Source organism: Cyprinus carpio, chromosome A20, assembly GCF_018340385.1.
Source record: "Cyprinus carpio isolate SPL01 chromosome A20, ASM1834038v1, whole genome shotgun sequence".
NCBI classification, from domain to species: Eukaryota; Metazoa; Chordata; class Actinopteri; order Cypriniformes; family Cyprinidae; genus Cyprinus; species Cyprinus carpio.
In genome coordinates, this window is record NC_056591.1 from 5,875,568 (window position 1) to 5,946,124 (window position 70,557).

The 70,557-nt window shown below is 37.6% G+C and overlaps 5 protein-coding genes and 1 non-coding gene across 15 annotated transcripts; 3 read left to right on the forward strand and 3 right to left on the reverse strand.

Moving 5' to 3' along the window:
- Window positions 1–907: 907 nt before the first annotated feature.
- LOC109073897 (cytosolic 5'-nucleotidase 1A-like) lies at window positions 908–8,196 on the reverse strand. Its single transcript, XM_042777456.1, has 6 exons — window positions 7,987–8,196; window positions 7,718–7,885; window positions 5,583–5,712; window positions 5,221–5,343; window positions 3,796–3,980; window positions 908–2,306 (listed from the first exon to the last, which is right to left on the reverse strand). The coding sequence occupies exons 1-6, from the start codon at window positions 8,107–8,109 to the stop codon at window positions 1,941–1,943; spliced, it is 1,095 nt and encodes a 364-aa protein (XP_042633390.1). The 5' UTR covers window positions 8,110–8,196; the 3' UTR covers window positions 908–1,940.
- Window positions 8,197–13,822: 5,626 nt separating this feature from the next.
- Window positions 13,823–13,934, forward strand: trnal-caa. The gene is made up of 2 exons: window positions 13,823–13,860; window positions 13,889–13,934. It is a non-coding gene; the product is annotated as a tRNA-Leu (tRNA).
- A 72-nt stretch (window positions 13,935–14,006) lies between these two features.
- Window positions 14,007–26,733, forward strand: LOC109104641 (synaptotagmin-14-like). 6 transcript variants are annotated; one of them, XM_019117912.2, is made up of 10 exons: window positions 14,009–14,306; window positions 16,912–16,959; window positions 18,709–18,779; window positions 18,996–19,820; window positions 21,337–21,480; window positions 21,571–21,794; window positions 23,052–23,489; window positions 23,571–23,751; window positions 23,913–23,969; window positions 25,697–26,733. In XM_019117912.2, exons 4-10 carry the CDS (start codon window positions 19,037–19,039, stop codon window positions 26,011–26,013), a joined length of 2,145 nt encoding a protein of 714 aa, XP_018973457.1. In that variant the 5' UTR covers window positions 14,009–14,306; window positions 16,912–16,959; window positions 18,709–18,779; window positions 18,996–19,036; the 3' UTR covers window positions 26,014–26,733. The 6 variants fall into 6 exon arrangements, with proteins under 6 accessions (XP_018973459.1, XP_018973457.1, XP_042633386.1 ...); XM_042777452.1 differs by having other exon boundaries at window positions 18,712–18,779; XM_019117914.2 differs by lacking the exon at window positions 23,913–23,969 and having other exon boundaries at window positions 14,007–14,306.
- A 1,513-nt stretch (window positions 26,734–28,246) lies between these two features.
- Window positions 28,247–37,596, reverse strand: LOC109104642 (potassium channel subfamily K member 5-like). 2 transcript variants are annotated; one of them, XM_019117916.2, is made up of 5 exons: window positions 37,259–37,596; window positions 35,291–35,402; window positions 32,529–32,695; window positions 32,272–32,440; window positions 28,247–30,385 (listed from the first exon to the last, which is right to left on the reverse strand). In XM_019117916.2, the coding sequence occupies exons 1-5, from the start codon at window positions 37,442–37,444 to the stop codon at window positions 29,655–29,657; spliced, it is 1,365 nt and encodes a 454-aa protein (XP_018973461.1). In that variant the 5' UTR covers window positions 37,445–37,596; the 3' UTR covers window positions 28,247–29,654. The 2 variants fall into 2 exon arrangements, with proteins under 2 accessions (XP_018973461.1, XP_042633391.1); XM_042777457.1 differs by lacking the exons at window positions 35,291–35,402; window positions 37,259–37,596 and adding an exon at window positions 32,829–32,925.
- Window positions 37,597–38,655: 1,059 nt separating this feature from the next.
- fosl2l (fos-like antigen 2 like) lies at window positions 38,656–42,644 on the reverse strand. Of its 3 annotated transcripts, none has more exons than XM_019117918.2 (4): window positions 42,408–42,626; window positions 42,092–42,256; window positions 41,562–41,669; window positions 38,656–40,127 (listed from the first exon to the last, which is right to left on the reverse strand). In XM_019117918.2, exons 2-4 carry the CDS (start codon window positions 42,248–42,250, stop codon window positions 39,855–39,857), a joined length of 540 nt encoding a protein of 179 aa, XP_018973463.2. In that variant the 5' UTR covers window positions 42,251–42,256; window positions 42,408–42,626; the 3' UTR covers window positions 38,656–39,854. The 3 variants fall into 3 exon arrangements, with proteins under 3 accessions (XP_018973463.2, XP_042633392.1, XP_042633394.1); XM_042777458.1 differs by having other exon boundaries at window positions 42,092–42,260; XM_042777460.1 differs by lacking the exon at window positions 41,562–41,669 and having other exon boundaries at window positions 42,092–42,260; window positions 42,408–42,644.
- Window positions 42,645–47,000: 4,356 nt separating this feature from the next.
- ylpm1 (YLP motif containing 1) lies at window positions 47,001–67,038 on the forward strand. Of its 2 annotated transcripts, XM_042777461.1 has the most exons (21): window positions 47,001–47,778; window positions 49,563–49,763; window positions 49,904–50,101; window positions 50,244–50,857; window positions 50,946–53,066; window positions 53,183–53,309; window positions 53,406–53,562; window positions 53,638–53,727; window positions 53,807–53,969; window positions 54,175–54,332; window positions 54,874–55,028; window positions 55,110–55,172; window positions 55,903–56,022; window positions 56,117–56,293; window positions 56,442–56,525; window positions 56,615–56,698; window positions 56,803–56,883; window positions 64,530–64,581; window positions 65,792–65,916; window positions 66,191–66,371; window positions 66,706–67,038. In XM_042777461.1, the coding sequence occupies exons 1-20, from the start codon at window positions 47,266–47,268 to the stop codon at window positions 66,335–66,337; spliced, it is 5,430 nt and encodes a 1,809-aa protein (XP_042633395.1). In that variant the 5' UTR covers window positions 47,001–47,265; the 3' UTR covers window positions 66,338–66,371; window positions 66,706–67,038. The 2 variants fall into 2 exon arrangements, with proteins under 2 accessions (XP_042633395.1, XP_042633396.1); XM_042777462.1 differs by lacking the exon at window positions 66,706–67,038 and having other exon boundaries at window positions 47,001–47,715; window positions 66,191–66,699.
- Window positions 67,039–70,557: the final 3,519 nt, after the last annotated feature.

Below are 70,557 nucleotides of genomic sequence, written 5' to 3' on the forward strand. Positions count from 1 at the left end.
TATGTGAGGTTAAGCTTCTTTTGCAGGAGCTCAGGGCGCTCACTGACTGTAATCCATTGTCATTAATTATGTCTCAAACATACTGAGCCCACTCACTTCTCCTGGAGTCAGTGCTGAAGTATCCATGGAAACTGGAGGACAGGCAGAGCTCATAAAGAGAGGCAGTCTGTTGCCCAACACAGAAAGAGAACGGACAAATGTTTTAAGGGGCTGGAAAGGGACATTGGCCCGTAGTGCTTCAGTTTCGGTTATGTTCACTCTTTGGAATTTCATTTAAACTGTGATATGAAACGTTTTACTAAATACAAAGGTTTTTTTATTTTATTTTTTTAAATGTACTCTTTGAAGAAAAATAGTGTGGCCTATGGTGGATTAATGGCTCAAACATACTTTAGTCTCATAGTGCCCTCTTCTGATTAGTACAGGGATTTTTATTAAAGCAATGCTGATTTAAAGGGTTGGTTATTTAAAGTGGCCCAAAAATGAGTTATGTCGTTCTTTCTTCACATGCTATCAGATATGTCCTACATCCCACTTCAGAAGTCATCATTTTCAGCTCGTCTCATATTAGTCACTCAGTATTAACTTATTGATGTTGCAATATCATGCTTGTTCAGAACAGTATATCACTCTTGTTTGTGTTTGTGCTGCTTAAATGCCAATAATGACTTACATTTTTAGCTGTTCCTACCACAAAGTTATCATATGGCTTTAGAAGACTTATATAGCGCTCTGAGCAAGTTGTATGAACTACTTTTCTTTTTGGTCACCATATGCTATCTCATTGTATGGAAAAGAGCAGCAGAAACATTTTTCAAAGCATCTTCTTTGGTGTTCCACAGTAGTTCACACAATATATGTTTGGAATGACATGAGAGTTAGTCAATGACCTATTCCTTTAAGTAACTTGACTCATAAAAAGTTTTATTTTTTTTTAACTAAACTTTATTTATCCCAATTACAGGTCTAGAATTAATTTTTACTCAGCAGCCTAAAAACAAAACAAAACCAACACAACATAAAATATCATTTAGTGAAACTGCTTGGTCACATTTGTAAACATACAAATGGCAGTGCATTTACATCTGGAGTTTAGGAGCTTATGAAGACATCACATAACAGTGTTAAAAAGTATTATATCATTCAGTGACATGCACCATAACCTTAATACCAATTAATAGTGTTTTTGATCATTTTAATACAAGCAGAGACATCAACACATTATGTAACTGTCATTTGCAAAACAAGCAAAGTGTGGAAAGCAAATTAACCCCAGAGAACATTGATAAGAACATATCCCCAGAGTAAATATTTGCAACTGAAAACACCGTAATGGCCAGATGAATTGCACAGAAAAATCCTCACTTTAATGACTTATGACGTGATGAACGTTCCTCCTCAAAAATAAGAACAGTGCATTTAGAACAGCCAGATAATATCTATTATGAAAATCTATTCTACCAAAAAGATTTCAAAGTGTTTGTTTAAATTTATAATTTTAAAACAGCACTTTATTAATATATAGAGCAAATCATATTGTTATATGAACCCCATAAAAACAAATCCATAAAACAAATATTCCTTATAAATATATAGCATATTTGTATAAAGAATTATAACACATGAAGTAGATAGATAGATAGATAGATAGATAGATAGACCTATATAAAAAATATAAAAGTTAAAAAAGTATCAAAACATCAAACAATAAGCCTTTGACGTCCAATAAACTAAAAAAATGTTTTCCAGCATTATTGCTAATTGAAACAATTTCATTAGCAAAGTGTTTGTGCGAGAAAAATATATATGTTCAGAAAACATACTTTTACACAGCAGTTCCTATGATGTGTTGCAAGTAAGAGGAAGATATCTTCATCTAAACAATGTAAGCTATATAATGAACTCCCTTAATGGCTGACCTGAAACATCATCAAGATCTCTTATTTCTGCTGCTTTTCTGCTTCAATCAGCTTCCCTTTGTTATATTTCTGTCCTATCCCATATGGTACATGGGCAGCAATAGTGCCCATCTCCTTGGCTCCCTCAATGTGGAACATCTGGTCATCAAAGAATATGTGTGGCCGAATCTTCAGCAGCAGGGGCCCTTTAGGGGCCCCGGCAAGGAACAAAGCCTCATCAATCTCCAGGCCCCAGCTTCTGAGTGTCTTAAGCACGCGGGCCCCAGAGCTGGCAGCACTTCTGGCCGTCACCAAGAAGGTGCGGATAGGGCAGTTCAGTCGCTCATTTTTGGCGTAGAATTTCTTCTGGAGCTTCCCAAGGGCCTCCAGAAAGCACTTAAGAGGACCCTGAGGATGAATAAGAGAGGATCAATGTGTCAGCCAATGGGATTAGAAAGAACCTGATGATCAATTACAGGCACCTGCCTATGCTGGCAGTCCACTTAAAACTTAAAAAGTCTGCATTCGAAAGCTGAAAAATGCTGCCTTCACAGACAGCATAAGGAGATAGGAAACCTACAAGGTGCATCCTAATCCAGTGACTGTGTCACATCCCGTCAACTGGGATACTTCAGTCTGTCAATTTTTGAATGCAGCATCATGATATTCCACTAATTTGGGATGTCTGAAAGATGCAGTTGATGGTCAGTTTGTGTATAAATGTATGTTTTGTACAGATTTTTCCATTTTTATTTAATTTATAGTGAGAAATTAATACTGTAGCGATTTAATGTTCACTTAGTTACCAATAAAGCTTGCTCGGTTTCGTTTAAGATCATAGGTCCGTTCGCACAAAGAACAATAACTACAGACGTAACTGTAATAGCGTCCACACAAACACACAATAACTTTCTGTTTATTATATGCGTATGCTTTATTTTTGTTGTCTGCCAATTTAAATGCTTGAGATCTTCAAAGCAGGATGGATTCTGATTAGCTGTGAATATTTTTATTGTATATCAACTGGAAAAAACTTTCAGAAAGTGATTCCAATGATATCGTTCTTTTGTGCCATTATTTTTAGAGTTGTGCTGTGGACTCTGCTATTCTTTTTAATTCAGAATGATTTTTAAAACCATATCTTTATTATTATAGTTATCGTCCTTGGAGTGAACAGGCCTTTATGCTGCCTCAGATGCTTGTCCGAAATAAGTTTCAATAGGTACCTTTCCCTGCAAAGTCATTGTCTGTCATTGCATTGCAGTCTCAAGCATGTTAAAAATGATCCTATGGTGAACCTATCTCCATTAACAAAAAGCCCTTGTAACACAGGAATTACCAGTTCTTCAAAATTTGTAAGCACTGTTGTGAAGAGCAATTTAGCATTAACAGTCCTACACAAGCAATTGAAAAATAGTTTAATAGTATTAGGTAAGGTTAGGACTTACCAAGCAAGTATCTAATTAGTTACCATGTACGGGCACTACCTGTAAGTACCCACACTTGTCTGTACTGTATGTACAAAATAATTACCATGCATGTACGACTGTTAAGTACAGCCGTGTTTCTTATTTGTACATACTGTACACTTCAGGGAAGTACCTTGTGTTACCACTCATTTGCTTGTAGGTACAATATATTTGCCATGTATGCACCAGGGAAGTACACGTACTGTAAAATAAAGTGCTACCATCTAATAATCTATTTAATTTCTACTTACGACTTTCCCATTCATAAATATGAACTTCCCAGGAGGACTTGAACACAACATATTCTAAAGTAATGTGACGTAAAGCTACACTGAGACTTTGTATTTTAATTTTTCTCCTACTGTCACCATGTCTAGAAGCACAACTAAAGTCACATGATCCATATCTAGATGAAAAACCTGGCATACCTGTGCAAGTGGTTTGTTCTCATGCTGTTTTTCATGCTCAAAGAATGTGTCTAGGCCATGCTGTTTCACTATGATCTCCGACTCATCAGAGAAGAGCACAGCGTCCCCATCGAAGGCCACGCGCAGCTGAGTCTCAGACAGCTGAGTCTCCACATCAGGCTTAAACATGATGGCTGCTGCTATACCTATCATGATAAACGAAATGTTAGAATATCAGAAATATTAGAATATTGCTGCAAAGCAAAAAACACTGGCCACTAAGTATGAGGTACATTCGTACTCTAGAAGTCATTATTACTGTAAATGTAAATCCATGAATAATCTTAAAGTGCCCCTATATATGCCATTTCAAATATTGCTTTCATGCAGTGTGTAATGTAGCTGCATGTGAATGCAACCGATCTGCTAAGTTGCAAAGCCAAAAGTGCATGATAAATAGTTAAGATAAGATAAAAGTTATTGTCTCCCAAAAGAAAGAATCGACTCTGAACAGCCTAAATGAGTCATCAGTAGTTACTTTTATCATGGGGTCACACATTTGCATAATGCCCGCCTATGTTCTACTTTGGTCAGCCATGAACAACTTGACAAAAATATAAATTTTTTCCACTGTCCCACAGCATGACAACCATAGACTGTATAAAAACATGGAAGTAGTGTCCGCGACATCACCCGTAGATTACTGAAGAGCATTTTTGAAGCTCAAATTGGGCGGAGTGGACCGTCGCCATCTTGGCAGCACGTCACTGTGCGTCACTTCCGGATAATCGAAAATGGGCAAAGAGGCGGAAGCTGGTTGCTGAAACCACGCCCACCTAGCGTGACGGTGGTGACAGCAGCGGCAATCCACCTGTCACTCAAGTGACCACGCCCTTAATTATGCAGAACTTTAAGGCTTAATATAATTTAAACAGATGAGTTATTAAAAAAAATGCCCCCCTCACAATTGTCATGAAGGGCAAAATTAGCTTTATAGACCAAAACCACTTTTTGTACCAGGCTGTAAACACATTTTTTTTCTGCTGTAAAGTTGGGCATTTTAATAGGGGGAGTCTATGGGACTGACTCCCTTTTGGACCAATCTGACCAATCAGAGCAGAGTAGGCTCATGGAAAGGAGGGGTTTAGAGAGACTGAATCCTAGAACTGCTTTGAACAAATCGTTTAAGAATCTTTGGAAAATTAGTTGATATTAAATGCACATACTGAGAAAAAGAAAGTATTTTTTTGACCTTGCATGCATATTAATCTACTGTAGGAGACACCCAAAACAACATTAAGAACCTTAAAAATGGAATAATAAGGGCACCTTAATCTATGCAGTGTAAATATGGGAAACTTCAGTTAATTTACAGGGTAAAATACTTTAATTCAATACGCATGCTGTAGTTGTTACATTGTATTTGTGTGTTTGTCATCAATTTACCCTCCTCAATGGCCTCCTGGACTTTCTTGGAGTCTTTGGAGAGATATAGGTTAGTCAGGTAGGCCTTGAGATATCCAATTGGGCTCTGACCTCCAGTCATGCAGAATCGCTCTATTGCCATATCTGTAAAGAAACATTTTAATTTTACCACTCGGCTACTGTATTTTCTGGTAGAACTGCATTGTATTCTGTGCATTGACTGTATAGAATTCCTAGTTGTACATTGTACTGTGTTTAATGCTGGGTGGAAACTTTCAGTTTAACTTCAGTTGTAATCTTTCAGGGATTGCTCAGAATTACGACAGTTTGTCTAGGCTTATGTAACATCCAGATCAGAATGCAGTGAGAAATGACACACCTACCATAGTGATTAATGCTGTTCATGAGTCGCACCCCAACCTGGGCGTGATTATTGGTCATGAGAACAATGTCAAACAACTCTTCACTGTCTGGATAGAGTTTCCTCAGCCGTTCATTTACAGTCATCAGTGCCTGTGTGCATATTACCAGGAAGAAATATGTTTTCATTAGCAAGCCAGCAAATAGCCTCTAGCAAGAGGCTTGCAAATATTAAGCCTTTATACTGTCTTTTTAAGTTCAGTTTGCTTGAAAAGAAAGACCTTATTTTTCAATGCAAATGTAAGGTATTTTCTGGGCCTTTCCCAATATCAAACTTAAAATGACAATTTTTGCTCTTTTACATTAAAAATAAGGTGGAAAGAAAATAAAATGTGATTATTTAATCATCTAATTACTTTTAAATTTACAATGGACAGCTAATGACATCATTACTTCCCATAATTGGTTATTACATGCTCTATATGTTCCTCCGTAAACTTAAAATGCTTTTCACTCATCGGTTTTCTAATCAAAAAAAACAGTAAATTCACTCATCGGTTTTCTAATCATTACAAATTGGACATGTCTAAAAGACACTCTTCTCCATTCGATAACTCAGTGAGTTGTTGAGATTAACTTAAAAACCCTAATCAAAAGAACGAATTCTCAAATCGGACACTTAGATTGTCGCGTTGTTCACAATGCCCCCAGGGGCATGGCTTCATTACTGTACCTACACTGTAGATAGATAGGGTGACAAGAGAAAGCACCCTTTTAGTAAAATAAAATAAATAGTGGGTTAAACAGACATCAAACTAATTTACATAATTTATAAAACAAGTGTTTTAAAGCTTGTTGTTTTGTAGAACATCAAAGTTATATATGATATGAGAATAGTAAGGCCTGCAGATATTTACTACTAAACCTAGTCTATAGGGTAAAATGCCCACATTTGAACTTCATAATTAAAAATGCCCCCAGGGGCATGGCTTCATTACTGTATTTACTCTGTTCTTAACATCAAATCCTTTGTTTTTCCATCAAATGTATTGTAACTAAGTGGTTGAATAAAAATATTTGAACTTTATATTTAAAAATTACCTCAAGTTAGCATCAGGTAGCTAGATAGCTAACAATATTTTTCATATATATTATAATTTTGTGATTCATAATTATTGCTAAAACTGCCTGTACTCTGATTTTGGTGTAAATGTATAAAGCAAATGGCTTTGTCAGACTAGGGGACATTTAACCCTGCCTGTGGGCAGGGGCACATTAACACACAGGCTTCAACGAGCTGAAGGCGAGGGGCCTACTGTATGTAGGTAAATTATATTTTTGAATGATTATTTGTATATATGGGAGTTTGCAACAGTGACAACAGCATTCTGTAAACAAACAAAGACACTCATTTTCAGTGCCGCCCTGCTTGTAGTATATGTAGTGAATGGTTCAGTTTAGGTTTCCCCCACATAGTTTGTATAGCTGGTTTGTTCCACCGATATACTGTGACCGAAATGCACAATGCACTAGTAAAGAAGCCTAGCATGAGTGCTAATCTGTGTACATGTCTTTATGTTATGATTTAATTAATGAAAGGTGAGCACTGCATGTTTCAAAATAAAAACGCAGTTAGTAATCACCAAATAGCCCACATTCATACTTTCGATCTACTAATAGTGAATAATGAATATTTTGTGTAAGTTATGGTGTTTAAATCATACCTGTAATTCACATTTCAGCCAGAAAAGTTTTGATGGATTTTTTTTTTTTTTTTTTCATATTACCCTCATATAATGCCTGTAATCACGTTATGTTTACTTTATGTAAAGGCTATAATTCTGCTGCTCCACAAGCGCCACCTACTGGCAAAGAGTGAATTTGCATATTCACTTATATTCATATTTTAAGAACAGTAGTTTTGTAAATGTAAACAAGAAAAAAATAAACAAAATTCGACATAATTGTCAGGAAGATGATACACATTAAGCTTTTGTTTCACAAAAATAATAATAATAATAATTAAACAGTCCTTAAACGGGGCGTTTCCCCCATTTAAAAAAATACAAATATAGGATATATAAATTAAGTCCAACTTAGCCTACATAATGTATTTTAATTTGTGGACGCTGTTGATGAGGATAAACGTTATTCTCACTTTAACGAAAGGAAAAGCGGGTCCTGGTTTCAGCGGCTCACTCTCGTGGTCCTGCTGATGTTGAACATACTTCTCCACTCCTTCTTCCTCAAATATCTTCCTCTCCGCCACCATATCAAACAAGGTCCGGGAAGAAACTGCGATAGTAACTGCATTTATTGGCTTGGGCTGTTAAAAGACACGTCCAAAAACAAGAATTGTTTAACTGCCTGCAACTAATCCTGTACGGTATGAGCATATCGCCTCACTGAACTTCACTGTATACTTACAGGTCGCGGTTTCGTTGATTTTAAGTTTTCAAAGTGCGCTTTAGCAGCTGCCCAGTCCGTTTCCTCTGTCGCAGCTTCCTTCTTGTCAGCTGCAGCCGCTTCTTTTGATTTTATTTCGCTCATGGTCTCTTATTAAGAGGTTTGAAAATGTAAGTGTGCGTGCTTAACTTCCTATGTATGTTGAGGCAGGGCTGGATGTCAGACGTCGCGGAAATGTGAAGGGGTTGGATGCTGAGAAGGAGGCGTTCCGTTTGACGCGCGACGTTTGTACTTTCACCCACAGCAGAGATTAGTCTGAGATCCACAGCCAGTCATTTTTGCTCAAACTGTATACATAAGGGCTTTTATCTCCAAGATCATGTTCAATTAAATTCAATCCAAATTCATATTAATTTGTATAGCGCTTTCCACAATAAGCTACACATTATTTCAAAGCAGCGCAGAAAATGCATACTTAAATCATAAGTGAATGTGTCCAAGTAGGCCTAATGTTCATTTCACAAATAAACAGTTCAAGATAATGGAATTATACTGTAAGCTAACATGAATTCATTTTAGGCAGAAGCTCATTAATGTCACGGTTTTAACTCCTGTTTGAATGTATTTGTTTTTATAATAAGACAGCTTTGTTTTTCTCATACCAAATTCTTGGGAGTGTAATAGGCATAATATAATATAATATAATATAATATAACAAAATAAAATAAAAAATAAAATAATAAAAAAAAAAAAATATAAAATAATATAATGACTTAAAATATCTAGTATTTGTTTTTATAATATTACACTATATCATCTAATGATGGTAGGCTTACAAACAACTTTTTGTTATGAAGTTATATTTGTATTAAACTATTGCTGTTCCAGAGTCAGATTCAGGGCATGTCCCAAACTTACAGTCTTTGAACTTGATTAATCTACTTTCATGATGTATTTCCTGTATTTGGCTCAAGTGTTCAAGGGGGCTGAAGAAATCCCGAAAGCCTATAGGAGGCAGGAGTAAGAGGCAACAAGTGACTGTTTTACACGCTACTTTAATAATTTAATCGACCGGTTCATTCAAAAACTTTGATTCACTCGGTGTTCAAGACATTGATTCATTGATGCACACTATATACAATCTTTCAGCCAAGGATGAAGTTGAAGCAACATTAACAATAATTTGTTTAATGTAATGATGTTAAACTTAATGTACAAGGCAAACTGTTAGCTGAAATATCCTATAACACTGAAATAAGAGCGTGCTGTTTATCTGTCACACATGAAAGCTGTGTTCGTTACTACAGCAACATCAGGGTGTTTAGCAACGCGCAATCCACGCAGTTGCATGGGGCCCCATGGTCCAGGCCCTGAGTCTATCATAAATGAAAAAAAAAAAAAAAAAAAAAAAGGATTTTGGCCGCTTTTTAATATTTTTCACATATATTAAAAATATGTAGATATATTTTTATCTGAATTTTTTACATATATTTATTTCCTTTATCAGAATATGTAAATAGCTATATGAATTTGCAATATGTCCATATATTAATTTTTAATATTTGTTAACGTTGCATTTTTGTACATGCAAATATATTAGATTTCTGTATATGTAAATATATTTTTTAAAACATTCAAATATTTAATTGATGCTCCTTTTTACTACTTCACATATAGGCTAAGTAATTAAATTAGAATATATTCCCAAACTTTATGTAAATAAATGAAATCTCCATATTTATAAATGTTTTCATTTTATATAGATTATAATTTGCCCCTTCATAATATATCAAACAGAAATTGAAAACTGAAAAAAAATAAAAAAAATTTAAAAAAAAAAATCTCCAGACAATGTGGCTAAAAAACAGTGAATATAAATTGCCATTAACATAAAGAGTACATTTATCAACACTAGGTACCTCTGGGGTACTTTTCTGCAACACCGTTTTTATGTACCTTACTGCACGTTTCGCCCCGTTTTTTAAAGAGGAATGGCCACTGAGTGGCGCTAAAACAAGTGTTCAATAAGCCAACCTTGGTATGTTTTTATTACGTTGATATAGGCACTTATTGCTGTGTTTTTATTACGTTGCTTCAAATATCTGGGTACTGACGCTAAAAGTTAATGCTCTATTGTGTTGGAAATATGCCCTACGCCAAACCCAACCCTAAACCTACCCGATAGTGTTAACAAATTCAAAACTGATATAAAAAGGCATTTGTTAATGCAACCGTGCCATTTTTTAATTACCTTATATGCAGATTTGATCTGTTTTGTCGAACTATAGTTACAAGGGATTCGAACCAGAGCTCCTCACCTCTCGAGTAGCCTACGTCTCCATACTCCATGAGCTGCTGAACAAACCTACCATTTTCGAAAACCCATAGATATGAAGCTGGATATGTGTGATGCTAACATTCAAAAGCATCCGTTTTCAAATCGTCCAGCATATTAAATTAGTTTTAAGTGTGTGTGACATGACATAAAGCCAAGAATGGTGACCCATACTCGGAATTCGTGCTCGGCATTTAACCCATATAAAGTGCACACACACAGCAGTGAACACACACACAGCAGTGAACACACACCCGAAACAGTGGGCAGCCATTTGTGCTGCGGCACCCAGGGAGCAGTTGGGGGTTCGGTGCCTTGCTCAAGGGCACCTCAGTCGTGGTATTGCCGGCCTGAGACTCGAACCCACAACCTTAGGGGTCAAACTCTCTTACCATTAGGCCACGACTTCCCCCCAACTTTGAAGACATGACATAATATTCTTCAAGTAATTGTGTGAAAATTACGCTTTATTAATCGAAACTCTGTAAATTTGTGTGAAAAGGACTAAAAGGTGTTGGAGTTTACTGCCTCTATTGTTCATTTATTTTGGAAACTGCAGTGATATGTACTTATTGGTACGCATTTCGCATCTCGCGAAAAAGTGCACCCAGGTACATTTTTGACATAAAAACCAAGTAGCACATGAACCATTGATGTTTCTGGCACAGATCAATGCTTTGACTAGTGCTGACGCCTGTTTTGTGAAATCCCCTTAACCACTGAAAGAATTCTATGACAAAGATATCACTTATTCAAGTTCAAAATGTACTAACACAATATTGTTAACGTTATTAATATACTGTGAATTAACATGAACATGAACATTTCATTTACGAACATTAAAAAAGATGAATAAATGTTGTAAAAATATATTGTTAGTTTATGTTAGTTAATGCATTAACTAACAAATGAGATTATTGTAAAGTGTTACCAAAACATTTAATGATCTATAACCATTTTTAAAAATTATTTTAATTATCTATAAGCATTTGTGAAATAATTATATAAAACTATATTACCAGTAGTACACAGTTACTTGTTTAGGCCTGTTTGTTTTCATTCTAACTAGTGGAACTGAGCAGTAAAGGTTTAAAAGGCTTAAAAGATTTCTTATCCTATGAGTGATGAATGTAATCACTGAAACGGATTCAGTCTCTTAATCAAGATTCAAGATTCAAGTAGCTAAACTGTTATTATGGATGTACATTGCCAAAGCATAGAAACATTTTTTAAAAATACATAAGTAGAAGTAACTATAGAGTCTATATATCTGTGAAAGGTATAAAGAAACTATATTACCAGTTAAAAGTTATTGTTTAGGCCTGTTTGTTTCATTCTAACTAGTGGAACTGAGCAGTAGATCCTATGAGTGATGAATGTAATCACTGAAACGGATTCAGTCTCTTAATCAAGATTCAAGATTCAAGTAGCTTTATTGGCATGGTAAAAATGTATCTTTACATTGCCAAAGCATAGAAACATTTTAAAAGACATTCAACACAAATATACATAAGAATAGAAGTAGCCTATAGCATATAGAGTCTATATATCTGTATTCAGTAAAACGAAAGTACCAAAAAAATTCCAATAAAGAGACAGGAGAAGGACTGGATCCTGTCATGTCAGTTTGTGTGTGTTGTACAGTGTTTTCTTCTGGCTGTGACTTGTGCTTCTGTTCTGCTGTTTGTTCTTTTATCATGGCAGGACTTGACGTACCTTGCAGCCAGGTTAGAGCTTGTTGAGGTTTCTCATAGAATGTATGGCAGTTTATCCTTTTGTTGTATCTTGTTGAAGTCTTTGTGCTGGTTTGTGAATTGGGGGAAGAAAGTTTCCCTAATTTGTGTATAATTAGGGCATGTTGTTAAAAAGTGCAATTCTGTTTCCACTTCATGTTGTATGCAGTGTGGACACAATCTGTCTTCTTTTGGCAGCCAGGTCTGTCTGTGTCTGCCTGTCTCTATAGTAAGGTTATGGTGAGTTATGGCGAGTCTGTACATGGTCAGGACTTTTCTTAGTTTAGGGTCTGCCACTGTGTTTAGGTATTCTGCCAATTTATATTCTCTGTTTAAAGACAGATAGCATTGCAATTCACTTTGCTGAGCTGTTACTTCTGTCCAGTGTTTCAAATATTTATCTTTCTGTGTTTTAATGATTTGATTTAGTCTAGCTGGGGTTTTGGATTGTAAAGTCAGTTCTGAGACCAACTGGCTGAGGGGGCTTTTCTCTGGGTTCAGTTCTTGGTAGTTTAAGGCTTTATGGAGAAGGGTCTCAGTATGACTGCTTTTTAGGTGCCCATGGAATTAAATGGCTTTTTTTTTATTTTAATTATTAGTGGGTACAGTCCTAATTCTGCTCTGCAGGCATTGTGTGAAGTTTTTTTTGTTGTACACGAAGAATATTTTTACAGTATTCTGCTCTGCAGAGTCTCTATTGGGTGTTTGTCCCATTTGGTGAAGTCTTGGTTTGTGAGTGGACCCCAGACCTTACATCCATAGATTGCGATTTGTTCTATAACTGATTGGATTATTTTTAGCCAGACTCCAATTGGGATGTCAAGTTTTATATTTTTCTTGATTTGAGTAAAAAGCTCTTCGTGCCTTGTCTCTCAGGTTGTTCACAGCCTTATTAAAGTTCCCTGTGTTACTGATGTTTATTCCGAGGTATGTGTAATTTATAGTGTGTTCTAAGGGCGTGTTGTTTAATTTGAAACTGTGATGTTGGTTTTTGTTAATGGCCCTTTTTTGGAATATCATAATTTTAGTCTTTTTAAGGTTAACTGACAAGGCCCTTCTGACAGAAGGTGTGCAGGAGGTCCAGGTGCTGCTGTAGACCCTCTTTTGTGGGTGACAGCAGCACTAGATCATCCGCAAACATAAGACATTTAACTTCAGTGTCTAGTAGGGTAAGATTGGGTGCTGGGGACTGTTCTTGGGCTCTTGCTATTTCATTGATGTAGATATTGAATAGCGTAGGGCTTAAGCTACAGCCCTGTCTCACGCCACGACTCTGGGGGAGGAAATCTGTGTGTTTGCTGCCAATTTTAACTGCAAATTTGTTATTAGTGTACATGGATTTTATGATGTCGTATGTTTTTCCTCCGATGCCGCATTGGATTAATTGAAGTAAAAGCCCCTCATGCCAGATGGAGTTAATCTCTTGCAGATTTCTTCATCACTGAACGCCTCTGATTGGCCATTAAATGTAAGCGCTCAACGCAAACGTGTGTGATTGGCTATAATGCTCAACGCTGGGTAGAAAAAAAAGCAGTCTCACCTGTTACTCATCACTGAATCGCTTTAATGTTAAAATGTCACTGTAATTTTACTGATATTTTAACACAAACAGAACGTACCATTTGGCATGGTTGTGTTTTGGTGTGGGGGGGACGAAATTTGACACAAATAATTGTCAGGAAGCTTTAAAAAAAGTTAACTAGGGAAGGGAGGTTGGCTACTGTAACGCTGTAGCCCAGGAGCCTCTGGTTGTATCAAGGCACCCATAAGTGCCAGCATTGGTCGTCAAGTCAGAATGGCCGAGTGGTCTAAGGTGCCAGACTCAAAGCATTTCAACCTTCTCACTTTCTGAGGTTTCTGGTTTCCAAATGGAGGTGTGGGTTCAAATCCCATTTCTGACAAGAGACTTTTACTGTGAACAGATAAAAAGTAACTCAAACTAAATTAAACCCAGCGTTATTACGTAGGACTTCTATGGGGGGAGGTTCTGAATCTCGATACTCGTACTGATACTCGTAACCGCAGTTGATATCAACCAGCTTACCTCAGTTCACCCCCTAACACGACTCATTTTTAAGCGTTATGATAAGTAGCTTCTTAAGCTTACAATTGCACGCTGCCACTTTTACAGTGTAGCCTATGTTTTTGTCTCGCGCGCTGCAGCACGCATCACTGTCCCAGTACATTCTCTCCTCCCTATCCACAGCATGGAAACACTTTCTCTCTACACCACCCCTTATCACGTCCCATTCACAGCATCATGGCGTTTGAGGGTGAGTATCATCACTGACCAGCGTGGGTAGAGTACACCGTGATCTTTATACCTAACATAGAACTGGGTGGGTCTGAACGTACTTTTGCGCGAGACGATTAGGGATGTTAAACGTACGCGATTTTATTATATTATTAAGTGTAAGTTTTAATGCATTTTGGTCATTAGCTGGTTTGTGCTAATGCGGACACAGCCATATAAAGTAATGTAAGCGTATTGCATGAAGCTAAATGCAACACAATAACGCTTTTTTTAAGTAAAGTCATTTTAAAAAAATGTATGTGCAAAGACGGCAAAATCCTGAATTCATAGTATGCTTGTTTGTTTGTTGATATTATGTCGTCGCGTTATGAAATGGTCAGTGTTTTTACAGCAGCATGTGAGCGGTCTCCATCTGTTATTCATGTCTTTGACCCGCCAGGTGGTCCAATGAAGTTGTATTTGTAATAGCCTACTACAAGATGGCTTACTCGCTGATACATTGTCATCTGGTGTGATTTGCCATTAGTAAGAATAAAATAAAAATAATAATTGGGTCATTTAAAAAAAAAAATACCTGAAGGATGCTGACGTTAAATAGGCTATGGCTTTAATAATATATAGCTTGGTACTGATTGACCATGATATTGACATGCTGCTACTTCAATTTAAAGATTACCATTCTGCCCTGTCCAAAACATGGCAGTACCATGATATATATAGGTTTTTAGTGTGTTTATAAAGACCAGTAGCTTACACGGTCAGATAATTATCTGAAAACGGATTCTAAGCATTCTGAAAACGGATTCTAAGCAAATCCAAAGACCTAAATAACTTGTAATCTTGAAAAATAGAAGTGGAAATGCCTGAGTATCAACTCTTACTAAAGAGACTGGCAATAATATGGTGAAATAGTTTTGAAGTGATAGTTCATGCAAAAAGTAAATTCAGTTACTCGCATTCATGTTGTTCTGACTTTCTTCCGTGAAACACAAAATTTTGAAGAAAGCCATGGTTGATCTTTTCCATCCAAACAATGACCATAAACTGAAGATGTCAGGTGTCAGTAGTTAGTGTAAAAGTATCATTAAAAAATAAAAGATTATATGTTCCTGTGGCTCAGTGGTAGAGCATTGTGAGCAGTGCAAAAGGTCATTGGTTCAATTCCCAGGAAACACACATACTGATACAAAAAAAAAAAATGCATATCCTGAATGCACTGTAAGTCGCTTTAAAGCATCTGCTAAATGCATAAATGTAAAAACCTAACAAAATAATTCAGCACAGCAGAGACTGGGATAGCCTAGACCAGAGTAGGGGGGATTTTTATATGATGTTTATATAATGTTCTATTTTGGTTTTAATTTTAGTCATTTTAGTACTTAATCTTAAACTTATTTCATTTGGTTGCAACATTACTTATTTTCACCTAAGATTTTATTTTGTATTTTTTATCATATAAAAGTTTTATCTTATTTCATCTTTACTTCAGTATATGAAAAAGATTTTCATCTTTAGGTTTAGTTAATAACACTGTAACAAACTGAAATGTAAGTCAAGAGATGCTGTGTCCCAGTGTGCCTACTTATTCTCTTCCCTTAAAGTATTTTTTTGGTGAGGAAAAAGTACACACTTTTGAGTGTGTAGTAGAAGAGTAGCCAAGCTTTGGGACATACTATCATGTCATACAATTGCGTCTTATAATGGACCGCTCTGTCGCATACTTACACGCACCCTGTCACTGTAAACTGGCCTGTCAATCATCTTGTCACAGTGAACAACCCCCACACTTCATTTAATTTAACCTCCTACTGTACTGGAGGGAAAAGTAGTATCCCTTTGATCTGCCAGCCGTGGGTCTTTATGTGGAGAACTCTGCTCATATTTCTACATAATGATGCATTTAAAAAGTTAATGACCAAACGGATGTTATATATAACACAGATAACATTAATATGTTTAACAGGTTAATTGTGCACATCCTCCATGTTTTTAGGTTTTTTTTTTGCTTTTTATTCGTGTTTGTAGTTCTCAACCAAATCATTCGTCAAATTGCAATGGATTGTGGGTATCATAAACCATTAGAGTGTGCACGGATACACACTTCAAAAATCTACCTAAAATTGTAGACCAACTTCTGGCATACTCTTTACAATATACCATGCTTTGGGACACACTTATTATAATCTCACTAACTATTTAAGATGGATAGTATGAACATTGGGATGCAGGGAGAGTGTTTGCTTGCCATCCTGTCCATTTCCTATTTCCTGTCATGTGATCAGTCTCATGCCAGGCAGACCCAGACTCATTTAAAGACATACACACATTAAAACAGGTAAGAGGAATAAAATGGCTAAGATATCATGTAAAGCCATAAAACTCAAATATACATAAAATCATCATAATACATACTGAGTGGATTAAAACGTGTGACAGTGTAACAAGTGCGTGTAAGAGAGATATGCATCATCATTAATATGACTGTCACCGGCAACATTTTAACAGCTACTTATTTTGAACTGTGTCCCCGTAGTGCGCATGTAGAATATGAATTGTCAAGTCGATGACGTCAAAGAGAGTTAGTAGGCACTTTCTTGATTGCAAGTGCTGTTTCCTGTCCTCAGGTGGGGGGCGGAGCTGTGGTGTTCATGAACTCATCTGCGCTAGAAGAGGTGAGAGCATCTTCCTCATCCATGATAGCATGCACCAGTTGCTCCTGAATATCAATTGTGTTAGTGCTTTATCCTTTTTAATAGATAAAATATTTTTGTACCCCCTCACCTCCCTTGTCCCACACTTCTATCAATTATGAATGACCTATCAAGTTTGGTGAACAAAAACAAGCGTCATTATTAATTCACGACAACGGATTGGATTACTATGAGAAGGAAGACCTCTGTGTAAACAACACAATTTCTACTACTTAGTGGCTGATATTTAAATAAGCATGTCTTTGTCTCCGTATGTCACAGCCACAGAGCAAAGGGGAAAATTGAGTGTAGTGGCTTTGCCTTATGGGATATGAGTACATATGGATTAGCAAATTTGCATTTGCTTGCATTATCACATTATGGGGTAACTCTCAGATCTGTATTGTATACTGTTAAGTACGTGTAGAAAGATATTTTCTGTATTAAAAAACAATATCTTTACATTTACAGTACAAAATGCCATTCAGTGCTTTATAGTCTAAACTAGGTGGTGTTTCAAGTGAGCACTAATTAGTGGTCGTGTATTAGGAACATATTTTCCAAATGATTCTGTATTAATAATCTGTCAGCCCCATGATATCCCTGTCTTATCTATGGTCCAATTAGCATGTGGACATGTGTTTGCCACTTATATACTAGTCAATCCAGTTTCGGGTTAATGTAGGGTAGGTTCCAATGGAAGGTCCAGTGGTATTGTGTGCACAAAGTGTGAAGGGGCATCTAGTTACCTTAGACTAGTGAATTATTCAGCACTGGGAGAGATAGATTGAAGACGGTGCTATAGATTCACTCATTGCAAGAGATGGAAGGCAAACCTTTCAAATATCATGACTGATCTATGAGGAATAAAAAACATTGGCAGAGGAGAAATAAAGGTATTGTTGTCCACAAACTGACTAAACGAAGAGATTATTGGATTTAAGAGATATCGAAGGACTCCTGTTACCTGCAGATTGTGGTAATATTTGCTGGAGTGTTGAGTGCTTTTACAGTTTATATGTTTCTGATCGTAATGCAGAGTTTGGTTTAAATAAACTGTGACTAATGTATATTTCATGGTCTGTTGAGGAAGCAGAGAAAGTCTGGGTTTTACTCTCATGTTTGTACTATAATAGGAGGTTCATTATATTAAAATCTTATCTTAGTATTATTTTAGTATCTAATACCTAGATACATGAAAAGTCTATATGAACAGCTTATTAATGTTAATTAACTTTTGGTCCCCCATTATTTTGGTCTATACTTTTAACTTGTAAACTTTAAGAATGACTAATTTAGTATTTAATTTCTAAGTGAGTAGCAGTTGCTCTCAGTGGCCTTATGCAATATGTGGAGGTCATCAAACTGTCTGAAAGTTCTTTAAAGGTGTAGTCATCCATCCATATTAATAAAACCATGAAGGTAATAGAGCAACGGCAGTGTGATTTGTACCACATTGACACTGAGACGTAACTTTTCCTTTAAGGAAATGAGACCAAGGTTCTGATACCTCAAGATAACATCCATCACCATCTACAATGCTTGTCTGTTATCTAGGTAGATCAAATTCTCAACTCTTGACCTTTACTTTCTCAGCTTTTATCCTCCAACCCTATGCTTTCTCTTTCTCTGTTTCTCTTTTTTTCCTTTAGTATCTCCTGAACTGCTAGGTGTCCTGTCCTCCATTGCTTTCTTCATGGCCGTGATCGCTCTGTTTTTTCTTTACCTCAGCAGCAAGCTGTCAGTGGAGAGCCCAAGCAGTGATCTGCCACATTTTGAAAGTTTGAACAAAGGTTTGCAAGGTAAATACTTAAAGAGTTTTCAATGAATGTGTTCACTGTTTACATGTATATGTCCGTGTATCAAATCCTAGTTTAGCAGTCTTTGTACAATTTTAGAAATGCTAGTTTTTAAAACACTTGTATGTCATCCTTGTTCCTTAAATACGACATGCTTACAAACACAATGTTACCGGTGAAATATCCTAATGATTAATGTGCCAGCTGACTCTTCAACAGGATTTGTGGTCAGTTAGCAGACACACCAAAGGCACAAAGCAATGGCGTTTTTCAAGAGCTTCCAACAGAGCCTCCCTTCTGTCAGTTCCCTCTTGGACTCTGTCACAAACACCGTCTCAACTGCCGTGGACGATTTGTCCTCTGCAGTGAGTGATGTCACCTACACTGTCAGTGACCAACTGACAGAGCAGGTTAATACAATCATCAACAAAGTACAGACTGAAGAGGATGACAAATCCAGGAAAGAGGAGGCTGAGGGTTCTTCTGAAGACGTCCAAAAGGAAAGGAGGAGCAGCAAGCTGAAGCGTCAGGAGACAGAAGGTAATGCTGCAGACAGTGGAGAAGGAGAAGGTCGAAAGAGCCGAAAATCGAAAAAGAATTCCATGTGGCCTATTGAAACAGATGAAGAGGATATCCAGAGGGAGAAAGAAAGACAAGAGGAAGCAAGAAAAACTGAGGAGGAGGAGTGGGAGTGGTGTTACGCCCCCGCTAAAGGTTGGTATCGTAAAAAGAGGGACCCAAACCAACCACAAAGCTTGTCTCCGACCTCAGACAACCAGAAAGGGAACAGTGACCAAGCATCAAAAGAAGCAGAGTCTGTCGCTCAGGAAGAGAACGCCTCCTCGTCTGGCAAACACAAGGATGAAGGTGACAAGCACAATGAAAATGCTAATGGGATGCACCCAGGTAATAGTCAGAAAAAGCAGGACTCTCAGGAAATGTCTGGTGATACTGATACATCAGCATCAAAGTATCTAAAGAACGGAGAGCACAGTAGTGTTGAGGAAGATGATACAGGCAGAAAAAAAGACAAAGGAGGTAAAGGTGAGACTGGATGCTGGACTTGCTGTGTTGTGCTTTTCTAACGGGATGGTTCTGTTTCACTGGTTCTCTTTGATTTTTCATTGCTCCCTTTATTCCACACTAGGTTTCAACCAAGGACACACACAAATGGACCTTTCTCTTTATAATATTTGCTGTCTTACTCCTGACCAGGGCCGTCATAATGGGAGAACAACCAGGAAAATTGTCACGTGACCATGGTGGCCAGCTAGGGTTCTCTTCTATGGCAGTGGTTCCCAAACGTGGTCCCAGAGTACCCCCAAACAAAAACCGATCTGAGAATACCAGAATCCATTCACTTTTTTCCTGCTTACATGTCCGTGGGTCATATCCGATCTGTGCCGCATGGGAGGGAAAAATTGTTATTGGGTCACTTGATTCATATGATGAATGCGGCCATAATGTGCAGATACTCCAGGACCAAGTTTGGGAACCACTGCTCTATGGCATAACCTGCTCAGTCTTGTACCTGGAGATCTATCTTCCAGCTTAGTTGACCTTCAATCCTAATTAAATACACCTTAACCAGCTACCGAAGACTTTAAAGAACACTTGATAATTACAAATATTTAATTTAAAGCAGGCTTGGAACTGAGCTCTTTAGAAAATAAGATCTTCAAGAACAGGAATGAGCACCACTGGCCTACTCATTTGACCCAGGAAAGATGGGGGAGAACTCTAAAAATTGTGCCCTAGACCTTGTGAATTTTATTGATGGCCCTGGCTTTACTGATGTTTTCCTGTTTATAGGTGAAGTGTAATGTTTTCACTGTTGAAATACTTTCATATCCCAGTTTGGCATGTAGAGATGACTTTAAACCATTTATTGACTTCTTGAAGAGTAAAACACTCTAGCAGTTTTCCACGTTCCTCGAACAGTGGAAGTGGACTTGGGGTGTGGTGAAAGGTTTGGAGTAGTAGAGTGTGGGAAACCTGTTTGGAAACAGTCATATCTTTTGTGTTTAGTGCCAGTATTTTTGTCTAAGAAATTACACACGTCACCTTGTGAAAAATTCTGTTACTCTCATGTTGTGCCAAAACTTGCTAAAGCTGTTTCTTTTTTTTCATCAAACTACAAAAGTAGGAATTTTTTAATACTGGATGCAAATGTAGGCTAGTTGCAAGCATCTGGGGAGAATTCACAAGATTATCAGTGATGAATTATTTAAATTTCTGTCATTTTTTCTGTCTCTTCTCTGCCTCTTGTACTTCATATGAAACAGTCATATTGATCATGAAGATCTTATTTTATGGTGTGTGTGTGTGTGTTTGTGTGTGTGTGTCTTTTTGAAGCTGGTAGCTATGAAATCTGTGTAAAGATTCTTAAAATATTTGTCTTAAAATACCAGTGAGTTTGAAATTATTAGAGGGTAGGAAAATTAATAATCACTCTTTCTCCTTTTTCATACCACTGATCTGCAAAAGGTTTACAGTAGAATATTTTAGGGCATTTTTAGAGTCTGAAATTATAGATTTCTTCCTTTTTTTCTTTCTTTAGATGGGGGTTGTCAAGAGAAAGGATCATCTGAGAGTGAGGACGAAACTCCAAAAAGACACAAGGACTCTAATCAGCAGAGAAGTGGGTGGAGAAACAAGGATACTGAGAATGAGGATTGCAGCAGTGAGGCCTCTGCTGAGCAGGGTAAATATTGTACACCATCTGACTGATGAAATACTCTTAATTATATGGTAATCAGGGTGTAATCTTTTTCGTTTTTGTGTCACTATCCAGTTAAAAGGAAAAATGGTTCAAGTTCCCTGAATGAACTTCAGCCACCACCGTACCGGGACAAAGATGATCTCAAATGTGGCTCAAGAGGCCGCAGTGACTCAGCAGAGGGCAGTGGAAGTGAGATCAGCGAGGGCAGTGAAGACCCTGAGGACACAGAGAGTTACCTGAATAAGGGCTATGAGGAGGACGCACCCAGTGACAGCACAGCTGTTTTGGGCCCGGAGGTGAGCGACTCGGCCCGCCGTTTCCGATGTGTTCTTCTATGAGAATCATGGCCCTATCTACAGATGCTCTTATTCACCAATGAAACTGTCGAAATCCACACACAGTGTTGTTAATATGTCTCCAAGAGAGCTGTTCACTGCAGTTAATGTAGAGACAAATATTTGTAAACATTTTTTTTTTTTGCACAAATCCCATGTTTTTTGACATGAGATTTTTTTAAAATCCATTTTGTTTTCTTTGAGTCTGAGTGTGTTCATCCACAATAATGCTTTTGCAATGCCAAACTGATAAACTCTTCCCTGTCTGTTTGGATTCCCATTCACTAGTGTCCTCTCTTTTAGACTCTTGTGAAGTAATGTGTTCCGTTGATTATTAAAATTTCATTTCATTGTCACATGAGTCATTTCACTGATGGTTTTAATTATGAGGAGCAAGGAGGACAGTTCAGGGATTCTCAGGCTGGGGGTTGGCTCATTCTGGCCACATCTGGTAAGTTTGCCTTTGAGTTTGCCTGTGATCGGAGACACTAAAAGCCTGAATACTGACATAGACTTCTTGTACTATACATGAAGCCAGGCTGCTTTGGTGAGCGTCATATCATGAGGAATCATAGTCCTTGATCTTTGGAGACGAAATTGCATAGTACAGTAACTCTCAGTACTCAAAACCTACCTCCCCAGTCCAAAAGGAGCATTTATTGAAACTAAGCTGCAAAAACAGCATTCAAAACTATGATAACTTTCTAATGTCAAATTAATACATTTCAAAACATGACTGTCAACATACCAATGATGACTATTCAGTGTTGCAAAACTATCCATGTTCATTTTGCAATTGTAAAATTGAAAGTTAGCCAAATGTTTTACTTCTCCTGGATGTGTGTAGCACCTGCAACTCTACACATCCATACGAAGGCTCCTAACGATGGGAAAGACCTGCTAAATTTCATTCTAAATGAGGTTCCTGTTCATTAATTTCCGTTTGTAATAGTTTCAGTGACATTTTAATGTGGATTATGATGTCAAACTAAATGGGCGGATTGGGAAATCAAAAGTAAATCATGAGGTCAAGAAAAATAAGATAACTAAAAAATCTATGATATGACCTCCTTAATGGTCTTTTTCATTTGTCACCAACACAGGCACCCTCAAGAGTTTTGACCTGTTTATTTTTTTAAATGCAGGTTGATAAATTACCATTTCTGAACCCTCCATTTCCTCTATTCCACATGCCCCGTCTTTCCCTTTCTCTGACAGGACAGCTTACTCCCACCCCTTCCAGAAACATATGAACCAGAGGGACTGGGGAAATACGGCACACTGGATGTGGCATTTGAATATGACCCCAGCGAACAACGGCTTGCGGTGACAGTAACCGCTGCCACAGATATTCCAACCCTTAAGAGCACAGGGAACATTTCTTGGCAGGTCCACCTGGTTCTACTGCCCACCAAGAAGCAGAGGGCCAAGACAGGAGTGCAGAAGGGACCCTGTCCCGTCTTCACAGAGACATTTCGGTTCTCATGTGTGGAGAAGGACGCTCTGGGGGACTATGCAGTCCGATTCCGTCTCTACAGTGTGCGGCGCATGAAGAAGGAGAAGGTCCTAGGCGAGAAGGTGTTCTACTTAACCAAACTCAATCTGCAGGGCAAGCTTGCTCTGCCTGTTACACTAGAACCTGGCACATCCGTTCCTGTAAGCAGTGTTTGTGTGCATGCGTTGTATCCAGAACTATCCATTTTATAATGGTAATCCATTAATGTCACTATTCTTTAGGGCTGTGGATCAGTGGTGAGTGTCTCTCGTAGTGCGGGAGCTCTGTCATACCACTCCACTGGTGAATCCTCCACTCCAGAGCTTCTGTTGGGTCTCCTCTACAACTCCACCACTGGAAGACTGTCTGCCGAGGTTATTAAAGGCAGCCATTTTAAAAACTCTGCCACCGATAAACTGCCCAGTAAGAAATGCAGGAGTCCACCTGCTTAATCCTCTTAAAAGCAAACGTGTTTCATGCATGTGCATTCTTAATGCTTTTTCTGTGTGTAACTGAACTGCTCCCTTTTTATTCGTGACTCTATTTTCTGTCATATTCCCTTTTTTCTGTGTCCTGTCCTGTAGTTGGCCTGTTTTGTTGTGTAAAACGCTTCATTAGTGGGCAACTATATATAATGAGAGGTAAGTTTACTGCCATGTCGAAAGTTCAAAACCACCCATTTCAACACTCTCCTACTTTGTCTGCTTTACTCAACTGCATCTACATTTTACTGTGTTCAGTCAAGTCTCTTTGCATTGTATGTGTAGATTCTTTGTAGAATCCTGTAGAATACATTTAAAATGTCTGGACATTCCTTAAATGAACCCCTAATCTTGCTGGGAGGGCAATACCAGTATTTTTTATGTATAAATCTGCTGTGAGTTCATGTCACCCTCCTACTAACCTGAGTTAATAGCCCTTCAAAGACATGTCAGCAAACCAAGGAGGTAAGGTTTGGCAAGTTATTATGGTCCTGTTAGTCACTGCTGGACGTTATTTTCCTGTGGCTCTAGCTGTAGAATAATTTGTCACATGGCATTTATGGCTCAGTTCATTGGCTCAGCACAGTCGTATACTTCTGGGTCCCAAGCAACTGCTATCGAGAATGGGAATACTAACGGTTAGATTTCTCAATCATCTGATTAGCCAGACTATGCAGAAAGTGTGATTTCTCAGGACACCTATTTCAGTGGGTTTTAAAGGGTGGTAGAGACATGTGGATAATTTTTAAAGCTGTTATCGCTGTTCTTTTCATACCACATGGCTGTTTGGGGCATCATGAAATTTCTGTGGTTTGCACATTACACAACGGATTGGCAACTGGGAGTCACACATAACACAATATTTCATAAGAAAGAATCCCTGATAACTCAGTCTTGTTCACAAAACACGTGCACGAAGAGATACAGGGAATGCCGTAAGACTACGACTCCTCCCCTTGAATTTTCCTTGCTCAGTATCTTGCTCTTTCATTGGCTGTAGGTTGTTGCCGATGTCATTTCCATCCAAAAAAAACACAACACACAAAGAAACAGACTTACTTACAGACACATACATATATCCAGTTTAATATTTCTCAGGCAGCAGCGGCGCATTGGCACTTCTCTCAGTTCGTGTCTTCAATATTTCACACTATCCAATTGCCACTCACTTGAATAAGCACTGGTTGGCCTATGGGGCTTTTGTCTGCGATTACCAGAAAGCATTCAGCAAGTGAAAATAAGGACTAGAATCATGTATACTCAGTATTACTCTACTTGTACTACAAACTGGAATAGTGATGTCAAAGTAAGTTTAACTTTCATTCTGGTTGTTAGCATCTTGCTAACCTCATTACCCTAAAAAAATCATAATGATTTAATGTTTCTAGATTTAAACACCACTAAAGCAGCTTCACCTCACATTCATTGATCAGTTTTTCAAGAACACAAATGTTCATGACAAACCTCTGAAAGTACTTTTTGTTGTGCAATGTTGAATGCATACTTGGAAAATCCACAAGAAACAGTGTTATCTGGGTACTGATTGCCAATGTGATATATAATTTGGCATTTGCTCTAATCTGGCATAATACATAGCATGATTTGTGTGTGGACATCATGATTCGCCAAATATCTCCATGGCTTTTAGTAGTGTTATCATACTACTTTTTCTATTGCTGCAGTATAGAGTGTACTGTGCATAGCATGAAAATGTATGCATGATGAGGTCATGTGATAATATACTGCAATTATATGCAGGATACAAATATATTGCACAGTAGTAGGGGAGTACTCCTATCTGAGCATAGCCCATGTTTTTAACGTGCATGAGCTCAATATCACCACCAGGTAGTGCTAACTCACTTTTTCCCTTCCCTTTCCATCAGACACTTATGTGAAGCTTACAATGCTGGACTCCAAAGGGAAAGAGATGTCCAAATGTAAGACCTCCGTCTGCCGTGGCCAGCCCAACCCAACCTACAAAGAGACATTTGTCTTCCAGGTGGCGCTGTTCCAGCTGTCTGAGGTCACCCTGCAGGTGTCGGTGTACAGTCGGCGGAGCAGCATGAAGAGGAGAGAGCGGGTGGGTTGGGTCGCTCTGGGCCTCAACAGCACCACAGAGGAACAAGAGGAGCACTGGACCCAGATGAAGGAGTCAGAGGGACAGCAGGTCTGCCAGTGGCACACGCTCCTCAATTCATAGGGGAGCACGGAAACAATGCAGTACGGTTTTTGTCCATCTGAAGGTTTAGTAGGACAAAATGAGTACAAATGAAAGGATTTGTTCACCCTAAATTGAAAGTTCTTTCCTAATTGACTCCTTCATGTTGCTCTGAACGCATATTACTTGATTTCTTCATGAAACATCATCTATCATATGGCTTTAAAAGACTGGCAACTTGTCATTTTTTGGGGTTTGATAGCCCCTTTATTTTGAAAAGTATCTTCAGAATATTCTAAAAAAAATAAAGTTTTGTGTTCCATAGAAGAAAGTAAGTCATAGGCGCTTTAGAATGGCATGAGGGTGATTAAATGATGACAGAAGAGTGATTTTTGAGTGAACTATTCCTAAAGTAAACTTCTGCAAAATTTTGTGGGGAAATTAGGTCCATTGTTCCTTTTCAATAATATAGCGATGCATGAAGCACCACTTTCTCTGCAGTTACTTCCAAAACAAGCAAATTTATATTGGTCATCGTGGCAAATTTGTGTAAAATATTCAACAAACCTGACTCTGATGTGAAATACGCATGGGGAAATTTTTGTCATGTGTCATTCAGCTGAAATTTCCAATCACATCCTACTGAGATTTAGACTGCATTTCACCCACGGAATTCCTCCTTAAAGGGATACTCCACCCCAAAATGAAAATTTTGTCATTAATCACTTACCCCCATGTTGTTCCAAACCCGTAAAAGCTCCGTTCGTCTTCAGGACACAATTTAAGAAATTCTGGATGAAAACCGGGAGGCTTGAGACTGTCCCATAGACTGCCAAGTAAATAACAGTGTCAAGGTCCATAAATGGTATGAAAGTCATCATCAGAATACTCCATCTGCCATCAGATGTGAAATTTGGGTTATATGAAGCGACGGGGAACACTTTTTGTAAGCGAAGAAAACAAAAATAACGACTTTATTCAACAATTCCTTTGTCAACAGTCTCCTCTGTGTCTCTCCATATCAACCTATGCTGTGTATGCTCTTCTGGATCATCCGTGCCATCCGGATGCGCTGTTTCTACATTTATTAAGCTTTTTTTTTTAGAAAGAAGATGATGACTTTCATACCTTTTATGGACCTTGACACTGTTATTTACTTGGCAGTCTATGGGACAGTCACAGGCCTCCCGGTTTTCATCCAAAATATCTTTAATTGTGTTCCGAAGACGAATGGAGCTTTTATGGTTTTGGAACGACATGGGAGTAAGTGATTAATGACAAAATATTCATTTTGGGGGTGGAGTATCCCTTTAAAGTTAAAGGTGGTTGCGACTTCATTTGTACAGCAGAGGAATCCTCCATGTTGGAGGTGCTGTTGACTTTCTAGAGAGACTGTGTTCCTCAGGATAGCAGTAATGGACCTGATGTTTTTCGCAGTGTTGGGATGGGAGGGCTGAAAAAGACGTCTTGTGACAACATTAGAACATTTAACTGACCAACTGCCATTGGCACTGCCATCTGTACCAATTGTTTATTCCCTACAAAGCATAACTGTAACTGTACTGAATTACTGGCAGTTGCATAAGCATTGAAACTACTTGAGGTTTAGCCTTTGTACTTGACTTGCAAATATGCAACTACAAATATGCACTGCATGGTAACAGCTAAAGCATCAAGAGAAACATTCAGAATAAATATCGGACCAAAGCGCAAGACCACATATATAATTCTGTTTATGAAGGGATATAGGGACTTTTTCACACCAGCATTATTGAAAAATATTTAACATGAGAATGTACAAAAAGTAGGGCTGCTGAAGACTGTCTAAATGTAACTAATTTTACAAGTAATTGATGTCTAAATGTAACTGATAGAAATTTGAGCAATTTATCTCATTATTTTTGTTTTCATATTGTGTAAGCAAATGCTGCATTATGAATATGTTAATGCTGATTCAGGTTCATTTTTAATATTTGAACACTAAACATTTAATAAAATCTAAATTTACAAACGCTTAAGCAATCTTTACTAATGTTATGAATGCCAGTGTGGTAGCTTGGAATAATAACTTCCCAGTTAACTGATAATAATGGAATTCAGATGTGTGCTTTCATATATTATGGAGAATTTATGTTTTTAGAAATATCTCAGTGCAGTTTGGAAGGACTTAACTAAACTACAAAGAAGTTGGTTCATCATGCTCAGTCATGTTTAATTTCACCACTTCTCCCAACAGACCGGATGTGGTTTGGCAAGAGCAGATAGAGGCGTTCTGTGAAAAAAAAAATACTTTTTATTACCAAAAGTGGCATATAAAAAAAACAACGTAGAAAAATATATATACAAATGACAATCAAAGAGTCAAACAATGGCAAAATTCATGAGCAGAACCCATAACAGTCAGGTGGTAAGATCAAGTTACATCCCATATGTAGGTGCTTCCTCAGCAGGCCGATCCTTAAAATGCTTCACAACAGCAAGTTGAACCTAAGAACAGCCACAGAAACGCTACAGCATTCAAGACACAAGATACACTCAGAATTCACTCTACCATTTTACCCCTTGGCTCCTTTGACAAACTACAACATTCGACAAAATGTTCAGTACAACAAAACTCTGTGTGGGATACTGTATGCTGCAATACACTGCGCTCTGCAACTTAACCATGAAATAAGCAGGGAACACTATCAAAGTTTCAAAAAACTCTTTTCTAAATAGTAATTAGATCAGACTGAAAAAATGAAAAATACAAATTTTTACAAATTGGATAAAATAATTTTTTATCAAAAATTATAACTTGATGAAACTCACTGATTTATCGATACATTGAGGTCATGTGACAATGCAGTATTATTTTCATACTGTTTCACAGTCTCTTTTCAAAGGTGATGTAATTTTTTATGTTAAAATACCTTGTATTCCAGCTATATATGGGTATAAACACATATAAACACACAATCTCAGCTTAATATTACATTGATTCCCTCTGACAATGTGTAAAATACTGTGATGGTATCAAAACATTGCCCAACCAATAGGGTGAGTTTGGGGTGGCACAGTCTAGTTGTCTAAGCAATCCAGGGGTATTGTTTAGGAAACCTGTTTGGAAACTGTCATTATTATCATCCGAACTCCTTTGCTGTTGCTAGTAGCGTAGCAAAAGAGCTTAGGATGCATTTAACCAGGAAGACTACTTTAAAATAGTGCTTTATTCAGTCCGTACTGCACAGTTAGCAATACGCTAGTATTCCATTCCTAACATATCCCTAGATTTCTCCTAGCAGTCATTTTAGTAACATAAATCCAGAGAAAGAATGAAAAAGCCATGTTTAAAACCACAGTGCCACACCCAAACTTTCCAACGTGAGTGAAGGAAATCGGATTCATTTCCTCTGCCAACCCTCACATCCGTATCTTGGTAACAGACCGAGACCTGTTTTTCAATACTGTGGAAACCAACGGACACTTCTGCAGCTTGATTTAGGTAGAGGAAGCACCTGTCTGTGTATCAAAGCAACATTCATTGGTTATGAAATGTCTTCTTAGTTCCTCATATGCTCATCATAGTATCAGCTCAGCCAAAGTGACCTTCACATCTGAAAATCCAGGATTTTTTTTAAAGCAAAGCAAAACATTTTTGAGGACTTTTTTTCGGTTTTTGACCTTTTAGATCCGACTCTTCATCAACCAATGCTTTTTCTCTTCTCTAATAAATGGTCTTCTGATATTTTAGACACTGAGAATCTTGATCCTCTATTACTGGTGGTAACGGTAGGGCTTTGGACAGGGCTCTGAAAGATTGAAGGGTCTGATTTTCGGGATTCCCATCCACAACGTCTAGGCTTCTCTTCGCTCTTTATTTCTTTTTTAACATTTTTAGCCTCTCTTTGTTGCTCTTTCAGTTGTGTCTGTTCCTCTTGGTTGTTGTTGTTGTTGTTGTTGAGGCCATCCGTTGACTCTCCAGACGTGACCATGCACATGTTTGCGCTGACGCTGAAGCGGCGTTTCAGACGAGGAGAGTGATCGAGTGGGATGACCAGGCCGTGCAGCAGGTCACTACAGCTCTTGGACCGTGCCAGTTCCTCCTCCTGCTTCTTCTTCCTCCTCTCGTCTGCTCCGATGGCTCGGATAACATCGGTGTAGTCCTCAACCTTCTCAGACATGAAATCAAAGATGTCGATGACGCCAGAGAGAGGTGGCGGCTTCAAGGCTTTTTTGACTTCTTTTTTTTCCGGTATGTCATCGATGGGCAGCCTGTGGCGTCTCATCCTCCTTTTCTTTAGAACTTTGTGAGCCTCGACCACCATATGCACGTTCCAGCTGAAGAACAGTGACAACCAGGCAAGACCCAGGCAGATCCATAACTGCACGAAGAATCTGTAGAGAGTTGGGTAATCTATATCTGGGTTCACACCTACATGGAGAAACAAAGTGAACTTCCTTTATTCAACGTGACAAGTTATTTTTACACAACATAGAAGCAGTTTTTAATCAGCATAGGTTTATACAGAATCACAATCACAGGAAACAATGCATCATGTTGATGCATCATAAGTTGGTTCACATTTTACAGTGAACAGAATGAAGATGAACCCAAGATATTCGCAACATCTCAAAATTTTGACACCACTGGGTTTAAAGAGTAGGTTTATATTACCAAAGACCACCAAATTTGATGACTACCCACTGTGTATGGAAAATAGTAAGCAGGGTTATTATAGTCATTATATATATATATATATATATATATAGGGTTATTATTATATTATAGTCAACTAAAACCATAAAAAAAGTTACTTAAATTCAGATTTGAGCAATATTCTGTCATTTTCATTTAGTTAAAATTAATTTACTAAAATAACAAAAATTAATCGTTATTTCATTATTCCATTTAACTGAAATAAAATTAATATAAACTATATTTAAAAACAACAAAGAACTAATAAAAATGACATAACCACACAACAAAATAACTCAAATTAATATGAAAATAAAAATAAAATATAACTCAAAATATTACCAAAAAATATAACATTACCTCAATGATACCACAAATAACACTGATAGTAATAATATTGTAAAGACAACATGTTTGCTCATTAAATGTTTAGCTTTTATTTGACATTGCACTGAAAACAAAAATACATTTTTAAAATATTACCAGGAAAACATTTATTTGTTTTAAATGTATATATTTACTTTATTTATAAGGTTAACAGTGTATCTTTTTCAAACCAATGTCAAGATATTAGAAAAGCATTTTCAAAATGATGAAAATGTATTTTCGTACCACTTTTTTCTAAAATATTTTATTCCAAAGCATCTTTATAAAAAACTAGTGCAATACTATTAGTGAGGAAGCAAAAGGCAGTGGTGATGAAACACTGGTTTTCATGCCTTGCTGTTGAATGTATAAAAATAAATTTAGTTATCTTCTTTAACGGGGTCATGAACTGAGAAATCAAAATTCCCTTGATCTTTTGACATTTAAGAGGTCATTGAACTATAAAAACATCCTGTAAGTTTCAGACCTCAAAACTTTCTAATTCGTCTAAAAACAGCTTATATTGAAGCCAATCTGTCACAACGACAGGTTGTAGAATGTGCCACTCTATGATGTAATAGTGTGGCTAAACCCCGCCTCCGCAGAAGATCATCACCACCTGCTTCGACATCACAGACAGTCAAACTCAGCCCAAAGAAAAAACCAAACAATAAAAACAATTATAGAAGAAAACAAAATTCTAAGCAAAAAACAAACGATAAAGATGGCTCTGAAAACAACAAGATGCTGTGTGGTGCTCCGTCAGTAAGAACTTGGTCCTTTGTCCCTTGATTCGTTTACAAACAAAGCACAATTCGACGCAGGATTTCCAGAAAGATTTAAACTAAAAGACGATGCTGTGTGACTACATGGATCAGACAGTAATGTCGTAGGCTGTCAAACAAATAAATATTTAAGCCAATCAAACAAATACATATTTAATCCAAACACAACAATCCGCCACTACTATTCAAACAGAGCATTCTATTACTTTGCAGTCTACAATCCGCCACGGCTATTCAAACAGAGCATTCTAATGAGAGTAGGTCAAAACAGGACAGAAAATAGCCTGTTACTTCTAAATTATGGTGTTTTATGATGTGAAAATCTTGATAACATTATAAGTGGACCCTAGAGAACAGAACGAAAAAAAAACAAAGGCAGTCCATGACCCCTTTAATTTATCATTTTCCACAAGTTTGTGGGCTCCTCACTCACTCACAAAATGTAAAAATCTATTTGCAATGTATAGTTACCTGCTACATAGTCACCAAAACCAACAGTCGTTAAGGTGGTGAAAGAGAAGTACAGGCCGTCTAAGTAAGACCAGTCCTCAAAGCCCATGAATACAAAGGCTGGGAAGATCAAGTGAACCAGGAAACCCCATAAAAGGAATACAACTGTGCAGATGAACTGTACTTTTTTCTGTCGTAAAAGAGAAAACATGAATTGGGATGTTAATAATATTGTTTTTCTTTATAAAAATTGCAGGCTCTGATCATGATATTCTTACCACAGTGAGGCCTCTGTGGAGGAGCACCTGACTTAGGCGCTTTGCCCTGCCACCAAAGAATGTACCCAGCTCACTTATCCAGGTGAGGCAAAGAGGAATGCCACAGAGCCCATACAGGATACAGAATAAACGGCCTCCAGATGTCTTCGGCGCAACATTGCCATAACCTGTAATCATTGAGTAGACAAAGTCTGTGTAAAACATCATTATTCTGCCTAAAGCCAGATCATTGGGTATGGAAACCTTTTGTTCTCCAAAAAATAAAAAAAATAAAAATAAAAATAAAAAACTTTCAATTACCTTTTATTTTTATTCTGTTGTAGAAACAAAAACAGAATTTGCAGATGTAATTCAGAAGAAAACAGTTAGAATTACAAGACATAAACTCATAAAACTGCAAGATATAAATTCACAATTATAAGAAAAAAAACAAATTGTCTGAATTATTTTGCAATTAAAAGTTTATTTCTTGCAATTATGAGTTTGTTTGTTTTTTAATCTCAGAATTGCAAGTAAAAAGGTCTGAGCTGTGTGAATAACCTTTTTAATGATAATGATAATAACAATTTTGGTAATAACCTTTTTTTATTCTTTGGTGGAAACTGGGTATTTCTAAATCCAAGTCTTCTACTGATAATAATGCTATGACATTAAAAGATTTCAGATTTGCTCTTTTTACTAAAATGTAAATCGTTATTTATGAGATTTTATTGTGCTCTAACACGGTCACAAATGTTTATCCATGGATGAATCGACATCATGATGCAAGGTTGAATCACTGTGCCATTTTGCAAATATCATATTGTTGTGGTTTCAATTAGGGATGCACCGATAGGATTTTTGGGGGGCGATACCGATTAAAACAAACACTTATTGGCCGATTCCGATAAAGGGTTGTGATGGTGAGGAAATTTTCCCACAGGTTAATCAACATGTGACAACACCGGTAATACCGGTATCACCGTGAGGGGGCGGGGCTTTCCCTCTTTTTCTCGCTTTCCTTCGCTTTTAAATATTTTGTATAAGCGGCGCAATTTTACTTTCACTTTCAAATAGCTGCAATTCGGCATAAAGCAATTGTTCGTTTTTAGTTCGTTTGAATTTTCCCTATTTTCCTCGCTTACCTTCGCTTTTAAATAGCTTACATGTATAATATATAACCAAATAAATAAGAAACGTAGAACGTTTATTAGAAAAACGAGTAAGAAAGCTTGAAGGCACGGCATACACCTTGATGTCAAATAAAATAAATAAATGACACAAAGTTTAAATAAAGTAAAAATCAGGAAACAATGTTGAAGAAAAATAAATAAGAAACGAATGTTTAAAAAAAATCCAAAATCACTTAGATAAACGGCAAAAGTCAACAGGCTTTTCAAAATCCAAAATATTGCCAAGCAGGCGCTATTGCATTTCGTTTCGAAACTAAATCATCCGCCATCGTCTTGTCTGTCTCACCTCACTCTTCCTGTCAGTCAGCTCGACTCACTCTCCTCACTGGAGAAATGAAATCTGATCTATGATGCGACTGTCCTTCGGCACGCTGAATTAAGCACCCACTTTCAGTTTTTAATTGTAGTGTCTGTTCTTTTACTGAACTAAATGATTTTTATTACTGCAAAAAAATCAAAACGACGGTGGGGATCGGTGTCGCGTGGGCAAGTGACGTAACCGGTGTTGTGGCTTAACACTGGTATCACCATCAGCACCGTCTATCGCTTCCAGCCTAATACCGATACCGATATCACTTCCTCTCTTATTTGAAATGTTGGCATCAAAATAGATAGTATTTTGACCATGTTTTAAATCAGCAAAGTTGAAAAACACCTGCATTAAATTATAATAGCAGTTTTATTGCTGCATCATCAAATAATTTCTAATGAACATGGATTGGATACATTTAACATTCAGTAGGCCTACCTAAATACAACAGAACAAAGATACATATTAAATAATCAGTGCTTTTTAGGTAGGTTTAACAGTTTCCAGGTACAGAAATAAAGTAAACAAATGTAAAATTTCACTTCACTTTATAAATTAAACACATATTAATCCTTCTTTATTGTAACAGGCTTTATTATGATTAATCTTCGAATTTGTTTTTGTATACATTTTAATATTTTTTTTTAAGTTTAAATATGTATTAGATCTCCTTTACTAAGGCGGGACGGGTTTTCTAGTCTACGGAGCTATATGGGTAATGAAAGCATGCACGCAGTTCTTCGCATTTAAAGTTTGTCAGTTTATTAAGCACCCCCTGAAAAGGCATGAGATCTGAATATATTTGTTTAATGTTAGTTGTAATAAGTGTTTTGTGTAATTTGCTGTATGTTGATGACAATGCAACTGAGAGAGAGTGAGTGCACTTCTTATGCTGTGTTATGTTAAGCTCTTATGGTGATTTTTTATTATAAATAAACATAATAAAACATCAGTAAAGTTTTGGGCATCATTCAGATGAGGTCCGCTACACTTATGAAAGTTACAAAAGTTATTTAGTCAAGAATAGTGTGCGATCTTTTGTCATTTGTTATTTAATTAGCTAGCATTAAAGTGCAGACAGCAGTGCTAGGATTATGCAACAGACATTATACAGCTCAGTGCCTTCACGCAATTAATTAATAAACCATCAGTTAGTTGGCCTTTTTCCTTAATTGAGTTGTAAATTGTGGAAAAATCTACCGATAAATATCGGTGGCCGATTCATGGGTGCATCCCTAGTTTCAATATCTCACTTTTCATAAACATCATGTTAAAACTACCTATGGTAGTGATGACTGTGGCAGCAAAAATAACAGCGTTCTCCCAACTCCAGTTGTTGAATTGTTTTTTTCCTGTTACAGTCACACCTTTTCCAGCCGCCACAGCCACAACCTAATGTTGAAACAAAAAACAAAATATTAACTATGTTCTTTCACAATAAATACAAATGAGCATATTTGAACATAGCATGAAATGAGAAGAGAAATAAACAATGTTTGAAAACATCATGAAAGATGATTTCTATGCCTCTCAAATTACATCTTTGAGAAAGACTTTTAAAAAACACACATTAGTATAGAAACCTGTTTCCATCTAAAAAAAAAAAAAAAAGTAAATGTGACTATTTATTGTTAGTCACTACAACAAATATTATCTTTTCTCAAAGTTGTAATATATTTCATGATTGCGTCTTCATCTCATGATTACCCATTTTATTTTTTTTACTCCGAGGCGGAAACAGGCTTCAATACATAAGTCAAAACAACAGGAAAAGAGGAAGAGTGTTTAGTGTTTGTAGAGATATCAGCAAAATAAACCCTTGTCTTCATGTACATAAGTTACAGTCAGCCTATCTCTGTGACTGAAAACATGGCTATTTAAATGGCTAAATTAGCGACTATGCAAACAAACACACCCAGCCCAAATTGACTGAGTGTAGGACATCCCACAGATTCAATCTCCATCTGACTTTACTTACAAGTAAACAACTTTACCACTGAGACAACTTTAAATGTACTTTCCGTTTCAGAAACACATATCTTATAACTATCTTCCAGCTTGATCATGTATATATATCAGTATTTAGCCTACACCACCACAACAACGGTGTTGTCTGTAAACCTGAGGAACAGGTTTTCTTTGCCACATCATGTTACAGGATTCATGACTGACAAATGTTGCAGTACTTATAAAGTACAGTTGTCATGTTAGTAAACCATATACCGTGTCAAAGAAAGAATGCAGAATACCAATACAAACTGAAAAACAACACAGATTTCCATAATAACACTCATGACAAGTGTTAGTTTTAAAAGTTTTTATTAGTCAAGATAATTGTAAAACAAGTACATGCACTAATGGACAGAGCAATGCCATTACTGTATACTGTATATCCTGCATACTGATGTCGTTCATTAAAATAAGTATGACTGAATTAATACTATTGGTGTTTTCAGATGGGGTGAGTTAGTCATTTGCAAAATCATCTTCTCTGGTGACAAATTACAAAAGCTCACAAATCTTTGTGGGTATAGTAAACATCTGTGGTTTCAACTTTTACTTTAGATGTTGATACAAACCAGATAAATGTGTATAAGAACTGGTTTGTTGATTAACCAGATAAATTCATGTCAAATGAATGAGAATAAAATGTTCAGAATCAGAATGAGATGATAAATGAAACTGTTAACTATATGTATTATAATGCATTTACTTTGAATGCATGCTATGTGTGGATAAATATTTGATTTTTAGTTTTTAGATGAGACCTAGAAGTTTTGAAGGTAACCACTTTTGAAAATAGTACCAAAGCGAAAACAACCGCTTGCTTTGTTTTCATATTCGATACATAAAGCACGTGCGCGCGCTCTCTCGTGAGAGTAGTGTGTCTTGCAAAAGCACACTCTGACTTCGCCACTGTTGTTGCCCACGGGGGGAAAAGTCCACAAACTTGGAACAATCGCGCCTCAGTCTTTTTTTAAGGATCGCCAACCTCCAGAGACTTTACACGTTTAGGCAAAAAGTGTTTCAATGCTTTAAACTTACATTAAATTCAGCTGAAAACTTCTTAGTAGTCGCTTGTGTCTGAGAAGCAGTCCTATTATATTGGCAACAACAATGACCGATACTTAAACACTTGGAAAAAACTTCAGAACTTTTTCCCAAGAGCTTCTGGAAATGTTTACTTAAAATCACCAAACTATTTTTCTAAACACCCCTTGAGTAATCAAATTAGCTATACAGCCTACCTTAATTATCCGGTCCAAATCATCCTTATTTAAGCAGGGATATTTCATTAATAACTCGGCAGTGCTGTTTTTATACTCATCCAGAGCTTTATTTAAATTCGGCTCCTCGAGGATCTGAAATATCGCGGCTCCGATGGACAAGTAGAAAATGATGACTGAGGTCAGAATAGGTCCTTTATCTGCCATAATACTTAAGTAGATCCTTCTCTGTGCTCGGTTACATCAAAGTAATAACCACTCCCGGAGTCGCCTAAGTTTTTGGTGGTGTTACTTAAACGTAATGATGCGGGTGAAGAGGAGGAAGTGGAATTCGGAGCCACGCCTGGCTGTAGGTGTGAACGCGAGGAGTGTCCGCCTTGTCTGGCTGTAAACTGAGTGGTTTGGAGGCTGCGATTTTTCTGACATTTTCTTTGGTTTTTGATAGATTTTAGGATTCATTTTAGTTTTGCGCAAAGACACATTCAGTGAAACAACAAACTTACAAACATTAGAAGACGGACAAAGAGATCTTTTCACAGAACTTATCTCTTCTTAGTCATTTTTGTGTTTACCTTTAAGGTTTTTTAAATGAATGTATGAAGTCAGTTCCCCGCTAGTTTACACAGGTGCCCTTGCAGAGTAGACACTGTAGTAATAAAAAAAAAAAAAAAAAGGTTCCAAATGTTTTTTTGTTTTTTTGTTTTTTCTCAGAAATGACACAGAAGAACCATTTTAGGTTTCCTAAAGAACAGTCCAGGGAACGTTTCTTGAAATAATATTTTTTCTACAACATTAAAAAAATTCTAATATAGCCTAACCATCACAATGGCAAAAAAATAAAAAATAAAATAAAAGAAATAAATAAAAACGTTATTTTTATTTTGACTCATCACATGAATGTATATATGAATGTAACATTTTGTTTTGTTATCTACTAAATGCCATACTTCTAAGCACAGGTCCAATTACTTTGGAATCTGTGTATTTACATTTCTTAATTTTTTTCTCTCTTTTGTCTTGATCCCTTTGTTGAGATAAAAGATCTGTGCTAGTTGACCAGATTTCAGTCAAGGCTTTTTTCTACATTTGAAATGATAATCTTAAAAATCAAAAGATAATCCATATAAAAATGAAATAATGTAATAGCGTTTACAAGACGAGTTTACAAGACAGATTTCATACTGAAGTTCTCTTTTTCCTTTTTACTGAATATACTAGTAATAGATATCCATCTTACTGGTTGAATCACATACTAGATCTGTTTTTAAAAGGAAATGCAAGTCAAGGTTTCTTCTCTGTGTGAACGCCGGACACTTAACACCATTCTTCCTATTTAACACCTGAAGAAAGCTATTAAAAGTTTAGGGTTTTTTTTTCATAATATCCTGTGACCTTTTAATAGAAAATGCAGAGGGGCCTCTGTGAATTGAAATTCAGATTCCCAAATCCCAAACAGGAACTCATGCCCACAGTGGAGTGGAAATCCTCCTCCTTTGTAATGGGATGGGGAAGGGGGGCTCTTCGTGCATGCCGGAGCATTGCCTTTGCAGATGTCAAAATATCCTACATTTATTGCATGCTATGTGGCATGTTGTATCTTGTTGCATGGAACTCCAAGCTTTCTGCTTAAAAGGATAGTTCACCCAAAAATGAAGATTGTGTCATCATTTAATCATCCTCATGTTTTCTAAACCCTTCATAAAAGGAAGATTTTTGTTTTGTTTTTGAATTTATTTATTTATTTTTGCCTATACAAATCTTCAAAATCTTTTCATTGGAGTCCTGAAGAAAAAAGAAGAAATACAGGTTTGGGATGACACAAGGGTGAGTAAATAACAACTGAATTTTCATTCTAGAGAAATGAATCTTGATTTGCATTCATATTTTTTTAATGTAAAATACATTGTAATATTTTCCCAGAATATACTGAGCAAGAATGCTTTTGTATACTCATGAAGTTACATATAGTCTGAAAATGTTAGCAACAGTTGTTTTGCTTCATTCAAAACAGAGATTTGCTGAACCATTTAAAGCACACATAAAAATGAAATAACTCCAACACAAGAATTATGTGTCTGTAATAAATGTAGAAAATCGTTTTAGTTCATTTAATTGTTAAACAAGTGTAAACATGTTTAAATTTTATTAAAATAATTTAAACAATATTGATTTGGTTTACAATTTTCAAACCATTCTAAATGATGCTTCCAAATGATTACACATTATTATCTTTAAATCCAGCTAGATAATATTACCTTGGTAACTTATTTAACTTATTTAAAGTACAATTCACAATAATGTTCAATATGTTCAACATCAGGCTGTTTTTTTTTTTTTTTTTTTGAGCCCTTTTTATTTATTTATTTTATTTATTTTGTGATTTACAGCCGTTGTTAAAAAATATCATTGCTACTTCAGAGACAGTTATAACAGACATGGTCACTACATGGAAACAAGGAACAAATATAACAGAGCACCAGAAGTGATTTCACTCTCATCTGCAATAAGTTTCTTAACACAGGAAAAGTTGGATGTTGAACACAGAGTCTCTTTAGAAGTGAGGTATTTACAAAGATATTAAATAAAAAGTACTGGTGCGTCTTCGGTTTCATTGAATTTAGTGTAATTCAGAGCCTTTCTCCATCTGTTGGGGTGCCAAATATCCTGACCCACTCACGTCATCCAGAGGTTCCTGTTTTATTGTGATGGAAATTTTGGATGGGAGGGGCTCTCCTGACAAAAAAGTGTCCAAGGAATGAGGTTTGTCCTGTGCCAGCGTGCAGATGGATGCATGGGATGCCAGTAGCATTTTCAGCTGCTCTTTCTCCCGTTGCAGGCAGCTCACCTGTTTCTGCAGCATGACCTGCTCCATGTGCAGGCGCTCAGTCTCCTGAAAACAAATTCACAGCTGGATCCCATTAGCATGGGCTGCTGGTTATCACGTAACAGTACCAGATTCCCCGAAGCAGAGTGTACTTCATTCTTAAAAATAAGGGGTGCTAAACATAGCAATACCATAGAAGATCCATTTTAGGTTCCCGAAGGAATCTTTAAGTGAACAGTTTCTTAGTTTAAAGAACATTTTTATATTCTTAAGTATTTCTGGACCCACTTTATATTAAGTAGACTCAACTACTATGTACTACTAATCCTAACCCTACACTTTGGTGGTTTGGGTAGGTTTAAGGGTGGGTTAAGGTGTAAGGGATGGGTCAACAGTGTAATTATAAATACAGAAATTAATTACAGATGTAATTACATTCAGATATTTTTAAAATATAAGTACAATGTAAAAACATTTATGTACACAATAAGTGCATTGTACCAAATTATTCATTTTGAAAGTAAGTATATAGTAGTCAAGGCCACTCTTTCCATAATAATGCAATGGAGAGTTTCCATTGATGTTAAATGAATAGTTCGTTCACAAATGGGTGCTGTGTGAATGAGAATCATAAAAACATCACAATACTCTACAAGTAAACCATGTGTCTCCGTTGAATTAGTTAACATCTGTAGTGAAAAGCTGCATGTTTGTATGAAACAAATCCATCGAGGCGTTGCTTCTGGACAAAAATAAATAAATAAAAAACAGTCTATAATCCATAATTATGCTTCCTCCAGTGAAAAAGTCTATCTTCTGCTGTCCTCTCACATCAAAATTCACCATTTTGTTTAGTACTGTTTTGGACTGTTTTCACTTGTAAACACTTGATTTGTGCAGATTTCTCTCCTGATTCAGACGAGATGACTTTTTCAATGGAGAAAGCAATATTATGGATAGAGGAATTTTAGCTGGAAGCAACAATTTGTAGTAAATAAATGTCTTAATGATAGATTTGTTTCTTACAAACATGCAGCTTTTAACTTCACAGGACATTAACTGATGGACTGGAATGGTGTGGATGACTTTTGGATTATTGTGATGTTTTTATCAGCTGTTTGGACTCTCATACTGACGGCACCCATTCACTGCAGAGGAACCATTGGTGATTAAGTTAATTAATGCTAAATATCTCTAAATCTGTTCCCATGCAGAAACAGACTCATCTACATCTTGGATGGCCTGAAGATGAGTACATCTGAGTGAACTATTCCTTTAAAGGTTCTTCAGGGAATCACTGATGCCAATAAACAACCTGTTTTTGAGAGTGTGACTGTCCATTCTTGTTTCGATTTCCCAACTGAAATTATGAAAACATTCATTTATGTGATTCAGGGTGATTCAGTCAATCAGTCTCCAGTTAAAACTTGACAAACAAGAAAGGTGCACCACCCTGAACACAGTATGAAAATAAAATGGCAGTAAAGCCCTATTATTCACCTCCTGAAGAAGGTCAATAAGTTCTCGTCTGCGGTTGCGGCATTTGGCAGCAGCCATTTTGTTACGCTCTCTTCTCCGTCTTATCTTCTCCTCTTCATCTGGAGTGAGCTAATGATGAAGCAATATAAAAAAACTAAAATAACATATTTATCTCTGTCTTTACTTTATTGATCTGTTGTTACCTTTTAAAGATTAATGCAGTTATAGAGAGAGGTCACACTGGAAAGTGTTGTATCTCAGTACAAGCTGCACAAATGTGTGTTTTAGATTCTGATTAATTCAATATATGAATATCATCATATTTTGCTATAGCCTTATAACACCCATTCAGGCCATCTATATAATCATTTTTCATTTCAAAAGTTGAGCAGGACGAGCATTTTTGGAAAAACTGCAGTCATTTATTATTTATTAATGACAATATGTGTTGCCAAAAACATTTATATTTGACATTTTTGCTATTTTATGTGTTTATTTTATGCATAAGTCTATACAGAAATAATAATGTGTTGTATTTGAAGTATATTTACCTGTATATTTCTTCTGAAGCTTTCTCTCTGGTTTGCTGAAGGTTCACTGGTCTGGTGCAGACTCTCACTGGGCATCACTGGCTCGATTATCCAGCGCAGCTCTCGTCTCGATGGGACTGCATTGACAGTGGCGATAAAAGGACTTTTGGATATCTGCATTTCGACCTGGCTGAAAAAGAAAAAGAAAAAAAATGCGTTAAATTAAATTAAATTAGATCAAATGCAAAATCCTGCGTTTGTACGTAGGTTTATGTGCTTGTATTAAATGGTTAAAACATGCGAATTCGTTGTCCTTAAACATAATTAGTCTACTCGCCTGATGGAATTGGAGATACCGCCTCCAGAGATGCAATTTCGTTCAGTTGCGTTCATTCCAAAAATCTCCAAACTGAATGGTATTTTGCCATGGATTTTTCCTGGTTGAGGTGTAGGCTATTAGTCCCGATGTTGAAATTCCAGTTCCACCCATGCACCTCTCAATCAGTGCAGCAACAGGCATTCACTGGCCTAGTATTGTAATCATTTGAATGACGAATGTCTCCTTAAAAGGGCAATTGCGTCAGAGCGCAAGCGTTTGATGGATGTGGAATTACCTACTGTGAGTTACGTCACGTGTTTCCACGCACTAGCGGCACTCATCCATCAGGATAGATACACATGCTCCATCAGTGTCTTATATACTGTTATTAAACTTAGTCAACATTATTTCATAAATTTTAATTTGATTAGTATGTGATGCAGAATAGAATAAATAAAACATTATTAGTTTGAATTCTATTGTATTTATAAAACATCTTGCTTGTTTTATCTGCTCTCTATTTCTTTCCCAACAGGGTTAAAAAGAGAAATTCTAGAATAAATATATGTATATATTTAATTTCTATTGATATTTTCTAAAAACTTTATGATTATGAGAAACTGTAGAAATGAGTCTTTGTTCAAAGCTGATACGCTGTCACATTTCCTAATGTTTTTAAATCATAGGCCTATTTGAAGTGCATTGTTATGACTAACTGCATCTGACGAACATGTTTCTTTAAACCATTAGCATGCAGCAGGGCTTGGGTTTATAAGTTCTATATAATAGCCATGCTGGAGTTAATGAGCAAAAGCACAGAGTGTTCTTAGACTAAACACCCCGAGACCTACGCCTGCATCTGTGAGCTCTTGAGTGTGTTTATGTATGTATGTGTGTGTGTGTGTGTGTGTGTGTGTGTGTGTGTGTTTATGTGTGCATTTAGCAGGGAACAGCATGTGCTCGGCCACACTACCGCAGTTGTGTAGGAGTGAATGTCACACAAGAATATTCTCCAAGGCTCAGTATTATCACAGCTCAGATGACATTTTCTTGCTCGATAGCCTTTCAGAGATTCTACTTAACTACCTTACCTTCAGACTGAGATGCATTTCACACAAGACTAAGATTTTTTTTACATGATTAGTTTATACAGCTGTCCATACTGTATATGCTGTTCCGCTTTAAACTGTGTCTTATTTTAATGGACACACCAAAGCATATTGAGACTAGTTACTGTGCTGTTTGTTAAAGACATGCTGATATAATGAAAGAGTGTGTGGGACCAAAGGACGCATTATATGTGAAAGAGATCCTAATTAACCCACAAAGAGCACGAGAGGCCGGATATGTGAGTAGGCATAAGAGCAGACACAAGTAACAAAAACTGGATAGATGAAGATAATGGAAAAACAAGATGAAGAGAAAAGGGAAATGGTGTTGTTCTTCATCCGTGCTTATAGGCCTGCTTGTAGCTCATTCGATTCTTAGCACGAATACAACAATTAAACACTAATGCAAAACCTGCATTCAACCTGTCGCTTGGCAACACCACCAGCTCTCAATAACATAGTAACACTGCAGTCTCTGTCCATATATCTTGGCTGTGTTCCATCAAACATGTGACAAGATGCAGCTGAATAGTGCTGGTAACCACAAATAATGTGAATCAAACAGGTTTTTATTCCATCAAAATTATATTTATGCATTTGCCAGACACGTTTAATCAACATTTAATCAATTCATCCAATCCCTAGCTGGGACTCACACTCATGACCTTGGCAGAACTAGCACTGTGTTCTACTGTTTGATAAAACATAACACAAATACACAGTATCAGTATGGAATCAAACTCATAAAACACTGCACATTTAGATTCGATTTACTCTTAGGGAGTCAGTGGTTAAAGGTTTGGGCTAATAATTCAAAAGTAGCTGATTGAGTCCTCGGAGAGGGTGAGTTATTAACTTGATATTTTAACTGAATTACTGGAATTTTAATTTTTTTTATCCATTTGAGCATGACACTTGGCTGTCAGAATAACAAAGTGCCTGTATTGGTTTAGATTGAAAAAAGTGCAAGCAAATGAAGTATGGGTATTATGTAAAACCTTCACTCAGTTAAAATCAAACTGTATATAGCCAAATTTACTTAAGTGAACATGATCCACATTTAACTGTACTTATTTAAGTATTTAAAAGTAAATGCAAATGTTTTTTTCTTTGTTTGGAAATGAACTGATGAAATCAACTTAAAGTACCTTTCATGCAATTTATAAACCAGTTCATAATGCAACTTAATTCATCACATTTTTATTATGTGTCCAAGACAAAACACCTTTCAGACATTCTTTTGACTTTTTCTTGTCGGGTTGCTGTAAAAGATTTTTGTCAGATGCTGGATTTGCACAGAGACCAGAAACCTCATGATATGAGAACAATTGAAACCTGAGTCTGTGCCTTAAAATGCTCAACCAATCGGAACAATGTCCTAATGATCATCAGTGGAGCCTGAAATGTGACATGTAGAATGCAAATGATAGCACTTAATGTATTTACATTCTTTGAGTTTTAACATCTCATCGCTCTTAAACTGTTAATCTGACAGTTATTAGCGGACTGCATTTAATGATCGCTCCTATCAGTGGAACCAGAAGTGGGAAGTCAGAATCAGAAGTGGGATTTGAACCCATACCTCCATTCAGAGACCAAAATCCTCATGTCCTGAGAAGACTGAAAGCACCTGAGTGCAGCACCTGGGATCGCACTGCAATTCTGAGACTTAACGCTGCTTTGTTGATCAGTCATAACTGTGGAGTCTGTCAATGCAAATATGTAAAATGCAAATTATAGCACTTAATGCATTTACATTCTTTTGAGTGTTGAATTTTTGTCTACTCACTCTAAAATGTTTTTATCACAAGAGGGATTTGAACTAACACCTCCATTTAGAGAGACCAGAATCCTCTTTTCCTGAGAAGATTGCAAGACCTTGAGTCTGGTGCCTTAAAACACTCTGCCATTGCTTGCTCTATGAGTCCAAACAGTGGAGCCTTTAATATGGAATGACAGTCATAGTACTTAATGCATTTACATTCTTTGAGGTTTCATTTCTTGTCTAGTCACTCTAAATTGTCAGTAGTGGGATTTCATCCCAGTTCTCCATTTAGAGACCAGAAACCTCATGTACAGAAAAAATCCTTGAGTCTGATGCCTTCAACCACTTGGTCATCCTGACTCCTGATGCAAGTTATTTGATGATCTGTCCTATCAGCGTGCCCTGTGGTACTGTGTTGCATGCAAATTATACATTTGCTTATACATCTCATACATGACACTCTAAAAGCTTACTGTCAAGAACCCACAGCTTCATCCAAAGACCAGAAACCTCATGTCCTGAAAAGGTTGGAAATCCTTGAGGCTGGCACCTTAGCCATTCTGAAAACTGATTCAGGTTATCTGATGAGCCGTCTTATCGGTGGAGCCTGCTTTTTGGTATGATGTTGAACGCAAATGACACATCTGCATTCACATTCTTTTGAGTTTTGACTTTTTATTTAATCACTTTAAAAGGATCTTCTCAAAAGTGGGATTTGAACCTACACCTCCTTTCGGAGACCAGAAGCCTGCACTAGACTCTTGCTGTTTGAATTTCAAAGTACTTTTGAAGGCTGTCGTTTTGTAAGGGGTTTATCTGCTGTGGTATACCACACTTTATCTTGAAAGGGCATATGAGTGTCCTTTACAAGAGGACAATACAGGTGGAAAAGGAATCAGAATGTATTGTGCATGCTGTGTCAGCATGTTTACATCACGCATCATAGCCTACATTAAAAAGATTTAGCCAATGATTCTCTTTCTGAAGTAAACTGCTCTTTCTGTCAGCTTCTTAACGGAAAACACCACTCCCTTATTTTGGTGCAGTCACATGTGCGCAAGAATTTTGCTCAATAAAAATGTGTTATTATTCATTCATCTTTTGTATGCGTCTTTCAGATTTGGCCTGGTTTTACTTTGATACTGTCATGATATTTTAAAGTTTTATTCCAAAGATTGCATTATTTTAACACCTAAATAAAATATTTCTCAAAAGTTGCAGTTTTGACTGGTTTTTGTATTCATGTTGGCATTTTCACAACATTTCTAAAGTGTTTACTGAGGTTACATTATTTTATTATTTATATATATATATATTTTTTTTTTTTTTTTTTTGGCTGGGGGGGGGGGGGGGTTTAAAACATTGTATTTTAGTGGCACAAAGTTTTGAACAGTTGTGAAAATGTTTTGTTTTTGTGGGGTTAGGCAGCTGCCTTTAGATATGACAACCAGGCCCATTTTTCTCTACTCATGGCTTTTTTCTTTTTCTTTTGGTTTTCATTGACAAATATATATGTGTGTGTGTGTGTGTGTGTGTGTGTGTGTGTGTGTGTGTGTGTGTGTGTGTGTTGTGTGTGTGTGTGTGTGTTTTAAATGCATTACTTCAAATTTGAAGAATAAAATTCTGCTTGAGAAAAAAAAGAGTATTGACCTGAATCGCTGAACCAGTGCAACAGGTGGCGCTAATGCGCCCGTCTTTCATGCGGAAGAGTAAAAGGAATGCGATGACGTGATACGCAAAGTAAGCATCATGGTGACGCTCAGACGTAGGCGGGCACGCGTGCAGGCTCGTCGAAGAAACAGCGTTGAGACAATAATATGAATTTAAACATCTTATGTGTTGCACCTCTGTAAAGATAAATATTTTTTTTTCTTTAAGCTTTTGTATGATAGTTAGAGCCTGCGACCATATCTGCAAACAGTACTAACGATAGTTACGGAGTAGCCGGCTTTATGCGAACAGGCGGCTAGGCCTCGCCTGGCCCGCAGTGTCTCGGTTCAGCATGCATCCCTCCTGGGGCGCTTACGGAGGTGGACACCAGCCTCCTCCACACTTCGGCCCGCGGCCTCATCAGTTTAGGGGACCTCAGCCTCCAGCAGCAGCAGGAGAAGGATTTGGAGGATATGGCGCCCCGTCTCTTACAGCGTCGTCTAATTTCTCTAGTTTACAAGAACAGCATTTGCAACAAATGCAGCAGTTGCAGCAGCTCCACCTGAAGCAGCTGCAGTCGGTGCTGCATCACTCCGGCAACACAGCCACCGCCAGCAGCAGCAGCAGCGGGCCTCCGTACTGGCACACCGCTCCCCCCGCCAGTTTTCAAGACCCATCCACTCTAAGAGGTCCCACTGGCCCCCCTCAGCCTCAGCCTCCGCCTCCAGAAGCGAAACCTCCAGCTCCCGAGCCTCCTTCATCCCCGTCGCCTGCAGTGAAGAGCCCCGCTCCAGCACCAAAGGTTAGCGATGCCAGTGCGTCGGTGGCGGATGAAAAGCCCGACTTTTCGTCGATGTCTCTGCAGGCAAGCTTCTGTGGCATGCTTTAATATTAATCTCATATTGTTTCGATAATACAGGCACTTTATACAGCATATTACATTTCCAGCTCGTGTAGATTACCATAGTACATTGATTACCATATTAATAAATTAATTGTATAAAAGTCGTTAATTTCTAAAATTAATGTCATGTTCTGCGGTGTGGTATATCATACACCATTTTTTAATAGCATTTTTTTTAATCATACAGGAAAAAAAAATCAAACAAAAATTGTTCATACCCTTGGTAAATATTAGAGATGCAACAATACAATTTGTTCAGAACCGATCCAATCCGATACCAAAAATTGAGTATCGGCCAATTCCGATCCGATACCAGCACACAGTTGTTGTTTTTTTGTTTGTTTGTTTTTTTTAAAAATCAAAATAGAATTTCTGTACTTCTGTGGGTTGACGTGATCATCACTCTTGTGTGTGTTAAACACTATTTGCTAAATCTAGACAACTGAAAAAAAATAATCTATGACAAAAAAATACTACTATAAACTAGGATAGTGGATAATTCAGCAGCAAAAGTTATTCTAGAAAAATCATGGGTGCACAATAATTTTATAAAAACATTAAAACTAAATATTTAGTGAAACAACATGATTTAGTTGGATACAAATAAAAGTTTTATTTTTGTTCTCAGTGACCCTTTTTTTGTTGTTGATTTTGATGTTTTTTTGTGGATCATTGTCCTGTTGCAAGAACCAACCATGGCCTATTATAAGATTTCAAGAATGTACAGTCAGTTTAAATTTTTTTATCCATTGGTATTTTATAGAATCCTTATCATATCTATCTGAACAAGATATCCAGGATCTCCAGCAGAAAAATAGGCCCACAACATTAAAGATCCAGCAGTATATTTCATTGTACACACAGCGTACTTTTTTATCCCTGTGTGCACCAAACCCATCTTGAGTGTTTGCTGCTAAAATCTATTTGGTATTTTTATTTTAGCTTCATCTGACCACTAAACCCAGTCCAGTTAAAAGTTTCAGTCATGTCTAGCAAATAAATATGCTGGAGTTTCTTTTTGGATGAGAGCGTTTTTTTTTTTTTTTTTCTTGAAACCCTCCCAAACTTCTTGCTTGACAAACGTTATCCTATGGTGCTGTGTGTTATTGAAATAGTTTGACAGTTTCCCAAAGTCCAAAAAGTTTTCAAAAATGAAAATTTGCTGAAAATTTTGTCACCCTATTGGCCATAAAAGTTGTAAATGAGTTTTTGTTCACCAGAAGACATTTAACTTGCTCATTAATGGATCCTCTGCAGTGAATGGGTGCCGTAAGAGTCCAAACAGCTGATAAAAACATCACAATTATCCAAACCAATAACTTTTTCATTAACACTTTATTAAATTTAAACAGTTGTTTTTGGCTAAAATGTGAGCAATTGTTTCAAGTTAAACTTCTTAATAGTGACAGATTTGTTTGGTAAAACCTGCAGTTGGTTTGCACATTAATTGATGGATTGGAGTGGTGTGGATTACTTGTGGAATATTGTGATGTTTTTATCAGCTGTTTGGACTCTCATTCTGACGGCACCCATTCACTGCAAAGGATCCACTGGTGAGAAAGTGATGTAATGCTAAATCTGTTCTGATGACGAAACAAACTCATCTACATCCTAGATGGCCTGAGAGTAAATTTTCAGCAAAGTTTTATTTTTGGTTAAATATTTTCTTTAAGTACATATTAACTTTAAATTCACACCAAGGACTATGGTTAGTCAAATGTTACATTTGTATTTATTGTGTACAGGAGCAGCAGGAATATTGGTATCAGCAGCATCGTCAAAATTTGCAAAAGCTGAAAAACGAGAAGGCGAAGCAAAATCAAAGTTCATCTATTGGAAACAATGCTCCTGCTCCACCACCTCCAATTGAACCCCCAAAGAGCACCCCTCCTCCCCCACCTCCCAAAGAGGAACCCCCTCCTCCCCCACCACCAGACGAGTCAAAAGTAATTTTTTCTGAGTAAAATATCGTGTTTTGATCATGCATTGTGTGTATATATTTATTTAACCTGTTCTGTGTCTTCAAAAATGTGGTACTGTATCAATTGATCACTTGTATTTAATTGATTACTGATATTCACCACAGCCCAGTGGCATCGCTGATACAGGAGACCCAGCTGAAGCAGCACGTCTTCAACAGCTGCAGGCGGCAGCTGCCCATTGGCAGCATGTGCAGCATCAAAGGGCCAGCATTCAGTACCAGGCACTGATGCAAGAGCATGCTCAACTACAGCAGGTCCTGCAACAGTACCAACAGCTTATTCAACAGCCAGCTCATCTCCAGGTACAATTTCTTGTCTTATATTGTTAGCTCTGAAAATATTAGAGCAGAGCAGAATTTCTAAGATATCTAGAGCAGAAACATAAGAAAAATGTAACAAAGTAACAATATAATTTTATTATGATTGTTTAATTATATCCACCAGACAATGCCCTTGGAGATGCAATTGCAGCACTATGAAATGCAGCAACAGCGATTTGCTCCCTTGTACCAAGAGTGGGACAGGCACTTTAATTTGTGGTTAGAACAGTTTCAGACATACCCACACAAAGACCAGCTACATGATTACGAAGCCCAGTGGAGACAATGGCAAGAGCAAATGAATTCAACTTCAGCGCATCTGCAAGAGAGAGTCACAACTCTAAGAGCTATGCAGCATCAGTATGGTACAGCTTCTTCGTATGGGGGCATGATGGGACCATATGGGCAAAATCGACTCCCTGGACCAGATGGAAACATGCATTTAGCCAGCCCAGGGCTTCCATCTATGCCTCCACCAGTTAACAGGGATGCCATGCCAGGACCTTCACCACAGGCCCCGCCACCTTCTGGGCCGGTTATTCCACAGGGGCCATCACCTGTACAACGTTTCTCATCTTCTAGTTCAGATTCTGTCCCTGAAACAGGTAAAACTGCTGGACCACCTGGACCAGGGGTTCGTCCTCCTGGGCCTCCAGGACCTCCTGGGCCTCGTGGGCCTACAGGACCTCCTGGGCCTCATGGACCTCCTGGGCCTCATGGAAGATTTGATGGCCCAAGGTAATGCATATAGAACAAGGATTGCACACATTATTAGCACATTTTTCTGGAGCTGGGTTACTGATTTGTTTTTTATTTTATTTTTCAGGTTTGAAGGTCCCAGAGGCCCTCGGTTTGAACAGCCACCCCAGCACCGGTTTAGTGCACCACCTAGATTTGACACTGGTCAGCGATTTAACCGACCTCCCAGAGGTATTCCTCCTTACCCTGGGGCTCCAGCAAGACCTGAGAACCCCCCTAGGCAGAATGCACCTACACGATTTGAAAGACCCCCTGTACCTCCTCAACAACCAGGGTATGGAGGGCAATCCAGTCCTGTCCCTAGCGTTCAAACAAAGCAACAATCAGCAAAACCCGATGCACCACCAGTTGCTCCATCTCAAATGGGCCCAGAAAAAAACAAAAATACCCTAGATCAAAATAACAAAAAAGATGGTGCTTCAACTGGTCCGTCACTGACAGATGACATCTTGGACTCAGCAGATGGATTTTTTATTCAGAGTGGACCCATTCCCCAAACTCAGGATAATACATCTGACAATACCATAGCTGATACTGCAAAGCAGGATAAGTTAAAAGAAGATGCTTCTAAACCAGTCTTACCTACAGAAAGTCCAAACACCACCAACAAAAACTCTCAGAAGTCTAGCTCACAACCTTCTAAAACCAACAATGTTACTAATGGGCCACCACAACAAGCAAAGCCTCCTCAAAATGATAAGTTTAAACCTGATACTCCTAAGGAGGCTCCTAGGGGGCCACATGTGATGAATCAGACAGGCCCACCACAGGTAACCACAGGAAGGGGAAGGGGCCAAGGGCCATTGCCTCTCAGAGGCAGGGGCCGTGCACGTGGTCGAGGACAGTACGGAGGACCAATGGCTGATCCCAGCTGTCAGAGAGAGATTATGCCAGAGGATCCCTATGACCATCAGCAACCAGATGCCATAACACACGGAGAGGACCAGGATTCGGCTTGGAGAGACTCCTCTTTAGAAGGTCCTGGAGAAATGGATGACCAGGAAGCACCCCATGAGATGTGGCATCCAGAGGAGGAACATTTCCCAGAAGAGTACTATGAAAAACCTATAGAGAGAAGACCTCCAGTGGGTCACAGGGAGCACCCAGAGAGCACTCATCCAGATGAACACTGGGAAGAAGAACCACAGGAATACTGGGAGGAAGAAGATCCATACTGGACAGAGAGAAGACCTCCAATGCATGTTAGACCTCCTTTTCCTCAAGGTGCCCCCAGAAGACCCCCATTCCATCCTCGATTTATGCTTCATGGTCCAAGACGCCCCCCTCCTCCTGGTCTCCCACATGGACCTCCTCACATGGGACCACGTGGGGTAATGGGCCCACGGTTCAGACGTGGTATAGGCCCATGGGGACCACCACCCCGCCATGACATGATGGAGCGAGACATTAGACGGCCACCACCTCCTCATGAAATCTTGGCAAGGGAACCAGCTGGACCCCTTGGATATGAAGAAGAAATGGACAGAGAACCTGGATGGACTCATCCTCGTGGGAGGGGGCTGAGACGTCCTCCTTTACCTCCCCATGAAATGGACAGAGAGATTCAAAGACCTCCGATGAGGCCCACACTGCCAAGGGGGAGGTGGCATGGCCAACCACCTCATGAAGAAGGAAATTATGAAGAGGAATACCCTTATGAAGCAGAGGATGATGCGTACAGAAGGCCAACCCATGAATATCATGAAGATTATGAACAAGACGATGAGTATTATGGTTCTCGTGAGGAATGGGGCAGGGAGCAGCCTGACAGAGACTATCCACCGCGTCGTCCCCCAGAGCACATTAGAGAGGATCACTGGTTGGAGGAAAGAGAAAGGTCATTCCCATATGATGATGAGAATCGGTATAGAGAGGAACGGAGAGGACCACCTTATGCTGATGATCTACCTTTTCAAGAACGTGATCGGGAGCCTCCTTATCACTCTCATTCTGATTGGGAAAGGATCCCTCCTCCACCCCCACCAGAGAGAGCTTACGCTCATCCAGTCAATGAAATGGAGCCCCATTATGAACACAATCCAGAGCCGCTAGCTGGCCTGCCTGCATCTCAAGCCCTTGATCCTCCACTTGAGCAGTCATCACCTAGTGATACTAAAACCGTACTTGCTCTTTCTCAAAGGCAGCATGAGATCATTCTCAAAGCTGCCCAGGAGCTGAAAATGATAAGGTAGAAACAATTGCCAGCAGTATGTCCTTATTTAAAAAAACTTTTATGTCATACAGTCCAACTAGCTGATATGTCATAAGTTAAAATATTAACTTGGGCAACGTGTTTGCTCATAGAGAACTCCAGGAAAGCAAGATGGTTTTGGGAGAAGCATCAAACCCAGAGTCAGCTGGGTTACCTCCAGAACTTCCCCCTGGAATTCTTGGGTTGGAAATTCCACCTGAGGTTAAAAGTGCCCTGCAGGTATGCCAACCTTGAGTTTCAAATGGCACTCTTTGATTCAGAAACTAATTTCCAGTATTGCAATAGTATTGCTTGACCATTTTGTTTTTCTTAAAGGCTACCAATTTATTGTCAGAAACCGGACAGACTAGTCAACCTTTGGAAGCTGGTTTGCCCCCTTCAAATCAGTCTGCAGGCTTCCTTCATTCTTCTTCAGCACCTGCTCCTACAGCCACATTCATTGCTAAAACAGTGGACTATGGGCATGGCCGAGGTCAGTATATGTTCTACCTGTGGTAACTGATGTGATTTTAAATATGGACAAACAACATTTTTTTTTGTTCATCAGATGTTGGTACCACAGTGGAAAGGATTTCTTATGGAGAGAGGATTGTTTTGAGGCCTACTCCACCGCCATCTGAGCGACTTTATGAGAAAGGTTGGTTCTGTTCTTTTAATTTGAAAGAACACTGTTTTGGTTTATTTTAATTCATATCTGTGTTGAACTGCTTGATTAGAACTGCTTGGCCACAGAGACCCGTACTATGACAGAAGAAGTGACCCATATGGTGGTGCCAGAGATTATGACAGGGACTGGGAGAGAGATCCATACAGAGAGAAGCCATCTCTGGATTATGAGAGAGACCGATATGAAAGGGACCGTTACCTGCGAGAAGAACGGTAGGGTACTTCCTACATCCTTCACAGTTGCATATGTTGTGAGTTTTATGTATATTATGCCAATATTTGTTCATTTAATGTTAAACATTTCATTACCTACATCAAAATGACTGTGAAGCACACCAAGTTGGACTGGAAGAAAGTGTGGAAATATATATTTGGAAGGTTGTTTTGATGATTTATTTTTTTTGTATATATGGTTTAGACCACCACTTGGGCCTCGTCCAGTACACAGAGACAGAGAAAGAGATCATCCAAGCCGCTCAAGCAGGGATCGTGAGGTTTATAACCGACCAAGCTATGACAGGTCTTCATATGAAAGGAATCTTGAGCATTATGACCATGGATCCTCAAGCTATGGTAGTAAGTGAAATTTAAAAGATTGCATCTGTCCATGTTTAATGATAAGGCATCTGTAAGAAATCCATTGGTGATCTCATTATGGCTTAATCCAGTGGTTCCCAACCACGTTCCTGGAGGCCCCCCAACACTGCACATTTTGCATCTCTCCTTTGTCTGAGACACCCAATTCAGGTCTTGGAGACTCTACTAATGAGATGATAATCTGAATCAGAAGTGTTTGATTAAGGAGACATGGAAAACATGCATCTAAATGGGTATGTGCACAGTTTGCACACATCAACATCGCTTAATCAAATGATCTCTGTTGGTTTGAACAACATGGCCAACTCAGTAGCAACATTGGCTTAGCTAACATTGTGACTTTGGGTTGAGAATATTCGTTTGTCCAACGAAAGGCTAGTGGAATAGAAATTGCACACCTCTAAAGATCCTGTTACACAAGCCATTTCAAATGTGAAGGCAGTTTACCATAAATAACTGAGTAATTGCTAAGCTTGAAAAGTTGAGGTTGAGTTGTAAGGTGCCTGTATCTCGTACCCAGGTGATCGGAGGAGTTATCCAGATGAGCGCCCTCCACCACCCACATCACTGCCCCCTTCTGCTCCTGTTGCTCCCCCTCGTGTGGAGAAGAAACCAGAGACAAAGAATGCTGAGGACATCCTCAAACCCCCAGGTCGAATGACTCGGCCTGACAGGGTATACCACAGTTTTCTTCTCCTTCAGAATCTTCTTCTAAATCATCTTCTGAATTCCATGCTCAGTTGTCTTTCTTTTCAGATTGTGGTCATCATGCGTGGATTACCTGGAAGCGGCAAAAGTCATGTCGCAAAACTTATTAGGGTAATATTTTTTGTTTTGTCTCCATATTTGCTGCTAAGCTTAACTTTGATGTGGTTTTATTTTTTCTCAAACATAGTTTGTAAATGCACTTGGCCTGTTGGCCTCAGCTGGTCCTGATGGTGAACTTGATATATGCTCTTGTAGAAACACACCTCAGTCTTGAGGGTGGATGAGGGAGTTGCTTTAATGTCTTGAAATGTTATTAAAGGGGACATCGGATGCCCATTTTCCACAAGTTGGTATGAATCTTTAGGGTCTTTATTAAATGTCTGCAAAATACTTTAAAGTTCCTAAATGTTCCTGTAAAACAACACACTTTTTACTTTGTCAGAAACATTTAGTGCATGTGTCTTTAAATGATAATGAGCTACTGCTCACCCCACCCCTCTCTCGGAAACCAAACTCATCCACTGCGTCCTCAGTGGCTTTCACATTGGAAGAAAATGAAGACTCTTATGTTCACCTTTATATCCAACTGCACTGCTTACGAGACATTGTTTGTCTGCTCGAGCACAGAGAAAATGGAAAACAGCGTGCAACTGGCTGAGGCTGGGGCCTGAGCAATATGACATCATATTTTGAGCCATATGAGATATTTTGAGCCAAAGAGACTTCATATAACAAAAAAAGGCATAAAATAAGACTTTTGCTAATGTAAGGTTTTCTGGTTTCTTTTTTTTCATCCATTCACCGGTTCATCCATTAAGTAAACTTGTCTTTGTTGATATAGGATAAAGAAGTTGAATGTGGTGGTGCGCCACCTAGAGTTCTCGGTCTGGATGACTATTTCATGACTGAAGTGGAAAAAGTTGAGAAGGACCCTGATACCGGGAAGCGTGTCAAGAACAAGGTTTTGAATTAATCTGTTCGTCATTCCTTTCTAATGAAAAATCAACTCAGTTCCCCCAACTGATCATGCAAATCTTTCTGACCATCTTCATCAGGTTCTTGAATATGAATATGAGCCAGAGATGGAAGATACGTATCGAAGCAGCATGTTGAAGACGTTCAAGAAAACACTGGATGATGGATTTTTTCCCTTCATAATCCTGGATGCCATTAATGATAAAGTGAAGTACTTTGACCAATTCTGGAGTGCTGCTAAGACTAAAGGGTTTGAGGTGAGCTTCACTGGTGTTTAATGTAAATTTAAGTTGCTAGGAATGAATGGAAAGGCTAGTTGTATCTGTAGTGCAGTTTTATACTTTTTAACCCTGTCTCACTGTGCTATAACTTTGTTTTTTTTGTTGTTGTTTTTTTTATTCTCAGGTGTACTTGGCTGAAATCACTACTGATCACCAAACATGTGCAAAGAGAAACATACATTCACGAACACTAAAGGATATTACAAAGGTAATTTCTTTAACTTGAAAACTGCCGTTTCATCAGAATTTTGTGACGACAGCTGTTCATAAGCCTGGCTAATAATGTGTTGCACGCAGCTGGCCAGTGGCTGGGAAGCTGCACCGCCTCATATGGTACGACTAGATATCAGGTCTCTACTGCAGGACGCGGCGATTGAAGATGTAAGTGTCTTGATCACACCTGTTGGTTTGTTTATTAAAGAAATATATATATATTTTTCTTTATGCTTTCCTTCTCATAGTAACTCAAACTGCTTTTGTGATAGGTGGAGATGGAAGACTTCAACCCATCTGAAGAAGAACCAAAAGCTGAAGTGAAACAGGAAGATGACGACGAGACGGATCTGGTAGGACCTCTCTTTTCATGCATGCTTCTTTTATACAATAATGGAAACTGTGATTTTGTAGTTGCTTTAAACGTGATGCAGTTTTGCAACAAACAAGGTAAGAATCCCTTACCATGCATCAACTTTACAGGATACTCTTTCCCAATCCAAGTTGACACAGATGAGATAAAGAATATTCTTGAGGCATGGGATCTCTTGGGATATTTGGCATAATTGCAATCCATATTCTTAATATGGATTATTAAATGCTTTTACAAGCGAATATATTGGCAACAGCAAACATAACGTTATCTCACTAATGGCATTGAGGTTCTTATTGCATCCATAATGGAGAAGCTCTCATTTATCTCTCTAAGCATTTATCCTTTCAAATGTTCATATTTACTATTGGTTTATGGAACCACACCATTTTAGCTAATTAAAATTGAATTATTTTACTCCCAATACTGTATATTGAGATTAAGAAGAAGAATTGGCAATGACTTTTAAGGTCGCAGGCAGAACCGATCTCTTGAGTTTGTACATTTAGTAAAATTGAAGCTAAGCTTTAATAATTGCAAAATACAAGCTGAAATATTTGTCAAATATATTGCTCTTTAGGATTATAGTTACAGTTTAAGGGGGTCGCACACCGGACGAGAATCACAGTGCAGCGCCGTGTCCAGGACAACTCGCAGGTATCGCACACTGGATGGGTCGTGTTCAGTTCGAGACGGCAGTCAGTTAATCTAATCTCCAAACAGGCATATGTTCATTTCAAGAACGAACATAGTAGCGCCGGTGTGCATACACTCATTGAAAACAGTGTGCTCGAATATAAAGACGTGGCACAGCGCTGCACTTCTCATCCGGTGTGCAACCCCCTTTAGGGTTAGGGTCATTTAGACCGCTTTTGCTTGCTGGCTTACAGGTGGATGCAAGAATGTCCCTTGACATAGCCATTCTGTCTGCATCTCATTTTATTTAGCCAATTATTAAACAGCCTTAATATTAGTATGATATTCACACATAAACACACCAATACTGTATGTCTTGCTTGATGTTGGTCGAATTCCTAATACAGACTTTGTATTGTCGGACTTGAATTTGAATGCAAGGCTTCCTGAAAAGTTCTCTGCACAAGTATTTTCTTTGTGGCTTATATTAAAACAGCTCTCACAATAGAGCCATTAATTCAGTAAAGCTACTTATGGAATTAAACTTTTTGGTTGATGTGTGAAGATCTTAACCAAATAATCATCTTGCAAGAAAAAAAACCTGTCTAGTGTTTATAAAAGCCGTCAGAATTTCAATCAGAAATCAATCAGAATTATCAAAGGCTATTTTTTTGTTATCATTGCTATCTTAACATAAGATGAATGAGTTGGAATTACAGTCAGATTGTATAGTAACACATTTTTAGTAACAGTGCAATGCAGTAGATATAGATGGAATATTGTAAGAAAGCGAGAAACTCTTACATGATGCATCAACTTGAACTTTAACAGAATGAAGGTTAGTCTTGGCATTAAAAATGGTACATTTCGGGGGGTTAAAGAACAATTGAAGTGAATGGTGGCCAAATTGTGAAAATTAAGCCTTTCTAACTGTTTTAGTAGTGAGCATGACTCACGGCACGTAAGTTTATGTGAATTTACATTTGTTTAGAAAAGGTACATGCAAACTTAAGCATTTTGACAATGTATCCCTTTGCACATAGTAATTTTCAAGACAAATAATTCTGTCCATAATGTTTGCACATCCAGCTTTGTGAACCTTTTTGTTTTTTAAGGCTTGCTAAAATTAAGCTGACAAGACTTTGTAAACTAGCCTTTTTTTATGCACTGTGAAGTGGAAAGGGTGAGGATTTCAGAATATGGCTAACAGTGACGTCTGAATGAAGCCTGATTCAAAATGCAAGATTTTCAATTACCATTACTTTTTCCATAATTTATTTTCATAATTTATGATTTTTGTTCGATTTTAAGTTAGGGTATTTCAGTGCTATTTTCAGTACTCCTTACTTATTAGAGAAACGTGCATTATATATTTTAAATATTTATAGATTTTAATGAACACCTTGTATGTTAGAGACTAATTAAGATGAAGCACTAAGTGAAGTGACGTGGTCAAGTATGGTAAACCATACTTGGAATTTGTGCTCTGCATTGAAAGGGTTAGTTCACCCAAAAAATAAAAATTTGTCCATGTTTTACTCCGCTTCAAAGCATCCTAGGTGTATGTAACTTTCATCTTTCAGACGAATCCAATCTGAGTTATATTAAAAATTGTCCTTGCTCTTCCAAGCCTTTCAATGGGGGTAAGTGGTTGTTTGTTGTCAACAGTTCAGGAGACGTGAAATAGTGCGCGCATCTGTAATAAAACGTCCCTCACATGGCTCCGGGGTGTGAATAAAGGCCCACTGTAGCGAATCCATGCATTTTGTAAGATAAATATTCAGTTTTCAAATGTAATAAACACTTTTTTTTTTTTTGCCACAAAGTCACATACACCTAGTCAGATGCTTAGAGGGTGAGTAAAGCATGGATGAATTTTCATTTTTGTGAGAACTAACCCTTTAACCCATCCAGGTACCCAGAGGTGTGGGCAACCATTTTTGCTGTGCAAGGTTCGGTGCCTTGCTCAAGGGTGGAAGAGTGTGCTGTATATTCACTACCACCACCTACAATCCCTGCTGGTACTGAAAATCAAACCCACAGCCTTTGGGTTACAAGTTTGACTCTCTAACCATTAGGCCACGGCTGCCCCACTAGAACTCTAACATCCTGGCTGTTCAGTTCAATGTCTCATAACATTAATTCAAATCTTTAAAAAACATGCAGCGTTTGTTAGCATTTCTTTCTTTTATTGAATGATTTGAATTCTATGTTTATGGTACTGAGGCAACTATGACCTGGTGTAAACTATGATGTAATTATGATCTTATGACCCCTCATACAATCATTACTTGATAAATTGTTTTGAGTGTTCATACTCTTATCAAGGAGTGTATATTTATGGCTTCAAACGGTCATAATTGGTTGGAAGTTGCAACAACTTTTTTAAAAAGTATTTATTTGTATAATTATGTATTTTTATAGTGATATAAATAGTGTATATTAGGGATGTCCCGATCATGATTTTTGTGCCCCTGATCCGCATCATGAATTTTTTTATTAATGCTCAAGAGCAGTATACAAACAGTAATAGAAACATTAACAAATAAAAATGGTAATTTTGACATAACGCATGTCTTAAAACGCATGCGCCGTAACTTGGTTAATGCTTTACTGCGCATACGTGTCTTACTTGCATTACTAGCGTGTTTAATAGAGCCCGACCGATATGAGCCTGTTGCCGATGTATCGGCGAATATGCCGCCGATATGAACTTTTTTTTTTACAGAACACATAATGCAGATAAAATGCTTGAAATTGTGTAATTACTTGGTTTGTCCAGCAGAGCGTGCTCCATTGTTTGCTACTGGTGACCTGGATGAAACACTTTAAAGTCTATGGAAAACCATTGAAACTTTGAACGGCCATATCTCCGTAACGGCGTGGCGAATCCGCACCAAATATTTGGGGATCCCTTCAGCCCAAGGTACCCTCTCGAACATGAATCGAGTGTACATCTAGAGGCTCTCTTTCGAATGAGACCACCCTCGCGTCGATAGTCCCCAGGGTTCAGGAGTTACGGGTGGTTAAATTTGCGGTCCGGCGCCAACCGATCTCGTGATCCCAGGGGGCTACTGACATGCGGAGGGTGGCGTTCGAGAGGGCACCGGTGCTGAAGGGATTCCCCGATTTTGGTGGAGATCCGCCGGCACGTTCACGAGATAGTGACACCAGTCAACACTTTCACTTCAGTAAGGAGGTCTCTTGTTCAGGCAGCATTCAAGCATTGTCTTATTCGACCACAAGTCCCCTGCGTAGTGGACTTCACATGAAATTCCGCCATGATTCCAGTTCCAAGGAACGTTGTACACGTTACATTCAAAGGACATTAGAGTGTGTGAGACGTGAATTTATATGGTATTTATTTACAGAGGTATATTATGTTACGCTTATCTAGTAAGTTTTGTCTGTGTTTTAAGACAGCTCAAATCCATGAATGAATGTTCCAAAGTGACAACAGAATAAAGTTGAATGGAGTTTTATTGAATTAAAGTTGAATAAACTTCAGCTTTACTGTTCAGAGCACTGATGTCAGACTCATTTAGGATAATAATGTTTTTTGTTAAATTGTTAAATGCCCTGCCTCCATTACATATCTCTGTCACGTCATTATAAGTGTTTGATCACCACATTTGAGTGATCATTGCAAAAAAATGTTTATGTATATATTTTTTATGTATATAATGTATTCTATATATAGTACGAGTCAAATGTTTGGACACACGAATGGGAAAGTGTCCAAACTTTTGACTGGGACTGTACTGTAATATACAAAAAGAATATCGGCTGATATATATTTTTATATATATCTGCCTGTTTTGCTCCCTAATATCGGTATTGGCCCCAAAAAACCCATATCGGTCGTGCTCTAGTGTTTATTAATTTTTATACATATATTTTAATACTTGAGCTTACATGATTTTGATCATTTTCAAATATCTCATTAGAGGTACAATTATATAATTATAAAGAATTGGAGAGTATTCTGATCTCTATGCTTTGTGTAGAGAGGTTACCGTGGAAACAGCTCAATTTCTGCTGTTCCATAAGCGCCACCTGCTGTCAGACAGTGGAGTTATGCTTTTATTCAGTCTGTCTGCCGTTTTTATTCATACCCATGCAAAAATTGGACCCAATGTTTGTTGTAATTCTTAACCGGTATGAAAAACAAACTACTGTGCATTCTTAAAATCTCAACACTTAAGTGAATAAGGTAGCCTATGTAGAATTATTTATGGAGCAGATCAAATGCCTATAATGTATCATTTTGATGCATCCTTTTCTTAAAAAAAAATATTTAAAGGCTGAAATGTGAGGTCTATCATACTTTACTATGAAACTTCGCATCATTGTTTTTATTTATTTTGCATTACATTTGTGCATGCTTCTGTATTGTTTCTTTGGCAATTAAAAAAGTGCTGACAGCAGAATCAAAGAGTATACAACATGTATGATATACGTATATAACAATACACATTACACAAAGAGATTGATGGTAGGGCAGTAGCACAGATATTCACAGTACACACATCATGTGTTTAGTCTGCATTGACTGTATAGTACAGTATCTTTTGCAGTTCAGCAGTCTGATAGCTTGAGGGAAGAAGCGGTCCTGCAACACAAAGTGTCTACAATGGGCACATGAGTGTCAGTACTGGACCATGAAGCAATGGCAGAAGTTTGCTTGGTCTGATGAATCACAGGACCCTGCTCCTGCCATCTCCAACATACTGTTAAGGAGTATGGCATCTGAGACTGCTCCTTGTGTTCTTTGTTGAAGACACTCCACTTTATGTCCCCTGATTTAGACAAAAAAAGAACAAACAATGTTAAAAATAAGGTTTGAAGGCGTTTACATAGTACACAGTTTTAAAGCAAACTCAGAAACAATGTAATGGATTATCTCTTGCTTGTTGTAAGAAATGCTTCTTTAAACAGTGCCCGACATTGGAAATTTCATACAAGGAAAAGCATTATTTGCTTTGTCTGAAAGGTACCTAAAGCCCCTTTCACACTGCACGTCGGACCCGGTAAATTGCCGGAACATTGCCGGGTCGACTTCTGTGTGAAAGCAAACACGTCCCGGGATTGATTCCGGGATTGAACCCAGGTCGGGGACCTAGTAACATTGCCGGGTTCAGTCCCGGAAGGTGCGCTGTGTGAACAAAAGCCAGAACTAATGCCGTGTCATAGTGATGACGCGCGACTCTTTTCCCAGGTGTTTTGAAGGCAGATCAACATTCGCGACGAAAAAATATGTGCAAACTGTAACGAAGCAGAGATCAGTTAGTTCCTCTCTTTCCACACTGAAGCTGAGATCGTTCACCAGCTTAAGTGAAAGTTAACGTGTCTAGCGTTTTCGACTCTTACATTACACGTCACACCCTGATATCACGTGTCTTTACGGGACCTTTACGGGTTGTGTCTGAACGCGCGCACATATTCCGGGTAATCACTGGCAGTGTGAAAGTGCAAAATCTAGCGACCCAGGTACAAATGCCAGGACACATTACCCGTGTATTTGCCGGAATCGCAGTATGAAAGGGGCTTAAGAGACTTATTTTATGAAAAATGTAAAAATAATAAATAATAAGTTGTGACCTGGTAAAAGAAATGTTTGATGTAGAATATGAACAGAAAAGGTGTGAAAGAAAATATCAAAGACAATCATACATACTGTATACTGCAACAAAGTATTGCTCAGTTCATGTTAGTTAATGCATCAACTAATATTGTAAACTGAAGGGTGCGTTAAAGAAATTTGGCAGCCTCTGCCATGGTAGGGCCTCTGTTTACAGTATCATATGACATGCGTTCTCTCGCGCTCTCTCTCTTTCTCTCTTTCACACACACACACACTTTGTGAACATTGTGGTTGCCATGTGAGATAAATCGCTTACATTTAGTTCTTTATAATAGTTATTCATTAGTTATTTACTGGCTCGGGACATCCCTAGTGTATATATTAGTTCTAAATCTAGCTGAAGTCAGACATTTTTCTTCTAGACTTAGCTCAAGTCTTTGTGGGAAAGTGTTTTTGACCAAAGCAAGCTATGATCTCTGTACTTTTGTGGCATAAATTGTAATTAAAACATAATAAACATTTTATATAATTCTTACAATACAATTGCAATACAATAGAAAATATAATTCAAAAAAAACAAAACACAGGAGTTTAGTTCATGTAATACCACAAACACTTAATCCCAAAAAATACTTAATACCAAATCCAAAAAGGGGGGAAAAAATGTGGACCACGACTTTATACCAAAGTTCTGTGTAATTTTCATGGTTTTTGTGAAAACAGCCAGTATCATAATGCTAATCCCTTTTATTTTAATTAAACGATGCAAATTTACATTTGAGTTAGTTATCCATTTTCAGTTAAGTGAGTTTTAATGATTTGTACTTTATATCTAAAACTGTAATTGAATGTAAATTCACAGTTTAAAAGAGCTTCCTTTTAGGTCAGTGTTTCTCAATCCAAAAATCTAGTGTTGGCTTAATTTCATTAGGGCAGGATTGAGAAATACTCCTAAAGGCTGCATAAAATAATAATTTGATATTTAAAAATGGACTCTTGTCGCATTTCCTGTGTGTTGTGCTGTTGGCTTTTTGTCTGATCCCATAGTTACTGAACTGCAAAAATGTGTCTTGCCCTTGTGATTTATAATAATGCATAAAGCAGTCATTTTTTAGGAATTTGGTTCATATACACTTCATAGTGAATTTAAATATGCATGCAATTCTGTATTCAATAGACATTTTCTGATCCTGAGTAAGGACTGTTCATCAGTTGCTGAGAGCTCGTTGTTGCCTTTGTGACTTATTAATGATCTCTTTTTCAAGCTTATTCTCTCATCATCCAAATCATCATCATTGCTCCCCAGCCCCTATTCTGTCCCTGTCCTCCTTCTGTCACGCTGTCTGTCCCCTCTCTCTCTCTCATCACCTGAGGATTAACCACTGGAGTGTCTCTCTGTAATATAGGGATACCTTCCGAAAAGCAAATGGGAGATGGACACTTCAGAGGCAAAGCTTGGTGGGTACACAAAATATTCATAGCAATGTTTTCACTGTATGCAGTTGTTGTCTTTAATATATGGTTATGTATGGTTGTTGTTGTTAATATAATTGTTTTTAATATTTGGTGTCGTCTTATAGAGGTAATCTTTTTCAATACTTTATCCTGGGTTGATTAATCCTTCATAATTCGATTTCAAGATTTCACATTGTAAATTTTAAATCAGGCCTAATTTCTTTTTGCATATTACTGAGGTCAGTAACAACAATTGGACATAAAGTATGTGAACTCTTTTAATAACTGCTTGTCCATCTGTGAGAATCGTGTCATCATGTAGGTCTGCTTTAAATCATCTGGAGCTATTTGACATTTTCATTTTGCTCCCAGACAGTTCAAGGACATAGCTCACCCAAAGAATAAAGATTTGGATAAGTTTCTTCATTGGAACCGAATTTGGAATGGGTGCCATCAGAATGAGAGTCCAAACAGCATCACAATAATCCACAAGCAATCCTTACGACTCCTTACGTTTTTAATTAAACCATTGCTTCCAGCTAAAATACGAGTACTCTATCCTTATTGCTTTTACCAGTAAACAAAAAAACAAAAAAAAAAAACAATGTTGTCTCTTAGACTTTGTAAAGAAACACTGGACACACATGCGTTTAAGTTCTTGCGGATGCCTGTAGACTGAACATGTATTACAAATACTAATTTGCATTTTTGTAGTTTGCACGGCGACAATAATGGTATCGTTTTCAAAAACTTGCACTTTGAAACTCATTTTCAAACATTTGTTTTCATGCCCCCAAAATGCTGTTGTCTTGTAAATGAACAGCCAAAATGCATAAAGTTTTCCATTTTTAGTGTCTAAATGACACTATTATTGTGATGCTTATATCAGCTGTTTGGACTTAGATTCTGATGGTAGAGGATCCATTGGTGAGCAAGTGAGTTTGTGAGCACTTGAAAGTTTGTACAAATGTGCAAAGTGTATATATGTTTAATGGGTTCTAGCTGGGTTAAAAACAGCTAACCCAGCACAGTGTGAAAAGCCTTGGAAACCCTGCATACTATATACATATGTCTTTGGACGGTTATTGATCATAACAGAATAGCTTTGATGGTACTATTATGTGATTTACTAGGTTTTAGTTGCATTGACACAAATAAGTGTTTATCAGATGTAGAATTGGTGATGACTTTAGATGCTGCTTTGTCCTTGTAGACAAGCTGGATGGTCTGGCGGGTGGAGGCAAGAGAAAACGAGAAACTGATGTGTCTGGCATGGAAGACTTCCTTCAGCTGCCCGATGACTATGCCAGTCGCATGTCTGAACCTGGCAAAAAGAGGGTAATGTGCTGCACATATTTTATATATTAGCTTTCAGTCGCAGTTTGTAGTCACCTGCTGTTCAGTTCTTATTTTGAATGTTCTTGAGAATTGCAGATTGAAACTCCTCTTTTGAAAAGGATTGAATAGTTGGTCTGTATTTTTTTGTTGTTGTTGTTGCTGAAAAAGACTCATTAGTTGGTGATCTGATTTGAATTTTCTTTTCTTGCTCAGTTTAGTGAGGGTCATGATTTAAACCAACATTTTGCACTCATTAAACTTGCTGATCCTCCAGGTGCGCTGGGCTGATCTCGAAGAGAAGAAGGACGCCGACAGAAAGCGCGCGATTGGTTTTGTAGTCGGTCAGACAGACTGGGAGAAAATCACGGATGAGAGCGGCCAGCTTGCTCAGAGAGCTCTCAACCGCACCAAGTATTTTTAGGAGATTTTGTAATGACATTTATACAGCATTTATGGTAAGTTTCTAATCATTCAGATCTTTTGATTAGCCAACTGATAGTCGTTGCGGATGCAGATAGAAAGCCAGAGACATGAGTTTTGATTCCTGTTTTGCTTTTAGAATATGTTTTCTATAAGCTTACCCATTTACATCTAAAATGGTTTAAGTTTAAAAATGTTTTGGGGATAGATTCCAACAAAATTTATTTCTGAAGGAAAAAAATTTAGATTGTCTGGGCCCTTATTCAGTAACTGTGTTCTTAGTAGTAAATGTGATCCACTGTCATTATACAAACACATTTTTAAAATTCTCTCTTCATGTCTTTTTAACTAGCTGTCGTCTTTTTCCAGGTCACCAGTTCATTTCTGAAGTGTCTTGCCTGATGAAGAAAGAGCAACATCTCTTCAGAAACTGGCGCTTAGTTGTTGGTCAATCCCGCAGAACACGTGATGGCCTTTGTGTAATATCTGGTGTAATGTAAATCCTTGTTTTGTTTTATCTACAATCTTATTTTAATAGCGTAAGCATTATGTGTGGTTTTGTAGCAGTGGTGCATTTGATTGTAGGTGTTACCTTTTCTTTATTTTTATTCCATAGATCTAATGTAATTGGCCCTAAAAAAAAATCTTGTAGTTCACACATGTACACACAAAATAAAGCTTACAAAACAGTCTCATAAAGAACCCTTATACACTCATTTTTCACTTTGTTGCTTTTAAAAACTGTCTGTTCAGCTGAATTGTGAAACTTTGGTGGCTAAGCTGTAATTAAAGATTCAAAAGAAACTCTTCAGATTGACGCAAGACACATGACTTGCTTACAAAGTAGTTTACTGGCTTCTCATGTGGCAACATATTGAATGACAGGTCTGTTCCAGTGGTTGTTAATGGCCTGCTTATTATTTGGTTTGCCAAATAAGTTGCCAGGAAACATGGGCATGAATTTTGCATAAAATATTTATGACTTGTACAGAGTTTGGCTAGACCCAAGCTTTGTGTTGTGAAACCTCCCATTATACTTTTGTATTTCTATATATTTGTAAAATTCCACTTGTGACCCTAAAAACCTTTTTGTATCTAAATACTGCAGTTTAAACATGAGCTCCATGCCTGATTTTTGATACAAAGAGACAATCTGTCCTCCTTATACTAAGGCCCTGTCAGCACGAACACGGGTATTTTCCAAACCGCAGCTTTTTTTATGCGGTTTGCCAAACCGTACACACTCAAACACAGCACCAGGTCACTGAAACCGAACATCTTTAAAAACTACTGCCAGTGTGAAGATTTTCAAAAACTCCGGTTGCAGTGTTATCATGTAGACAGCGAAACCGGAGATTTTGGCTTGTGACATCGGAGCATGCGCTGTTATCTCCACCTACTGGAAACATTTTCAGGCTTCTGATTGGCCAACATGGCTTTACGGTTGAGATTATATCGCCACCTGTTGGCTTGGCATGCTCTTGACAGTGCTTCATAGCATGCTTTTGCGTTTTGATGTGGACTGAGATTTTTTTTTTTAAACGGAAGGAGGAAAAACTTGGTTTATAAAAATAACCGTGTACATGTGGACATGGCCTAAGAAATTAGCTTTATTAATAACAAAGCTCCATATGCAGCAACAGTGGCTGTTTCTGTATGTATTGTAACATCAACCTCATTGGTTAAATATGTGATGCATTTGCTAAGGTTTTAGTTTTTGCAGTATTATTTGGGTTCTTTAATGAATGCACACTGGGTATTAGTGCACTTGTATTATCAAGTGGTCCACCCGACCGTGATGTTCATTAAATGCTCATAAAGCAACATTCAGCAGCTAAATATTTAAATGCGCATGAGATGGCATTAAAGGTAAGTGTGAACATGATGCACAATTGCATTTTTAATTTGATTTAATTTTTTGTTTGTTTATTGCCAATTTGAGGACTTGGAAATTGTGATATTTAGTTAAAAAAAAGTTTCTCATGTCTTCATTGCAACAGTTTTTAGTAAACAAAATAATAATAATAATAATAATGAAGTCTGTGCCTAAAATAAAGGTTACACAGTATAGCTTTATATGAAGACCCTGAAAGAAACTCAGGATTTATAGGGCTATTCTGGTGCTATTGTATGTTACTTCAAAAGGAAAACAGTGTTGCAAAGAAGAAAGAATATCATACGGTTTAGGAAAAATGTGTGGGTGTCTTTTGATTCTTGGGTGAACTGTTCATTGAATGCACACAAAGTTCAACTGCTTCCTCTAGAGTACAAACATACTCAAAATTAATATGGTTCATGCTTTTGTGTTTGGATTTGTGCAATTTGTGTTAATCATTTACAATATACAAAGAAAAAAAAAGTCCCCAGTCAAAACAATGACTCATTGGTTGGTGACTTGATACCCTTGCAATGGAGAGAGAGAGAGAATAAATAAAAACATCTACATTGTCTTGCTACTAACATACTTGTCCTTGAAAATTTTAATTGTTGATTACATACCTCTCTAAAACACAGGAGGAATTAAGACTATTTCAAAAGAAAATCTCTTACTGCACAATTTACTAATTGAATTTAAATGGGCAAATTTAATCAGATATTAATCGAGATATTACTTTGCAATATTGTTATTCCATAATGCAATATACTCTACAGCCTGCATGAATAGAATTGTTTGTTTGCTGTCGCAAAAAGACCTTAGTTCACATGATTTTGTATGAAGTGCTTGTAATACTTTTGTAATACCTAAAAAACAGGGCTGGTATGATGTATAGGTCTTTGAATAGTTTACAATAAAAACCCAAAGGATAAACTTTTAAACAACCTTGTGGAAACAATCAGATCAAATAATTGTTCTGTATGGAAGTGTAAAAAAAAAAAAAAAAAAAAAAAAAAAAAAAGCCTAAGAATAATGAGGGATGTGCCCCCATTCCCATACAAAGTTTGCAAAATCAAGAATGTCATTACATTACAACACCAAACACTGGGTCCTTTAAACCTTTATGGACTTATCAGAATTTTGTGTGCATTTACATGCTTTATATCTCACTGATGTGGCAGCTATTTTAATGATTTTAATGTATCCCATGCACATTTTAACAATCCAAAGACTAAATCTGTCTATCAGATCTGAGTGGACACTGTTCTGCTTCTATATATTGGCAGTGAAATACATTAGATTTAGATTAATGACTTTTAAAGGGGATTTTAAAACAATGAAATCAATCTGCATATGTTCTGTTTGAATAAGTGAAACTTGTGGGTAGTTCCAAAAATTCCTGTAACTAATAAAATGGTTGTACTGCTTTTGTAGGAGCATTAAATCTGTAGTTTATTCCAAAATTCAAAACCATGGTGAATGTGACTGTCAAGGCTCTTCAAAAAGGAAGTAACAGTGTGTGTATGCTGTCTTTTTAAGACCATACAATACATTTTTGCGAGAGGGGAAAAAATAAATGGAAGTTATTGGAACTCTTTCCCTCAACTTCAAATCTGGCATGTTAAGATGTTTTCCTTGCAGCCGAAATAACTCCAGTTTTAGTTGGAAGTGTCATGACTTCTCACAGTTCTTGCTGAAATCTCGCTGCCATCATTGGGAGGCCTGTAACTTGCCAGTCAGAAATGGATGAGGGGTGTCTCTTTCTTAGTTATTGTTTGCACACTCACCATTGATAACAATCAAGAAAAAAGGGAAAAGTTTGCATCTGATTTGAGCAGAACAATGGGTTTTCATAGAAGCTAACTGGTCACTGCCAATGCCACATGAATCTGACCCATTATATTAAAGTTGTCTTTTAGTTGGCAGAGCCATTGTGAGTTGTTGGGGCTGGTAATACTCCCCCTTACAGGTGAGAGACAGCAGCATCAGAGACTTGTACAGGTGCTGGTCTAATAATTAGAATATCATCAAAAAGTGTATTTATTTCACTAATTCCATTCAAAAAGTGAAACTTGTATATTATATTCATTCATTACACACAGACTGATATATTTAAAATATAAATATTATAACTGACAACTAAGGAAAATCCCAAATTCAGTATCTCAGAAAATTAGAATATTGTGAAAAGGTTCAATATTGAAGACACCTGGTGCCACACTCTAATCAGCTAATTAACTCAAAACACCTGCATGTTGGTGTCTCTCAGTCTAGTTCTGTAGGCTACACAATCATGGGGAAGACTGCTGACTTGACAGTTGTCCAAAAGACGACCATTGACACCT

Bases quoted from the DNA above. Each gene is read 5' to 3' on its own strand.
- fosl2l (XM_042777458.1), bottom strand. From the start codon at position 42,463: ATGAACGCAACTGAACGAAATTGCATCTCTGGAGGCGGTATCTCCAAT. The intron at 42,261-42,407 runs GCGAGTAGACTA...TTTCTTTTTCAG, and splicing joins GGTATCTCCAATTCCATCAG to CCAGGTCGAAATGCAGATAT. The intron at 41,670-42,091 runs GTAAATATACTT...CTTCATCATTAG, and splicing joins GCTTCAGAAGAAATATACAG to CTCACTCCAGATGAAGAGGA.
- LOC109073897 (XM_042777456.1), bottom strand. From the start codon at position 8,109: ATGAGCGAAATAAAATCAAAAGAAGCGGCTGCAGCTGACAAGAAGGAA. The intron at 7,886-7,986 runs GTAAGTATACAG...GTCTTTTAACAG, and splicing joins AATCAACGAAACCGCGACCT to CCCAAGCCAATAAATGCAGT. The intron at 5,713-7,717 runs GTGAGAATAACG...ATATGCACACAG, and splicing joins CCGCTTTTCCTTTCGTTAAA to GCACTGATGACTGTAAATGA.
- LOC109104642 (XM_019117916.2), bottom strand. From the start codon at position 37,444: ATGGCAGATAAAGGACCTATTCTGACCTCAGTCATCATTTTCTACTTG. The intron at 35,403-37,258 runs GTAGGCTGTATA...TTTCAACATTAG, and splicing joins ATTTGGACCGGATAATTAAG to GTTGTGGCTGTGGCGGCTGG. The intron at 32,696-35,290 runs GTAGTTTTAACA...CAATGATTACAG, and splicing joins CACAGTCATCACTACCATAG to GTTATGGCAATGTTGCGCCG.
- LOC109104641 (XM_019117912.2), top strand. From the start codon at position 19,037: ATGGCGTTTTTCAAGAGCTTCCAACAGAGCCTCCCTTCTGTCAGTTCC. The intron at 19,821-21,336 runs GTGAGACTGGAT...TTCTTTCTTTAG, and splicing joins AAAAGACAAAGGAGGTAAAG to ATGGGGGTTGTCAAGAGAAA. The intron at 23,752-23,912 runs GTAAGAAATGCA...CCTGTCCTGTAG, and splicing joins TGCCACCGATAAACTGCCCA to TTGGCCTGTTTTGTTGTGTA.
- ylpm1 (XM_042777461.1), top strand. From the start codon at position 47,266: ATGCATCCCTCCTGGGGCGCTTACGGAGGTGGACACCAGCCTCCTCCA. The intron at 53,067-53,182 runs GTAGAAACAATT...GTTTGCTCATAG, and splicing joins CAGGAGCTGAAAATGATAAG to AGAACTCCAGGAAAGCAAGA. The intron at 56,294-56,441 runs GTGAGCTTCACT...TTTTATTCTCAG, and splicing joins CTAAGACTAAAGGGTTTGAG to GTGTACTTGGCTGAAATCAC.